At 64.3% G+C, this 64,099-nt stretch overlaps 1 long non-coding RNA gene across 1 annotated transcript; it reads right to left on the bottom strand.

Moving 5' to 3' along the window:
• Positions 1 to 27,527: 27,527 nt before the first annotated feature.
• On the bottom strand, positions 27,528 to 35,343 carry LOC146026629 (uncharacterized). The gene is made up of 2 exons (XR_014454505.1): positions 34,941 to 35,343; positions 27,528 to 30,234 (listed from the first exon to the last, which is right to left on the bottom strand). It is a non-coding gene; the product is annotated as an uncharacterized LOC146026629 (long non-coding RNA).
• Between the last annotated feature and the right edge of the window lie 28,756 nt (positions 35,344 to 64,099).

Below are 64,099 nucleotides of genomic sequence, written 5' to 3'. Positions count from 1 at the left end.
TATGCCCAGGGTTGTCCTGGCAACTGTTGATGGCCCCAAAAGCGGAAGTGGGCGGGTCCAGGCCCCTTAAGCCCCCTGCCATGCCCAGGGTTGCCCTGGCAACTGTTGCTGGCCCCCAAAGCGGAAGTGGGCGGGTCCAGGTGCCCTTAAGCCCTTTGCCATGCCCAGAATTGTCCTGGCAACTGTTGCTGGCCCCCAAAGCGGAAGTGGGCGGGTCCAGGCCCCCTTAAGCCCCCTGCCATGCCCAGGGTTGTCCTGGCAACTGTTGCTGGCCCCCAAAGCGGAAGTGGGCGGGTCCAGGCGCCCTTAAGCCCCCTGCCATGCCCAGGGTTGCCCTGGCAACTGTTGCTGGCCCCCAAAGCGGAAGTGGGCGGGTCCAGGCGCCCTTAAGCCCCCTGCCATGCCCAGGGTTGTCCTGGCAACTGTTGCTGGCCCCAAAAGCGGAAGTGGGCGGGTCCAGGCCCCCTTAAGCCCCCTGCCATGCCCAGGGTTGCCCTGGCAACTGTTGCTGGCCCCCAAAGCGGAAGTGGGCGGGTCCAGGTGCCCTTAAGCCCTTTGCCATGCCCAGAATTGTCCTGGCAACTGTTGCTGGCCCCCAAAGCGGAAGTGGGCGGGTCCAGGCCCCCTTAAGCCCCCTGCCATGCCCAGGGTTGCCCTGGCAACTGTTGCTGGCCCCCAAAGCGGAAGTGGGCGGGTCCAGGCGCCCTTAAGCCCCCTGCCATGCCCAGGGTTGTCCTGGCAACTGTTGCTGGCCCCAAAAGCGGAAGTGGGCGGGTCCAGGCCCCCTTAAGCCCCCTGCCATGCCCAGGGTTGCCCTGGCAACTGTTGCTGGCCCCCAAAGCGGAAGTGGGCGGGTCCAGGCCCCCTTAAACCCCTGCCTTGCCCAGGGTTGCCCTGGCAACTGTTGCTGGCCCCCAAAGCGGAAGTGGGCGGGTCCAGGCCCCCTTAAGCCCCCTGCCATGCCCAGGGTTGCCCTGGCAACTGTTGCTGGCCCCCAAAGCGGAAGTGGGCGGGTCCAGGTGCCCTTAAGCCCTTTGCCATGCCCAGAATTGTCCTGGCAACTGTTGCTGGCCCCCAAAGCGGAAGTGGGCGGGTCCAGGCCCCCTTAAGCCCCCTGCCATGCCCAGGGTTGCCCTGGCAACTGTTGCTGGCCCCCAAAGCGGAAGTGGGCGGGTCCAGGCGCCCTTAAGCCCCCTGCCATGCCCAGGGTTGTCCTGGCAACTGTTGCTGGCCCCAAAAGCGGAAGTGGGCGGGTCCAGGCCCCCTTAAGCCCCCTGCCATGCCCAGGGTTGCCCTGGCAACTGTTGCTGGCCCCCAAAGCGGAAGTGGGCGGGTCCAGGTGCCCTTAAGCCCTTTGCCATGCCCAGAATTGTCCTGGCAACTGTTGCTGGCCCCCAAAGCGGAAGTGGGCGGGTCCAGGCCCCCTTAAGCCCCCTGCCATGCCCCAGGGTTGCCCTGGCAACTGTTGCTGGCCTTCAAAGCGGAAGTGGGCGGGTCCAGGCGCCCTTAAGCCCCCTGCCATGCCCAGGGTTGTCCTGGCAACTGTTGCTGGCCCCCAAAGCGGAAGTGGGCGGGTCCAGGCGCCCTTAAGCCCCCTGCCATGCCCAGGGTTGTCCTGGCAACTGTTGCTGGCCCCCCAAAACGGAAGTGGGCGGGTCCAGGCGCCCTTAAGCCCCTGCCATGCCCTGGGTTGTCCTGGCAACTGTTGCTGGCCCCCAAAGCGGAAGTGGGCGGGTCCAGGCCCCCTTAAGCCCCCTGCCATGCCCAGGGTTGCCCTGGCAACTGTTGCTGGCCCCCAAAGCGGAAGTGGGCGGGTCCAGGTGCCCTTAAGCCCTTTGCCATGCCCAGAATTGTCCTGGCAACTGTTGCTGGCCCCCAAAGCGGAAGTGGGCGGGTCCAGGCCCCCTTAAGCCCCCTGCCATGCCCAGGGTTGCCCTGACAACTGTTGCTGGCCTTCAAAGCGGAAGTGGGCGGGTCCAGGCGCCCTTAAGCCCCCTGCCATGCCCAGGGTTGTCCTGGCAACTGTTGCTGGCCCCCAAAGCGGAAGTGGGCGGGTCCAGGCGCCCTTAAGCCCCCTGCCATGCCCAGGGTTGTCCTGGCAACTGTTGCTGGCCCCCAAAGCGGAAGTGGGCGGGTCCAGGCGCCCTTAAGCCCCCTGCCATGCCCTGGGTTGTCCTGGCAACTGTTGCTGGCCCCCAAAGCGGAAGTGGGCGGGTCCAGGCGCCCTTAAGCCCCCTGCCATGCCCGGGGTTGTCCTGGCAACTGTTGCTGGCCCCCAAAGCGGAAGTGGGCGGGTCCAGGCGCCCTTAAGCCCCCTGCCATGCCCAGGGTTGTCCTGGCAACTGTTGCTGGCCCCCAAAGCGGAAGTGGGCGGGTCCAGGCGCCCTTAAGCCCCCTGCCATGCCCAGGGTTGTCCTGGCAACTGTTGCTGGCCCCCAAAGCGGAAGTGGGCGGGTCCAGACGCCCTTAAGCCCCCTGCCATGCCCTGGGTTGTCCTGGCAACTGTTTCTGGCCCCCAAAGCGGAAGTGAGCGTGTCCAGGCGCCCTTAAGCCCCCTGCCATGCCCAGGGTTGTCCTGGCAACTGTTGCTGGCCCCCAAAGCGGAAGTGGGCGGGTCCAGGCGCCCTTAAGCCCCCTGCCATGCCCTGGGTTGTCCTGGCAACTGTTGCTGGCCCCCAAAGCGGAAGTGGGCGGGTCCAGGCGCCCTTAAGCCCCCTGCCATGCCCGGGGTTGTCCTGGCAACTGTTGCTGGCCCCCAAAGCGGAAGTGGGCGGGTCCAGGCGCCCTTAAGCCCCCTGCCATGCCCAGGGTTGTCCTGGCAACTGTTGCTGGCCCCCAAAGCGGAAGTTGGCGGGTCCAGGCGCCCTTAAGCCCCCTGCCATGCCCAGGGTTGTCCTGGCAACTGTTGCTGGCCCCCAAAGCGGAAGTGGGCGGGTCCAGGCGCCCTTAAGCCCCCTGCCATGCCCTGGGTTGTCCTGGCAACTGTTGCTGGCCCCCAAAGCGGAAGTGGGCGTGTCCAGGCGCCCTTAAGCCCCCTGCCATGCCCAGGGTTGTCCTGGCAACTGTTGCTGGCCCCCAAAGCGGAAGTGGGCGGGTCCTGGCCCCCTTAAGCCCCCTGCCATGCCCAGGGTTGCCCTGGCAACTGTTGCTGGCCCCCAAAGCGGAAGTGGGCGGGGTCCTGGCCCCCTTAAGCCCCCTGCCATGCCCAGGGTTGCCCTGGACACTGTTGCTGGCCCCCAAAGCGGAAGTGGGCGGGTCCAGGCCCCCTTAAGCCCCCTGCCATGCCCAGGGTTGCCCTGGCAACTGTTGCTGGCCCCCAAAGCGGAAGTGGGCGGGTCCAGGCCCCCTTAAACCCCTGCCTTGCCCAGGGTTGCCCTGGCAACTGTTGCTGGCCCCCAAAGCGGAATTTGGCGGGTCCAGGCCCCCTTAAGCCCCCTGCCATGCACAGGGTTGCCCTGGCAACTGTTACTAGCCCACAAAGCGGAAGTGGGCGGGTCCTGGCCCCCTTAAGCCCCCTGCCATGCCCAGGGCTGCCCTGGCAACTGTTGCTGGCCCCCAAAGCGGAAGTGGGCGGGTCCAGGCCCCTTAAGCCCCCTGCCATGCCCAGGGTTGCCCTGGCAACTGTTGCTGGCCCCCAAAGCGGAAGTGGGAGGGGTCCAGGCCCCCTTAAGCCCCCTGCCATGCCCAGGGTTGCCATGGCAACTGTTGCTGGCCCCCAAAGCGGAAATGGGCGGGTTCTGGCCCCCTTAAGCCCCCTGCCATGCCCAGGGTTGCCCTGGAAACTGTTGCTGGCCCCCAAAGCGGAAGTGGGCGGGTCCTGGCCCCCTTAAGCCCCCTGCCTTGCCCAGCTTTGCCCTGGCAACTGTTGCTGGCCCCCAAAGCGGAAGTGGGCGGGTCCTGGCGCCCTTAAGCCCCCTGCCTTGCCCAGGGTTGCCCTGGCAACTGTTGCTCACCCCCAAAGCGGAAGTGGGCGGGTTTTGGCCCCCTTAAGCCCCCTGCCTTGCCCAGGGTTGACCTGGCAACTGTTGCTGGCCCCCAAAGCGGAAGTGGGCGGGTCCAGGCCCCCTTAAGCCCCCTGCCATGCCCAGGGTTGCCCTGGCAACTGTTGCTGGCCCCCAAAGCGGAAGTGGGCGGGTCCAGGCGCCCTTAAGCCCCCTGCCATGCCCGGGGTTGTCCTGGCAACTGTTGCTGGCCCCCAAAGCGGAAGTGGGCGGGTCCTGGCCCCCTGCCTTGCCCGGGGTTGCCGGCCCCCAAAGCGGAAGTGGGCGGGTCCAGGCGCCCTTAAGCCCCCTGCCATGCCCAGGGTTGCCCTGGCAACTGTTGCTGGCCCCCAAAGCGGAAGTGGGTAGGTCCAGGCCCCCTTAAGCCCCCTGCCATGCCCAGGGTTGCCCTGGCAACTGTTGCTGGCCCCCAAAGCGGAAGTGGGCGGGTCCAGGCCCCCTTAAGCCCCCTGCCATGCCCAGGGTTGCCCTGGCAACTGTTGCTGGCCTTCAAAGCGGAAGTGGGCGGGTCCAGGCGCCCTTAAGCCCCCTGCCATGCCCAGGGTTGTCCTGGCAACTGTTGCTGGCCCCCAAAGCGGAAGTGGGCGGGTCCAGGCGCCCTTAAGCCCCCTGCCATGCCAGGGTTGTCCTGGCAACTGTTGCTGGCCCCCAAAACGGAAGTGGGCGGGTCCAGGCGCCCTTAAGCCCCCTGCCATGCCCTGGGTTGTCCTGGCAACTGTTGCTGGCCCCCAAAGCGGAAGTGGGCGGGTCCAGGCCCCCTTAAGCCCCCTGCCATGCCCAGGGTTGCCCTGGCAACTGTTGCTGGCCCCCAAAGCGGAAGTGGGCGGGTCCAGGTGCCCTTAAGCCCTTTGCCATGCCCAGAATTGTCCTGGCAACTGTTGCTGGCCCCCAAAGCGGAAGTGGGCGGGTCCAGGCCCCCTTAAGCCCCCTGCCATGCCCAGGGTTGCCCTGACAACTGTTGCTGGCCTTCAAAGCGGAAGTGGGCGGGTCCAGGCGCCCTTAAGCCCCCTGCCATGCCCAGGGTTGTCCTGGCAACTGTTGCTGGCCCCCAAAGCGGAAGTGGGCGGGTCCAGGCGCCCTTAAGCCCCCTGCCATGCCCAGGGTTGTCCTGGCAACTGTTGCTGGCCCCCAAAGCGGAAGTGGGCGGGTCCAGGCGCCCTTAAGCCCCCTGCCATGCCCTGGGTTGTCCTGGCAACTGTTGCTGGCCCCCAAAGCGGAAGTGGGCGGGTCCAGGCGCCCTTAAGCCCCCTGCCATGCCCGGGGTTGTCCTGGCAACTGTTGCTGGCCCCCAAAGCGGAAGTGGGCGGGTCCAGGCGCCCTTAAGCCCCCTGCCATGCCCAGGGTTGTCCTGGCAACTGTTGCTGGCCCCCAAAGCGGAAGTGGGCGGGTCCAGGCGCCCTTAAGCCCCCTGCCATGCCCAGGGTTGTCCTGGCAACTGTTGCTGGCCCCCAAAGCGGAAGTGGGCGGGTCCAGACGCCCTTAAGCCCCCTGCCATGCCCTGGGTTGTCCTGGCAACTGTTTCTGGCCCCCAAAGCGGAAGTGAGCGTGTCCAGGCGCCCTTAAGCCCCCTGCCATGCCCAGGGTTGTCCTGGCAACTGTTGCTGGCCCCCAAAGCGGAAGTGGGCGGGTCCAGGCGCCCTTAAGCCCCCTGCCATGCCCTGGGTTGTCCTGGCAACTGTTGCTGGCCCCCAAAGCGGAAGTGGGCGGGTCCAGGCGCCCTTAAGCCCCCTGCCATGCCCGGGGTTGTCCTGGCAACTGTTGCTGGCCCCCAAAGCGGAAGTGGGCGGGTCCAGGCGCCCTTAAGCCCCCTGCCATGCCCAGGGTTGTCCTGGCAACTGTTGCTGGCCCCCAAAGCGGAAGTTGGCGGGTCCAGGCGCCCTTAAGCCCCCTGCCATGCCCAGGGTTGTCCTGGCAACTGTTGCTGGCCCCCAAAGCGGAAGTGGGCGGGTCCAGGCGCCCTTAAGCCCCCTGCCATGCCCTGGGTTGTCCTGGCAACTGTTGCTGGCCCCCAAAGCGGAAGTGGGCGTGTCCAGGCGCCCTTAAGCCCCCTGCCATGCCCAGGGTTGTCCTGGCAACTGTTGCTGGCCCCCAAAGCGGAAGTGGGCGGGTCCTGGCCCCCTTAAGCCCCCTGCCATGCCCAGGGTTGCCCTGGCAACTGTTGCTGGCCCCCAAAGCGGAAGTGGGCGGGTCCTGGCCCCCTTAAGCCCCCCTGCCATGCCCAGGGTTGCCCTGGACACTGTTGCTGGCCCCCAAAGCGGAAGTGGGCGGGTCCAGGCCCCCTTAAGCCCCCTGCCATGCCCAGGGTTGCCCTGGCAACTGTTGCTGGCCCCCAAAGCGGAAGTGGGCGGGTCCAGGCCCCCTTAAACCCCTGCCTTGCCCAGGGTTGCCCTGGCAACTGTTGCTGGCCCCCAAAGCGGGAATTTGGCGGGTCCAGGCCCCCTTAAGCCCCCTGCCATGCACAGGGTTGCCCTGGCAACTGTTACTAGCCCACAAAGCGGAAGTGGGCGGGTCCTGGCCCCCTTAAGCCCCCTGCCATGCCCAGGGCTGCCCTGGCAACTGTTGCTGGCCCCCAAAGCGGAAGTGGGCGGGTCCAGGCCCCCTTAAGCCCCCTGCCATGCCCAGGGTTGCCCTGGCAACTGTTGCTGGCCCCCAAAGCGGAAGTGGGAGGGTCCAGGCCCCCTTAAGCCCCCTGCCATGCCCAGGGTTGCCATGGCAACTGTTGCTGGCCCCCAAAGCGGAAATGGGCGGGTTCTGGCCCCCTTAAGCCCCCTGCCATGCCCAGGGTTGCCCTGGAAACTGTTGCTGGCCCCCAAAGCGGAAGTGGGCGGGTCCTGGCCCCTTAAGCCCCCTGCCTTGCCCAGCTTTGCCCTGGCAACTGTTGCTGGCCCCCAAAGCGGAAGTGGGCGGGTCCTGGCGCCCTTAAGCCCCCTGCCTTGCCCAGGGTTGCCCTGGCAACTGTTGCTCACCCCCAAAGCGGAAGTGGGCGGGTTTTGGCCCCCTTAAGCCCCCTGCCTTGCCCAGGGTTGACCTGGCAACTGTTGCTGGCCCCCAAAGCGGAAGTGGGCGGGTCCAGGCCCCCTTAAGCCCCCTGCCATGCCCAGGGTTGCCCTGGCAACTGTTGCTGGCCCCCAAAGCGGAAGTGGGCGGGTCCAGGCGCCCTTAAGCCCCCTGCCATGCCCGGGGTTGTCCTGGCAACTGTTGCTGGCCCCCAAAGCGGAAGTGGGCGGGTCCTGGCCCCCTGCCTTGCCCGGGGTTGCCGGCCCCCAAAGCGGAAGTGGGCGGGTCCAGGCGCCCTTAAGCCCCCTGCCATGCCCAGGGTTGCCCTGGCAACTGTTGCTGGCCCCCAAAGCGGAAGTGGGTAGGTCCAGGCCCCCTTAAGCCCCCTGCCATGCCCAGGGTTGCCCTGGCAACTGTTGCTGGCCCCCAAAGCGGAAGTGGGCGGGTCCAGGCGCCCTTAAGCCCCCTGCCATGCCCAGGGTTGTCCTGGCAACTGTTCCTGGACCCCAAAGCGGAAGTGGGCGGGTCCAGGCGCCCTTAAGCCCCCTGCCATGCCCAGGGTTGTCCTGGCAACTGTTGCTGGCCCCCAAAGCGGAAGTGGGCGGGTCCAGGCGCCCTTAAGCCCCCTGCCATGCCCAGGGTTGTCCTGGCAACTGTTGCTGGCCCCCAAAGCGGAAGTGGGCGGGTCCAGGCGCCCTTAAGCCCCCTGCCATGCCCTGGGTTGTCCTGGCAACTGTTGCTGGCCCCCAAAGCGGAAGTGGGCGTGTCCAGGCGCCCTTAAGCCCCCTGCCATGCCCAGGGTTGTCCTGGCAACTGTTGCTGGCCCCCAAAGCGGAAGTGGGCGGGTCCTGGCGCCCTTAAGCCCCCTGCCATACCCAATGTTGCCCTGGCATCTGTTGCTGGCCCCCAAAGCGGAAGTGGGCGGGTCCTGGCCCCCTTAAGCCCCCTGCCATGCCAGGGTTGCCCTGGCAACTGTTGCTGGCCCCCAAAGCGGGAAGTGGGCGGGTCCTGGCGCCCTTAAGCCCCCTGCCATGCCCAGGGTTGTCCTGGCAACTGTTGCTGGCCCCCAAAGCGGAAGTGGGCGGGTCCAGGCGCCCTTAAGCCCCCTGCCATGCCCTGGGTTGTCCTGGCAACTGTTGCTGGCCCCCAAAGCGGAAGTGGGCGGGTCCAGGCGCCCTTAAGCCCCCTGCCATGCCCGGGGTTGTCCTGGCAACTGTTGCTGGCCCCCAAAGCGGAAGTGGGCGGGTCCAGGCGCCCTTAAGCCCCCTGCCATGCCCAGGGTTGTCCTGGCAACTGTTGCTGGCCCCCAAAGCGGAAGTTGGCGGGTCCAGGCGCCCTTAAGCCCCCTGCCATGCCCAGGGTTGTCCTGGCAACTGTTGCTGGCCCCCAAAGCGGAAGTGGGCGGGTCCAGGCGCCCTTAAGCCCCCTGCCATGCCCTGGGTTGTCCTGGCAACTGTTGCTGGCCCCCAAAGCGGAAGTGGGCATGTCCAGGCGCCCTTAAGCCCCCTGCCATGCCCAGGGTTGTCCTGGCAACTGTTGCTGGCCCCCAAAGCGGAAGTGGGCGGGTCCTGGCGCCCTTAAGCCCCCTGCCATACCCAATGTTGCCCTGGCATCTGTTGCTGGCCCCCAAAGCGGAAGTGGGCGGGTCCTGGCCCCCTTAAGCCCCTGCCATGCCCAGGGTTGCCCTGGCAACTGTTGCTGGCCCCCAAAGCGGAAGTGGGCGGGTCCAGGCGCCCTTAAGCCCCCTGCCATGCCCAGGGCTGCCCTGGCAACTGTTGCTGGCCCCCAAAGCGGAAGTGGGCGGGTCCAGGCCCCCTTAAGCCCCCTGCCATGCCCAGGGTTGCCCTGGCAACTGTTGCTGGCCCCCCAAAGCGGAAGTGGGAGGGTCCAGGCCCCCTTAAGCCCCCTGCCATTCCCAGGGTTGCCCTGGCAACTGTTGCTGGCCCCCAAAGCGGAAATGGGCGGGTTCTGGCCCCTTAAGCCCCCTGCCATGCCCAGGGTTGCCCTGGAAACTGTTGCTGGCCCCCAAAGCGGAAGTGGGCGGGTCCTGGCCCCCTTAAGCCCCCTGCCTTGCCCAGCTTTGCCCTGGCAACTGTTGCTGGCCCCCAAAGCGGAAGTGGGCGGGTCCTGGCGCCCTTAAGCCCCCTGCCTTGCCCAGGGTTGCCCTGGCAACTGTTGCTCACCCCCAAAGCGGAAGTGGGCGGGTTTTGGCCCCCTTAAGCCCCCTGCCTTGCCCAGGGTTGACCTGGCAACTGTTGCTGGCCCCCAAAGCGGAAGTGGGCGGGTCCAGGCCCCCTTAAGCCCCCTGCCATGCCCAGGGTTGCCCTGGCAACTGTTGCTGGCCCCCAAAGCGGAAGTGGGCGGGTCCAGGCGCCCTTAAGCCCCCTGCCATGCCCGGGGTTGTCCTGGCAACTGTTGCTGGCCCCCAAAGCGGAAGTGGGCGGGTCCTGGCCCCCTGCCTTGCCCGGGGTTGCCGGCCCCCAAAGCGGAAGTGGGCGGGTCCAGGCGCCCTTAAGCCCCCTGCCATGCCCAGGGTTGCCCTGGCAACTGTTGCTGGCCCCCAAAGCGGAAGTGGGTAGGTCCAGGCCCCCTTAAGCCCCCTGCCATGCCCAGGGTTGCCCTGGCAACTGTTGCTGGCCCCCAAAGCGGAAGTGGGCGGGTCCAGGCGCCCTTAAGCCCCCTGCCATGCCCAGGGTTGTCCTGGCAACTGTTGCTGGCCCCCAAAGCGGAAGTGGGCGGGTCCAGGCGCCCTTAAGCCCCCTGCCATGCCCAGGGTTGTCCTGGCAACTGTTGCTGGCCCCCAAAGCGGAAGTGGGCGGGTCCAGGCGCCCTTAAGCCCCCTGCCATGCCAAGGGTTGTCCTGGCAACTGTTGCTGGCCCCCAAAGCGGAAGTGGGCGGGTCCAGGCGCCCTTAAGCCCCCTGCCATGCCCTGGGTTGTCCTGGCAACTGTTGCTGGCCCCCAAAGCGGAAGTGGGCGTGTCCAGGCGCCCTTAAGCCCCCTGCCATGCCCAGGGTTGTCCTGGCAACTGTTGCTGGCCCCCAAAGCGGAAGTGGGCGGGTCCTGGCGCCCTTAAGCCCCCTGCCATACCCAATGTTGCCCTGGCATCTGTTGCTGGCCCCCAAAGCGGAAGTGGGCGGGTCCTGGCCCCCTTAAGCCCCCTGCCATGCCCAGGGTTGCCCTGGCAACTGTTGCTGGCCCCCAAAGCGGAAGTGGGCGGGTCCTGGCCCCCTTAAGCCCCCTGCCATGCCCAGGGTTGCCCTGGACACTGTTGCTGGCCCCCAAAGCGGAAGTGGGCGGGTCCAGGCCCCCTTAAGCCCCCTGCCATGCCCAGGGTTGCCCTGGCAACTGTTGCTGGCCCCCAAAGCGGAAGTGGGCGGGTCCAGGCCCCCTTAAACCCCTGCCTTGCCCAGGGTTGCCCTGGCAACTGTTGCTGGCCCCCAAAGCGGAATTTGGCGGGTCCAGGCCCCCTTAAGCCCCCTGCCATGCACAGGGTTGCCCTGGCAACTGTTACTGGCCCACAAAGCGGAAGTGGGCGGGTCCTGGCCCCCTTAAGCCCCCTGCCATGCCCAGGGCTGCCCTGGCAACTGTTGCTGGCCCCCAAAGCGGAAGTGGGCGGGTCCAGGCCCCCTTAAGCCCCCTGCCATGCCCAGGGTTGCCCTGGCAACTGTTGCTGGCACCCAAAGCGGAAGTGGGAGGGTCCAGGCCCCCTTAAGCCCCCTGCCATGCCCAGGGTTGCCCTGGAAACTGTTGCTGGCCCCCAAAGCGGAAGTGGGCGGGTACAGGCCCCCTTAAGCCCCCTGCCATGCCCAAGGTTGCCCTGGCAACTGTTGCTGGCCCCCAAAGCGGAAGTGGGCGGGTCCTGGCTCCCTTAAGCCCCCTGCCTTGCCCAGGGTTGCCCTGGCATCTGTTGCTGGCCTCCAAAGCGGAAGTGGGCGGGTCCTGGCGCCCTTAAGCCCCCTGCCATGCCCAGGGTTGCCCTGGCAACTGTTGCTGGCCCCCAAAGTGGAAGTGGGCGGGTCCTGGCCCCCTTAAGCCCCCTGCCATGCCCAGGGTTGCCCTGGCAACTGTTGCTGCCCCCCAAAGCGGAAGTGGGCGGGTCCTGGCCCCCTTAAGCCCCCTGCCTTGCCCAGGGTTGCCCTGGCAACTGTTGCTGGCCCCCAAAGCGGAAGTGGGCGGGTCCTGGCGCCCTTAAGCCCCCTGCCTTGCCCAGGGTTGCCCTGGCAACTGTTGCTGGCCCCCAAAGTGGAAGTGGGCGGGTCCTGGCCCCCTTAAGCCCCCTGCCTTGCCCAGGGTTGCCCTGGCAACTGTTGCTGGCCCCAAAGCGGAAGTGGGCGTGTCCAGGCGCCCTTAAGCCCCCTGCCATGCCCAGGGTTGCCCTGGCAACTGTTGCTGGCCCCCAAAGCGGAAGTGGGCGGGTCCAGGCGCCCTTAAGCCCCCTGCCATGCCCAGGGTTGCCCTGGCAACTGTTGCTGGCCCCCAAAGCGAAAGTGGGTGGGTCCAGGCCGCCTTAAGCCCCCTGCCATGCCCAGGGTTGCCCTGGCAACTGTTGCTGGCCCCCAAAGCGGAAGTGGGCGGGTCCAGGCCCCCTTAAGCCCCCTGCCATGCCCAGGGTTGCCCTGGCAACTGTTGCTGGCCCCCAAAGCGGAAGTGGGCGGGTCCAGGCCCCCTTAAGCCCCCTGCCATGCCCAGGGTTGCCCTGGCAACTGTTGCTGGCCCCCAAAGCGGAAGTGGGCGGGTCCTGGCGCCCTTAAGGGCGGGTCCAGGCGCCCTTAAGCCCCTGCCATGCCCAGGGTTGTCCTGGCAACTGTTGCTGGCCCCCAAAGCGGAAGTGGGCGGGTCCTGGCCCCCTTAAGCCCCCTGCCATGCACAGGGTTGCCCTTGCAACTGTTGCTGGCCTACAAAGCGGAAGTGGGCGGGTCCTGGCGCCCTTAAGGGCGGGTCCAGGCGCCCTTAAGCCCCCTGCCATACCCAATGTTGCCCTGGCATCTGTTGCTGGCCCCCAAAGCGGAAGTGGGCGGGTCCAGGCCCCCTTAAGCCCCCTGCCATGCACAGGGTTGCCCTTGCAACTGTTGCTGGCCTACAAAGCGGAAGTGGGCGGGTCCTGGCCCCCTTAAGCCCCTGCCTTGCCCAGGGTTGCCCTGGCAACTGTTGCTGGCCCCCAAAGCGGAAGTGGGCGGGTCCTGGCCCCATTAAGCCCCCTGCCTTGCCCAGGGTTGCCCTGGCAACTGTTGCTGGCCCCCAAAGCGGAAGTGGGCGGGTCCTGGCGCCCTTAAGCCCCCTGCCTTGCCCAGGGTTGCCCTGGCAACTGTTGCTGGCCCCCAAAGCGGAAGTGGGCGGGTCCTGGCCCCCTTAAGCCCCCTGCCATGCCCAGGGTTGCCCTGGCAACTGTTGCTTGCCCCCATAGCGGAAGTGGGCGGGTCCAGGCCCCCTTCAGCCCCCTGCCATGCCCAGGGTAGACCTGGCAACTGTTGCTGGCCCCCAAAGCGGAAGTGGGCGGGTCCAGGCCCCCTGCCATGCCCAGGGTTGCCCTGGCAACTGTTGCTGGCCCCCAAAGCGGAAGTGGGCGGGTCCAGGCCCCCTTAAACCCCCTGCCATGCCCAGGGTTGCCCTGGCAACTGTTGCTGGCCCCCAAAGCGGAAGTGGGCGGGTCCAGGCCCCCTTAAGCCCCCTGCCATGCCCAGGGTTGCCCTGGCAACTGTTGCGGGCCCCCAAAGCGGAAGTGGGCGGGTCCAGGCCCCCTTAAGCCCCCTGCCATGCCCAGGGTTGCCCTGGCAACTGTTGCTGGCCCCCAAAGCGAAAGTGGGCGGGTCCTGGCGCCCTTAAGCCCCCTGCCTTGCCCAGGGTTGCCCTGGCAACTGTTGCTCACCCCCAAAGCGGAAGTGGGCGGGTTTTGGCCCCCTTAAGCCCCCTGCCTTGCCCAGGGTTGACCTGGCAACTGTTGCTGGCCCCCAAAGCGGAAGTGGGCGGGTCCAGGCCCCCTTAAGCCCCCTGCCATGCCGAGGGTTGCCCTGGCAACTGTTGCTGGCCCCCAAAGCGGAAGTGGGCGGGTCCTGGCGCCCTTAAGGGCGGGTCCAGGCGCCCTTAAGCCCCCTGCCATGCCCAGGGTTGTCCTGGCAACTGTTGCTGGCCCCCAAAGCGGAAGTGGGCGGGTCCAGGCCCCCTTAAGCCCCCTGCCATGCACAGGGTTGCCCTTGCAACTGTTGCTGGCCTACAAAGCGGAAGTGGGCGGGTCCTGGCGCCCTTAAGGGCGGGTCCAGGCGCCCTTAAGCCCCCTGCCATACCCAATGTTGCCCTGGCATCTGTTGCTGGCCCCCAAAGCGGAAGTGGGCGGGTCCAGGCCCCCTTAAGCCCCCTGCCATGCACAGGGTTGCCCTTGCAACTGTTGCTGGCCTACAAAGCGGAAGTGGGCGGGTCCTGGCCCCCTTAAGCCCCTGCCTTGCCCAGGGTTGCCCTGGCAACTGTTGCTGGCCCCCAAAGCGGAAGTGGGCGGGTCCTGGCCCCATTAAGCCCCCTGCCTTGCCCAGGGTTGCCCTGGCAACTGTTGCTGGCCCCCAAAGCGGAAGTGGGCGGGTCCTGGCGCCCTTAAGCCCCCTGCCTTGCCCAGGGTTGCCCTGGCAACTGTTGCTGGCCCCCAAAGCGGAAGTGGGCGGGTCCTGGCCCCCTTAAGCCCCCTGCCATGCCCAGGGTTGCCCTGGCAACTGTTGCTTGCCCCCATAGCGGAAGTGGGCGGGTCCAGGCCCCCTTCAGCCCCCTGCCATGCCCAGGGTAGACCTGGCAACTGTTGCTGGCCCCCAAAGCGGAAGTGGGCGGGTCCAGGCCCCCTTAAGCCCCCTGCCATGCCCAGGGTTGCCCTGGCAACTGTTGCTGGCCCCCAAAGCGGAAGTGGGCGGGTCCAGGCCCCCTTAAGCCCCCTGCCATGCCCAGGGTTGCCCTGGCAACTGTTGCTGGCCCCCAAAGCGGAAGTGGGCGGGTCCAGGCCCCCTTAAGCCCCCTGCCATGCCCAGGGTTGCCCTGGCAACTGTTGCGGGCCCCCAAAGCGGAAGTGGGCGGGTCCAGGCCCCCTTAAGCCCCCTGCCATGCCCAGGGTTGCCCTGGCAACTGTTGCTGGCCCCCAAAGCGGAAGTGGGCGGGTCCAGGCCCCCTTAAGCCCCCTGCCATGCCCAGGGTTGCCCTGGCAACTGTTGTTGGCCCCCAAAGCGGAAGTTGGCGGGTCCAGGCGCCCTTAAGCCCCCTGCCATGCCCAGGGTTGCCCTGGCAACTGTTTCTGGCCCCCAAAGCGGAAGTGGGCGGGTCCATGCCCCCTTAAGCCCCCTGCCATGCCCAGGGTTGCCCTGGCAACTGTTGCTGGCCCCCAAAGCGGAAATGGGCGGGTTCTGGCCCCCTTAAGCCCCCTGCCATGCCCAGGGTTGCCCTGGAAACTGTTGCTGGCCCCCAAAGCGGAAGTGGGCGGGTCCTGGCCCCCTTAAGCCCCCTGCCTTGCCCAGCTTTGCCCTGGCAACTGTTGCTGGCCCCCAAAGCGAAAGTGGGCGGGTCCTGGCGCCCTTAAGCCCCCTGCCTTGCCCAGGGTTGCCCTGGCAACTGTTGCTCACCCCCAAAGCGGAAGTGGGCTGGTTTTGGCCCCCTTAAGCCCCCTGCCTTGCCCAGGGTTGACCTGGCAACTGTTGCTGGCCCCCAAAGCGGAAGTGGGCGGGTCCAGGCCCCCTTAAGCCCCCTGCCATGCCGAGGGTTGCCCTGGCAACTGTTGCTGGCCCCCAAAGCGGAAGTGGGCGGGTCCAGGCGCCCTTAAGCCCCCTGCCATGCCCGGGGTTGTCCTGGCAACTGTTGCTGGCCCCCAAAGCGGAAGTGGGCGGGTCCTGGCCCCCTGCCTTGCCCGGGGTTGCCGGCCCCCAAAGCGGAAGTGGGCGGGTCCAGGCGCCCTTAAGCCCCCTGCCATGCCCAGGGTTGCCCTGGCAACTGTTGCTGGCCCCCAAAGCGGAAGTGGGCGGGTCCAGGCCATCTTAAGCCCCCTGCCATGCCCAGGGTTGCCCTGGCAACTGTTGCTGGCCCCCAAAGCGGAAGTGGGCGGGTCCAGGCGCCCTTAAGCCCCCTGCCATGCCCGGGGTTGTCCTGGCAACTGTTGCTGGCCCCCAAAGCGGAAGTGGGCGGGTCCTGGCCCCCTGCCTTGCCCGGGGTTGCCCTGGCAACTGTTGCTGGCCCCCAAAGCGGAAGTGGGCGGGTCCAGGCGCCCTTAAGCCCCCTGCCATGCCCAGGGTTGCCCTGGCAACTGTTGCTGGCCCCCAAAGCGGAAGTGGGCGGGTCCAGACCCCCTTAAGCCCCCTGCCATGCCCAGGGTTACCCTGGCAACTGTTGCTGGCCCCCAAAGCGGCAGTGGGCGGGTCCAGGCCATCTTAAGCCCCCTGCCATGCCCAGGGTTGCCCTGGCAACTGTTGCTGGCCCCCAAAGCGGAAGTGGGCGGGTCAAGGCGCCCTTAAGCCCCCTGCCATGCCCGGGGTTGTCCTGGCAACTGTTGCTGGCCCCCAACGCGGAAGTAGGCGGGTCCTGGCCCCCTGCCTTGCCCGGGGTTGCCCTGGCAACTGTTGCTGGCCCCCAAAGCGGAAGTGGGCGGGTCCAGGCGCCCTTAAGCCCCCTGCCATGCCCAGGGTTGCCCTGGCAACTGTTGCTGGCCCCCAAAGCGGAAGTGGGTAGGTCCAGGCCCCCTTAAGCCCCCTGCCATGCCCAGGGTTGCCCTGGCAACTGTTGCTGGCCCCCAAAGCGGAAGTGGGCGGGTCCAGGCCCCCTTAAGCCCCCTGCCATGCCCAGGGTTGCCCTGGCAACTGTTGCTGGCCCCCAAAGCGGAAGTGGGCGGGTCCAGGCCCCCTTAAGCCCCCTGCCATGCCCAGGGCTGCCCTGGCAACTGTTGCTGGCCCCCAAAGCGGAAGTGGGCGGGTCCAGGCCCCCTTAAGCCCCCTGCCATGCCCAGGGTTGCCCTGGCAACTGTTGCTGGCCCCCAAAGCGGAAGTGGGCGGGTCCAGGCGCCCTTAAGCCCCCTGCCATGCCCAGGGTTGTCCTGGCAACTGTTGCTGGCCCCCAAAGCGGAAGTGGGCGGGTCCAGGCGCCCTTAAGCCCCCTGCCATGCCCAGGGTTGTCCTGGCAACTGTTGCTGGCCCCCAAAGCGGAAGTGGGCGGGTCCAGGCGCCCTTAAGCCCCCTGCCATGCCCAGGGTTGTCCTGGCAACTGTTGCTGGCCCCCAAAGCGGAAGTGGGCGGGTCCAGGCGCCCTTAAGCCCCCTGCCATGCCCTGGGTTGTCCTGGCAACTGTTGCTGGCCCCCAAAGCGGAAGTGGGCGTGTCCAGGCGCCCTTAAGCCCCCTGCCATGCCCAGGGTTGTCCTGGCAACTGTTGCTGGCCCCCAAAGCGGAAGTGGGCGGGTCCAGGCGCCCTTAAGCCCCCTGCCATGCCCTGGGTTGTCCTGGCAACTGTTGCTGGCCCCCAAAGCGGAAGTGGGCGTGTCCAGGCGCCCTTAAGCCCCCTGCCATGCCCAGGGTTGTCCTGGCAACTGTTGCTGGCCCCCAAAGCGGAAGTGGGCGGGTCCTGGCGCCCTTAAGCCCCCTGCCATACCCAATGTTGCCCTGGCATCTGTTGCTGGCCCCCAAAGCGGAAGTGGGCGGGTCCTGGCCCCCTTAAGCCCCCTGCCATGCCCAGGGTTGCCCTGGCAACTGTTGCTGGCCCCCAAAGCGGAAGTGGGCGGGTCCAGGCGCCCTTAAGCCCCCTGCCATGCCCTGGGTTGTCCTGGCAACTGTTGCTGGCCCCCAAAGCGGAAGTGGGCGGGTCCAGGCGCCCTTAAGCCCCCTGCCATGCCCAGGGTTGCCCTGGCAACTGTTGCTGGCCCCCAAAGCGGCAGTGGGCGGGTCCAGGCCATCTTAAGCCCCCTGCCATGCCCAGGGTTGCCCTGGCAACTGTTGCTGGCCCCCAAAGCGGAAGTGGGCGGGTCAAGGCGCCCTTAAGCCCCCTGCCATGCCCGGGGTTGTCCTGGCAACTGTTGCTGGCCCCCAACGCGGAAGTAGGCGGGTCCTGGCCCCCTGCCTTGCCCGGGGTTGCCCTGGCAACTGTTGCTGGCCCCCAAAGCGGAAGTGGGCGGGTCCAGGCGCCCTTAAGCCCCCTGCCATGCCCAGGGTTGCCCTGGCAACTGTTGCTGGCCCCCAAAGCGGAAGTGGGTAGGTCCAGGCCCCCTTAAGCCCCCTGCCATGCCCAGGGTTGCCCTGGCAACTGTTGCTGGCCCCCAAAGCGGAAGTGGGCGGGTCCAGGCCCCCTTAAGCCCCCTGCCATGCCCAGGGTTGCCCTGGCAACTGTTGCTGGCCCCCAAAGCGGAAGTGGGCGGGTCCAGGCCCCCTTAAGCCCCCTGCCATGCCCAGGGCTGCCCTGGCAACTGTTGCTGGCCCCCAAAGCGGAAGTGGGCGGGTCCAGGCCCCCTTAAGCCCCCTGCCATGCCCAGGGTTGCCCTGGCAACTGTTGCTGGCCCCCAAAGCGGAAGTGGGCGGGTCCAGGCGCCCTTAAGCCCCCTGCCATGCCCAGGGTTGTCCTGGCAACTGTTGCTGGCCCCCAAAGCGGAAGTGGGCGGGTCCAGGCGCCCTTAAGCCCCCTGCCATGCCCAGGGTTGTCCTGGCAACTGTTGCTGGCCCCCAAAGCGGAAGTGGGCGGGTCCAGGCGCCCTTAAGCCCCCTGCCATGCCCAGGGTTGTCCTGGCAACTGTTGCTGGCCCCCAAAGCGGAAGTGGGCGGGTCCAGGCGCCCTTAAGCCCCCTGCCATGCCCTGGGTTGTCCTGGCAACTGTTGCTGGCCCCCAAAGCGGAAGTGGGCGTGTCCAGGCGCCCTTAAGCCCCCTGCCATGCCCAGGGTTGTCCTGGCAACTGTTGCTGGCCCCCAAAGCGGAAGTGGGCGGGTCCAGGCGCCCTTAAGCCCCCTGCCATGCCCTGGGTTGTCCTGGCAACTGTTGCTGGCCCCCAAAGCGGAAGTGGGCGTGTCCAGGCGCCCTTAAGCCCCCTGCCATGCCCAGGGTTGTCCTGGCAACTGTTGCTGGCCCCCAAAGCGGAAGTGGGCGGGTCCTGGCGCCCTTAAGCCCCCTGCCATACCCAATGTTGCCCTGGCATCTGTTGCTGGCCCCCAAAGCGGAAGTGGGCGGGTCCTGGCCCCCTTAAGCCCCCTGCCATGCCCAGGGTTGCCCTGGCAACTGTTGCTGGCCCCCAAAGCGGAAGTGGGCGGGTCCAGGCGCCCTTAAGCCCCCTGCCATGCCCTGGGTTGTCCTGGCAACTGTTGCTGGCCCCCAAAGCGGAAGTGGGCGGGTCCAGGCGCCCTTAAGCCCCCTGCCATGCCCGGGGTTGTCCTGGCAACTGTTGCTGGCCCCCAAAGCGGAAGTGGGCGGGTCCAGGCGCCCTTAAGCCCCCTGCCATGCCCAGGGTTGTCCTGGCAACTGTTGCTGGCCCCCAAAGCGGAAGTTGGCGTGTCCAGGCGCCCTTAAGCCCCCTGCCATGCCCAGGGTTGTCCTGGCAACTGTTGCTGGCCCCCAAAGCGGAAGTGGGCGGGTCCAGGCGCCCTTAAGCCCCCTGCCATGCCCTGGGTTGTCCTGGCAACTGTTGCTGGCCCCCAAAGCGGAAGTGGGCGTGTCCAGGCGCCCTTAAGCCCCCTGCCATGCCCAGGGTTGTCCTGGCAACTGTTGCTGGCCCCCAAAGCGGAAGTGGGCGGGTCCTGGCGCCCTTAAGCCCCCTGCCATACCCAATGTTGCCCTGGCATCTGTTGCTGGCCCCCAAAGCGGAAGTGGGCGGGTCCTGGCCCCCTTAAGCCCCCTGCCATGCCCAGGGTTGCCCTGGCAACTGTTGCTGGCCCCCAAAGCGGAAGTGGGCGGGTCCAGGCGCCCTTAAGCCCCCTGCCATGCCCAGGGTTGCCCTGGACACTGTTGCTGGCCCCCAAAGCGGAAGTGGGCGGGTCCAGGCCCCCTTAAGCCCCCTGCCATGCCCAGGGTTGCCCTGGCAACTGTTGCTGGCCCCCAAAGCGGAAGTGGGCGGGTCCAGGCCCCCTTAAACCCCTGCCTTGCCCAGGGTTGCCCTGGCAACTGTTGCTGGCCCCCAAAGCGGAATTTGGCGGGTCCAGGCCCCCTTAAGCCCCCTGCCATGCACAGGGTTGCCCTGGCAACTGTTACTGGCCCACAAAGCGGAAGTGGGCGGGTCCTGGCCCCCTTAAGCCCCCTGCCATGCCCAGGGCTGCCCTGGCAACTGTTGCTGGCCCCCAAAGCGGAAGTGGGCGGGTCCAGGCCCCCTTAAGCCCCCTGCCATGCCCAGGGTTGCCCTGGCAACTGTTGCTGGCCCCCAAAGCGGAAGTGGGAGGGTCCAGGCCCCCTTAAGCCCCCTGCCATTCCCAGGGTTGCCCTGGCAACTGTTGCTGGCCCCCAAAGCGGAAATGGGCGGGTTCTGGCCCCCTTAAGCCCCCTGCCATGCCCAGGGTTGCCCTGGAAACTGTTGCTGGCCCCCAAAGCGGAAGTGGGCGGGTCCTGGCCCCCTTAAGCCCCCTGCCTTGCCCAGCTTTGCCCTGGCAACTGTTGCTGGCCCCCAAAGCGGAAGTGGGCGGGTCCTGGCGCCCTTAAGCCCCCTGCCTTGCCCAGGGTTGCCCTGGCAACTGTTGCTCACCCCCAAAGCGGAAGTGGGCGGGTTTTGGCCCCCTTAAGCCCCCTGCCTTGCCCAGGGTTGACCTGGCAACTGTTGCTGGCCCCCAAAGCGGAAGTGGGCGGGTCCAGGCCCCCTTAAGCCCCCTGCCATGCCCAGGGTTGCCCTGGCAACTGTTGCTGGCCCCCAAAGCGGAAGTGGGCGGGTCCAGGCGCCCTTAAGCCCCCTGCCATGCCCGGGGTTGTCCTGGCAACTGTTGCTGGCCCCCAAAGCGGAAGTGGGCGGGTCCAGGCGCCCTTAAACCCCCTGCCATGCCCAGGGTTGCCCTGGCAACTGTTGCTGGCCCCCAAAGCGGAAGTGGGCGGGTCCAGGCCCCCTTAAGCCCCCTGCCATGCCCAGGGTTGCCCTGGCAACTGTTGCGGGCCCCCAAAGCGGAAGTGGGCGGGTCCAGGCCCCCTTAAGCCCCCTGCCATGCCCAGGGTTGCCCTGGCAACTGTTGCTGGCCCCCAAAGCGAAAGTGGGCGGGTCCTGGCGCCCTTAAGCCCCCTGCCTTGCCCAGGGTTGCCCTGGCAACTGTTGCTCACCCCCAAAGCGGAAGTGGGCGGGTTTTGGCCCCCTTAAGCCCCCTGCCTTGCCCAGGGTTGACCTGGCAACTGTTGCTGGCCCCCAAAGCGGAAGTGGGCGGGTCCAGGCCCCCTTAAGCCCCCTGCCATGCCGAGGGTTGCCCTGGCAACTGTTGCTGGCCCCCAAAGCGGAAGTGGGCGGGTCCTGGCGCCCTTAAGGGCGGGTCCAGGCGCCCTTAAGCCCCCTGCCATGCCCAGGGTTGTCCTGGCAACTGTTGCTGGCCCCCAAAGCGGAAGTGGGCGGGTCCAGGCCCCCTTAAGCCCCCTGCCATGCACAGGGTTGCCCTTGCAACTGTTGCTGGCCTACAAAGCGGAAGTGGGCGGGTCCTGGCGCCCTTAAGGGCGGGTCCAGGCGCCCTTAAGCCCCCTGCCATACCCAATGTTGCCCTGGCATCTGTTGCTGGCCCCCAAAGCGGAAGTGGGCGGGTCCAGGCCCCCTTAAGCCCCCTGCCATGCACAGGGTTGCCCTTGCAACTGTTGCTGGCCTACAAAGCGGAAGTGGGCGGGTCCTGGCCCCCTTAAGCCCCTGCCTTGCCCAGGGTTGCCCTGGCAACTGTTGCTGGCCCCCAAAGCGGAAGTGGGCGGGTCCTGGCCCCATTAAGCCCCCTGCCTTGCCCAGGGTTGCCCTGGCAACTGTTGCTGGCCCCCAAAGCGGAAGTGGGCGGGTCCTGGCGCCCTTAAGCCCCCTGCCTTGCCCAGGGTTGCCCTGGCAACTGTTGCTGGCCCCCAAAGCGGAAGTGGGCGGGTCCTGGCCCCCTTAAGCCCCCTGCCATGCCCAGGGTTGCCCTGGCAACTGTTGCTTGCCCCCATAGCGGAAGTGGGCGGGTCCAGGCCCCCTTCAGCCCCCTGCCATGCCCAGGGTAGACCTGGCAACTGTTGCTGGCCCCCAAAGCGGAAGTGGGCGGGTCCAGGCCCCCTTAAGCCCCCTGCCATGCCCAGGGTTGCCCTGGCAACTGTTGCTGGCCCCCAAAGCGGAAGTGGGCGGGTCCAGGCCCCCTTAAGCCCCCTGCCATGCCCAGGGTTGCCCTGGCAACTGTTGCTGGCCCCCAAAGCGGAAGTGGGCGGGTCCAGGCCCCCTTAAGCCCCCTGCCATGCCCAGGGTTGCCCTGGCAACTGTTGCGGGCCCCCAAAGCGGAAGTGGGCGGGTCCAGGCCCCCTTAAGCCCCCTGCCATGCCCAGGGTTGCCCTGGCAACTGTTGCTGGCCCCCAAAGCGGAAGTGGGCGGGTCCAGGCCCCCTTAAGCCCCCTGCCATGCCCAGGGTTGCCCTGGCAACTGTTGTTGGCCCCCAAAGCGGAAGTTGGCGGGTCCAGGCGCCCTTAAGCCCCCTGCCATGCCCAGGGTTGCCCTGGCAACTGTTTCTGGCCCCCAAAGCGGAAGTGGGCGGGTCCAGGCCCCCTTAAGCCCCCTGCCATGCCCAGGGTTGCCCTGGCAACTGTTGCTGGCCCCCAAAGCGGAAATGGGCGGGTTCTGGCCCCCTTAAGCCCCCTGCCATGCCCAGGGTTGCCCTGGAAACTGTTGCTGGCCCCCAAAGCGGAAGTGGGCGGGTCCTGGCCCCCTTAAGCCCCCTGCCTTGCCCAGCTTTGCCCTGGCAACTGTTGCTGGCCCCCAAAGCGAAAGTGGGCGGGTCCTGGCGCCCTTAAGCCCCCTGCCTTGCCCAGGGTTGCCCTGGCAACTGTTGCTCACCCCCAAAGCGGAAGTGGGCTGGTTTTGGCCCCCTTAAGCCCCCTGCCTTGCCCAGGGTTGACCTGGCAACTGTTGCTGGCCCCCAAAGCGGAAGTGGGCGGGTCCAGGCCCCCTTAAGCCCCCTGCCATGCCGAGGGTTGCCCTGGCAACTGTTGCTGGCCCCCAAAGCGGAAGTGGGCGGGTCCAGGCGCCCTTAAGCCCCCTGCCATGCCCGGGGTTGTCCTGGCAACTGTTGCTGGCCCCCAAAGCGGAAGTGGGCGGGTCCTGGCCCCCTGCCTTGCCCGGGGTTGCCGGCCCCCAAAGCGGAAGTGGGCGGGTCCAGGCGCCCTTAAGCCCCCTGCCATGCCCAGGGTTGCCCTGGCAACTGTTGCTGGCCCCCAAAGCGGAAGTGGGCGGGTCCAGGCCATCTTAAGCCCCCTGCCATGCCCAGGGTTGCCCTGGCAACTGTTGCTGGCCCCCAAAGCGGAAGTGGGCGGGTCCAGGCGCCCTTAAGCCCCCTGCCATGCCCGGGGTTGTCCTGGCAACTGTTGCTGGCCCCCAAAGCGGAAGTGGGCGGGTCCTGGCCCCCTGCCTTGCCCGGGGTTGCCCTGGCAACTGTTGCTGGCCCCCAAAGCGGAAGTGGGCGGGTCCAGGCGCCCTTAAGCCCCCTGCCATGCCCAGGGTTGCCCTGGCAACTGTTGCTGGCCCCCAAAGCGGAAGTGGGCGGGTCCAGACCCCCTTAAGCCCCCTGCCATGCCCAGGGTTACCCTGGCAACTGTTGCTGGCCCCCAAAGCGGCAGTGGGCGGGTCCAGGCCATCTTAAGCCCCCTGCCATGCCCAGGGTTGCCCTGGCAACTGTTGCTGGCCCCCAAAGCGGAAGTGGGCGGGTCAAGGCGCCCTTAAGCCCCCTGCCATGCCCGGGGTTGTCCTGGCAACTGTTGCTGGCCCCCAACGTGGAAGTAGGCGGGTCCTGGCCCCCTGCCTTGCCCGGGGTTGCCCTGGCAACTGTTGCTGGCCCCCAAAGCGGAAGTGGGCGGGTCCAGGCGCCCTTAAGCCCCCTGCCATGCCCAGGGTTGCCCTGGCAACTGTTGCTGGCCCCCAAAGCGGAAGTGGGTAGGTCCAGGCCCCCTTAAGCCCCCTGCCATGCCCAGGGTTGCCCTGGCAACTGTTGCTGGCCCCCAAAGCGGAAGTGGGCGGGTCCAGGCCCCCTTAAGCCCCCTGCCATGCCCAGGGTTGCCCTGGCAACTGTTGCTGGCCCCCAAAGCGGAAGTGGGCGGGTCCAGGCCCCCTTAAGCCCCCTGCCATGCCCAGGGCTGCCCTGGCAACTGTTGCTGGCCCCCAAAGCGGAAGTGGGCGGGTCCAGGCCCCCTTAAGCCCCCTGCCATGCCCAGGGTTGCCCTGGCAACTGTTGCTGGCCCCCAAAGCGGAAGTGGGCGGGTCCAGGCGCCCTTAAGCCCCCTGCCATGCCCAGGGTTGTCCTGGCAACTGTTGCTGGCCCCCAAAGCGGAAGTGGGCGGGTCCAGGCGCCCTTAAGCCCCCTGCCATGCCCAGGGTTGTCCTGGCAACTGTTGCTGGCCCCCAAAGCGGAAGTGGGCGGGTCCAGGCGCCCTTAAGCCCCCTGCCATGCCCAGGGTTGTCCTGGCAACTGTTGCTGGCCCCCAAAGCGGAAGTGGGCGGGTCCAGGCGCCCTTAAGCCCCCTGCCATGCCCTGGGTTGTCCTGGCAACTGTTGCTGGCCCCCAAAGCGGAAGTGGGCGTGTCCAGGCGCCCTTAAGCCCCCTGCCATGCCCAGGGTTGTCCTGGCAACTGTTGCTGGCCCCCAAAGCGGAAGTGGGCGGGTCCTGGCGCCCTTAAGCCCCCTGCCATACCCAATGTTGCCCTGGCATCTGTTGCTGGCCCCCAAAGCGGAAGTGGGCGGGTCCTGGCCCCCTTAAGCCCCCTGCCATGCCCAGGGTTGCCCTGGCAACTGTTGCTGGCCCCCAAAGCGGAAGTGGGCGGGTCCTGGCGCCCTTAAGCCCCCTGCCATGCCCAGGGTTGTCCTGGCAACTGTTGCTGGCCCCCAAAGCGGAAGTGGGCGGGTCCAGGCGCCCTTAAGCCCCCTGCCATGCCCTGGGTTGTCCTGGCAACTGTTGCTGGCCCCCAAAGCGGAAGTGGGCGGGTCCAGGCGCCCTTAAGCCCCCTGCCATGCCCGGGGTTGTCCTGGCAACTGTTGCTGGCCCCCAAAGCGGAAGTGGGCGGGTCCAGGCGCCCTTAAGCCCCCTGCCATGCCCAGGGTTGTCCTGGCAACTGTTGCTGGCCCCCAAAGCGGAAGTTGGCGTGTCCAGGCGCCCTTAAGCCCCCTGCCATGCCCAGGGTTGTCCTGGCAACTGTTGCTGGCCCCCAAAGCGGAAGTGGGCGGGTCCAGGCGCCCTTAAGCCCCCTGCCATGCCCTGGGTTGTCCTGGCAACTGTTGCTGGCCCCCAAAGCGGAAGTGGGCGTGTCCAGGCGCCCTTAAGCCCCCTGCCATGCCCAGGGTTGTCCTGGCAACTGTTGCTGGCCCCCAAAGCGGAAGTGGGCGGGTCCTGGCGCCCTTAAGCCCCCTGCCATACCCAATGTTGCCCTGGCATCTGTTGCTGGCCCCCAAAGCGGAAGTGGGCGGGTCCTGGCCCCCTTAAGCCCCCTGCCATGCCCAGGGTTGCCCTGGCAACTGTTGCTGGCCCCCAAAGCGGAAGTGGGCGGGTCCAGGCGCCCTTAAGCCCCCTGCCATGCCCAGGGTTGCCCTGGACACTGTTGCTGGCCCCCAAAGCGGAAGTGGGCGGGTCCAGGCCCCCTTAAGCCCCCTGCCATGCCCAGGGTTGCCCTGGCAACTGTTGCTGGCCCCCAAAGCGGAAGTGGGCGGGTCCAGGCCCCCTTAAACCCCTGCCTTGCCCAGGGTTGCCCTGGCAACTGTTGCTGGCCCCCAAAGCGGAATTTGGCGGGTCCAGGCCCCCTTAAGCCCCCTGCCATGCACAGGGTTGCCCTGGCAACTGTTACTGGCCCACAAAGCGGAAGTGGGCGGGTCCTGGCCCCCTTAAGCCCCCTGCCATGCCCAGGGCTGCCCTGGCAACTGTTGCTGGCCCCCAAAGCGGAAGTGGGCGGGTCCAGGCCCCCTTAAGCCCCCTGCCATGCCCAGGGTTGCCCTGGCAACTGTTGCTGGCCCCCAAAGCGGAAGTGGGAGGGTCCAGGCCCCCTTAAGCCCCCTGCCATTCCCAGGGTTGCCCTGGCAACTGTTGCTGGCCCCCAAAGCGGAAATGGGCGGGTTCTGGCCCCCTTAAGCCCCCTGCCATGCCCAGGGTTGCCCTGGAAACTGTTGCTGGCCCCCAAAGCGGAAGTGGGCGGGTCCTGGCCCCCTTAAGCCCCCTGCCTTGCCCAGCTTTGCCCTGGCAACTGTTGCTGGCCCCCAAAGCGGAAGTGGGCGGGTCCTGGCGCCCTTAAGCCCCCTGCCTTGCCCAGGGTTGCCCTGGCAACTGTTGCTCACCCCCAAAGCGGAAGTGGGCGGGTTTTGGCCCCCTTAAGCCCCCTGCCTTGCCCAGGGTTGACCTGGCAACTGTTGCTGGCCCCCAAAGCGGAAGTGGGCGGGTCCAGGCCCCCTTAAGCCCCCTGCCATGCCCAGGGTTGCCCTGGCAACTGTTGCTGGCCCCCAAAGCGGAAGTGGGCGGGTCCAGGCGCCCTTAAGCCCCCTGCCATGCCCGGGGTTGTCCTGGCAACTGTTGCTGGCCCCCAAAGCGGAAGTGGGCGGGTCCTGGCCCCCTGCCTTGCCCGGGGTTGCCGGCCCCCAAAGCGGAAGTGGGCGGGTCCAGGCGCCCTTAAGCCCCCTGCCATGCCCAGGGTTGCCCTGGCAACTGTTGCTGGCCCCCAAAGCGGAAGTGGGTAGGTCCAGGCCCCCTTAAGCCCCCTGCCATGCCCAGGGTTGCCCTGGCAACTGTTGCTGGCCCCCAAAGCGGAAGTGGGCGGGTCCAGGCGCCCTTAAGCCCCCTGCCATGCCCAGGGTTGTCCTGGCAACTGTTGCTGGCCCCCAAAGCGGAAGTGGGCGGGTCCAGGCGCCCTTAAGCCCCCTGCCATGCCCAGGGTTGTCCTGGCAACTGTTGCTGGCCCCCAAAGCGGAAGTGGGCGGGTCCAGGCGACCTTAAGCCCCCTGCCATGCCAAGGGTTGTCCTGGCAACTGTTGCTGGCCCCCAAAGCGGAAGTGGGCGGGTCCAGGCGCCCTTAAGCCCCCTGCCATGCCCTGGGTTGTCCTGGCAACTGTTGCTGGCCCCCAAAGCGGAAGTGGGCGTGTCCAGGCGCCCTTAAGCCCCCTGCCATGCCCAGGGTTGTCCTGGCAACTGTTGCTGGCCCCCAAAGCGGAAGTGGGCGGGTCCTGGCGCCCTTAAGCCCCCTGCCATACCCAATGTTGCCCTGGCATCTGTTGCTGGCCCCCAAAGCGGAAGTGGGCGGGTCCTGGCCCCCTTAAGCCCCCTGCCATGCCCAGGGTTGCCCTGGCAACTGTTGCTGGCCCCCAAAGCGGAAGTGGGCAGGTCCTGGCCCCCTTAAGCCCCCTGCCATGCCCAGGGTTGCCCTGGACACTGTTGCTGGCCCCCAAAGCGGAAGTGGGCGGGTCCAGGCCCCCTTAAGCCCCCTGCCATGCCCATGGTTGCCCTGGCAACTGTTGCTGGCCCCCAAAGCGGAAGTGGGCGGGTCCAGGCCCTCTTAAACCCCTGCCTTGCCCAGGGTTGCCCTGGCAACTGTTGCTGGCCCCCAAAGCGGAATTTGGCGGGTCCAGGCCCCCTTAAGCCCCCTGCCATGCACAGGGTTGCCCTGGCAACTGTTACTGGCCCACAAAGCGGAAGTGGGCGGGTCCTGGCCCCCTTAAGCCCCCTGCCATGCCCAGGGCTGCCCTGGCAACTGTTTCTGGCCCCCAAAGCGGAAGTGGGCGGGTCCAGGCCCCCTTAAGCCCCCTGCCATGCCCAGGGTTGCCCTGGCAACTGTTGCTGGCCCCCAAAGCGGAAGTGGGAGGGTCCAGGCCCCCTTAAGCCCCCTGCCATGCCCAGGGTTGCCCTGGCAACTGTTGCTGGCCCCCAAAGCGGAAGTGGGCGGGTACAGGCCCCCTTAAGCCCCCTGCCATGCCCAAGGTTGCCCTGGCAACTGTTGCTGGCCCCCAAAGCGGAAGTGGGCGGGTCCTGGCCCCCTTAAGCCCCCTGCCTTGCCCAGGGTTGCCCTGGCATCTGTTGCTGGCCTCCAAAGCGGAAGTGGGCGGGTCCTGGCGCCCTTAAGCCCCCTGCCATGCCCAGGATTGCCCTGGCAACTGTTGCTGGCCCCCAAAGTGGAAGTGGGCGGGTCCTGGCCCCCTTAAGCCCCCTGCCATGCCCAGGGTTGCCCTGGCAACTGTTGCTGCCCCCCAAAGCGGAAGTGGGCGGGTCCTGGACCCACTCAGGCCCCCTGCCTTGCCCAGGGTTGCCCTGGCAACTGCTGCTGGCCCCTGTTGGGAAATCGATCATGCGCCGATGTATCGATTTCCTCATATATTAATTACCTTATTTGACCTCAGTGTGAAGACCCCTTAGAGCTCCGTGAGAGTGTAACCTCATATGATATGACCAGTAACGATGACCACAGATACAAGGTTGAACTCTGATTTAATGATGACGAAAACAACATATTTATACACAACAAACGACGTTGGTTCAATTACATGATTGGTTAATATTTGGTGCAGAGGTAGGGAAATAGCAGTGTCTTTGTGGGGTGGCTTATACATCGCCTTTGTGTAGTATTCATTAGTTATGAGAAAGCACAGAATGTACAGTGTCTAAGGAAAGTAACAAAGTTTATGATAGCAGCGAGTACTGGAAAAGAGCCAGGATATAACCACCTTGAAATCAGCAGGGATAGACACAGAGAAACAAGATGGCTGATTAACCCCTCAATAGAAACAAGATGGCTGATTAACCCTTCAATCCCCTCTTAGAATCAATGTCCTTTTTAGACAATTTGATTCTTGTAGATGGCATCTTGTTTGGTACGATGGATTTTAACATATTCACTATAATCTTCTGGTGAGGGAAGGCTTTTGCCGAGATCAGTGTACATAGCAGGTGTTACATTATCCAGGTACTTGGAACCAATCTTCTTACATATGGGAAAGACACAATATCCTACTATCATAAGTACAATAATTATAATGAGAATAAACATGCCTATTTGTGTTAGTGCGTGTTTCCAATCATTTAACCATCCAAACCAGCTACTCCAGGGGTCCGTGACACCTGAGTTCTTCTTGAGTTCGATGGATAAATCTTCTAGATGTTTAATAGCTAGGGTAGTTTTCCCATTAGGACCTGTGTTGTCTGGGATATAAGTACAGCATCCATCAACCTTACCTATGTACACGCAGGTTCCTCCTTTCTCGGCAAGCATCATATCTAAAGCCATACGATTCTGAAATGTCATTTGTGATGTAGCTTCCAACTGTTCAGCAATACCTTTCAAAGCGTCCCTAGTATCATTAACGAAACGCTGTTGATTATAATATATGTAATTTATCCAGTTCACATTTTTATTGATGGTTACCTGGGGAAGCAGGGACTCGAAGCCGGCAGCGACCTCATCACGAGCCTTAAATTCTTTAGGAACTCCCCGGGGAACACCAATAGTGTCTATGTATATGTGTGGATCGAAGCTTTCCTTTGGAGCTTCTCTTTTGTTTCTGGAGTTTGTGGTAGGTTTATTTGTGGGAGGAGGCTCAGACAAATCGGCTGGGAGAATGTGTATGGGCATAATGATCTTTGCCAGGGCACACTCTCCTTTCCAAGGATTGTCCAGCTTTGTCCTGAGTCTCATGTCTCCACAAATAAAATAAATGTCTCCTAATGATTTTTTCATGGTGGGTACACTGATATGTCTTCGTTCAGCACAATACCCATCAGGAAACAATTTCAGATCTACAGTGTTTTGTGCAGTGCTGTTTGAGTAATAACATGTATAATTACCAGGATAAATGGTTATGGTACTACCAGGATTGGTATTCTTTACCATTATGGGATATTCTTTCTTCCATTGTTCACATTTAGTTTCTTCTACAATAGTATCAGTATACAGGCTAAAGAAACATTTATCTTGGTCTGAAGGTATGTGTATGGGCACCGTACCCAAGTGGGGTCTGGATTTTCCACACACATAACAATCAGTTTGATTAACTTTACGTGCATTATATTTCATCCATTCTAGCCAATAATTTACGTCAGATAATCCAGTTTCTATGGATATAGTGTCTTCGTAAGTGGGGTTGTTAATGGCTAACATTTCATTAAAAGTAGTGACATGTGGTTTAAAGAATGATGATGGTGTTTTAGGTTTTACAGTGGTTTTGAGGGCGGTGTATTCTGGGTTATCATACATGTCTTTTAAATGGAATCTTCCCCTTGGGCCCCCGCTTTCTCCTGATTGATATTTACCCATGACATATAGTCCGGCATCGCCGGGGGCTGGGTTTTCTAGGTTAATGATAAATTGGCTATTGCAAGTACCCTTTTTTCGTAGGGACATACGGGTTAGTAAGGATCGACCATTGGACCATTTATGGATGCCAACATCGGGGCAATATCCCCAGTCTTGGCTGCTCTCAAAGACAGTAGTATCTGCTCTAGTGTTCCACCCAACAGCCCCCCATGAGTTGCAAGAATCTCCCCAGTAAGTACTAGTGATACAGATATATACGTGACTTACAGCGTGTGGTGTGTGGTGGATGTTACACAGCCATGGTAGCGGTGGTTCTCCTCGATTCCTGCCTTGATTGTTTGAACAAGATACAATATCACAATAAGAAAATATAAAAGTAGCGACAGTCGTGCTAGAAGAATTATACCAGAAGGTAAAGCGTCCATCATTTTGAGTAATATCAACTTCAGCAAAACAGTTATAAAGAACAAGCCCGAATAAAATCACTAGGGCTAAGGTGGGGGGAGTCATATCCTGTAGCGTCGTCCTTGGCTTCAGAATGTTGTACCCCTGATTCCTCGTCACCTCCAGCCGGCAGGTCTTCTCCAGGTTGGAGGTCAGAGCCACTGGCCCCCGTTATTACCTCTCTCGTCCCGTCTGTGTCAGTCTCGGGATCGGTGTCGACCTCTGTGTTGACGTGTGGTGGAGGTGGAATTTTCTTCACTCTGGATGCATGGATCCACGTTGGTCCTTCGTCGGTGAGGACAGCCGTCCTGGTGACTGCGACCACTTCTGTCTCTGGTCCGTAGGTGAAGTCTCCGGGGTGCTTGTTTCTCGGCAACACTTTCACTACGACCTTGTCTCCAACCCTGAATGGGTGAGTGGGTATCTGTGGATGAGAAGGATTCTTAAAGATAACATTTTGTTCAACTTCATTAAGTTTCTGTATTAGGGATCTGACATACTCTTCTCTTATTATTTCTAAGTCTCCTTCTGTGGTAACTAAAGGGTTCTTTGCCCAGGGAGTGGGGAAAGGTCTGCCCATCAGTACTTCAAAGGGGGAGTAACCTAGAGTCTTTTGTGGAGTCATTCTCTGTGGGTGATATGGAATGTGAAACTTCCATTCTATTTGCAGTGCTTTGACTAGTTCTGCTGTGACTTTGGCTGTGAAGGCTGAACCTTTATCGCTATTGATTCGGAGCGGGCATCCTCAGCGCGGAATGATCTCTCGCGTGAGTATGCGGGCTACTGTTTTTGCATCTTCTGATTTAGTGGGATAAGCTTCCTGCATTATTGATATGTGTAAAATCTATTTGAAGATGTGTGAATGGTGTGGTTGGGTATTCTAGATGTTGGTGTCTTGCTTTATTTGGGTTGTTTGGGTTGTCTACTGATGTACTGTTTTACAAGTTCTTTGGCATTAGTAATGTAGAAATCATTGGAGAGGAGTAAAGTAGTTGTTACTATACTATGGTGTCCTACTCCGTGGTAATGTACTATGAACAATGATGCACTGGTTTGGGGTATACATGGTTTCCCCTCTTTGCAGATTAATCCAGTCCGTGGATTCTTCTGCAATATTGGATATGTTCAATCTGATAGATCTGAATTAGAGGCAGCAGCCTGTAATTCTGTCAGTAGGTATGTATCATCTAGCGAAGGAGGCGAGATGACAGCAAGAGTGAGGTTATATGTTGCTGTAGTGGCAGCACGTTTAGCAGCGGTATCAGCGAGAGCGTTGCCTTTGCTGATGTCATCCTTTCCTCCAGTGTGTGCTTTACAATGAAGGATGGCAATTTGAGATGGTAATGTAATTGCGTGTAAGAGATCTGTGATGAGTTGCGCATGTGATATGCCTTTCCCATCAGCGCCAGTGAAGCCTCGGCGTTGCCAGATCATACCATGATCATGAACAACTCCGTAAGCGTATTTGGAGTCTGTGTAAATTGTGACAGGTTTGTCTTTGTAAATGTGACAAGCTCGAGTGAGTGCAATGAGTTCTGCAGCTTGTGCTGACTGTAAGGGGACTGTCTTTGCTTCAAGGGTGGTGTTTGGAAGTTTAACCACTGCATATCCTGCCTGGTACGTGTTGTCATTGGGACGGCTACAGGAGCCGTCAACAAATATTATGTCGGCATCGGGGATAGGCACAGTCGACATGTCATGTCTGGGTGAAGTTTCTGAGTCAATAGTTAATGCACAATCGTGTTGAGGAGGTGTCTCGTCGTCAGGGCCTCTTAATCCTAAAAGGGCATTGAGTACGGGGACCGGACCTTCAGAGTTTGTTGCATACTTAATGGTGAGAGAAGGGTTACTAAGTAGGAGTACTTCATAACCACTAAGTCTTTGGGCAGACATGTGTTGTGTGTGTAGACCTTTGAGGATGGAGAGGACATTATGTGTGGTATGTAACACAGTAGGGTGTCCTAGTGTCAGTGTGGTAGACATCTCAACAACCATTGCACAGGCAGCCAGGGCTCGAAGACAAGCCGGCATTCCTTGCACAGTGACAGGCATTACTTTTGAAAAGAATGCGACAGGGCGCATTTTGCCTCCATGAAGTTGGGTGAGCACGCCTGCCATGGTTGTACAGGTGTCCCTTGCAAACAAATGGAATGTTAACAGATAATCCGGGAGGCCAAGCGCGGGACTCTTTACTAACATTTCTCTCAACTTTGCAAATGCAGAAAACATTACATTAGACCATTCTATAACCTTGGGTTTGTCTTTGAGTGTGCATTGTCTCAAGATATTATCATAATAGGAACAATCAGAAATCCACTGTCTGCAGTAATTTACCATACCCAAGAAAGACAGCATATCCTTCTGGGTAGTTGGGGTGACCAGGCCCAATACAGACTGTATGCGTTGTGGACTGATTTTCCTTTCTCCCTCAGAGAGTACAAAACCCAGGTAATTGACATTTGTTTTACACCATTGCAGTTTAGCTTTTGACACCTTGTGTCCACATTCTGATAACATCTAACCGGCTGGCCTCCTCGGTGGTACTACAGAGAAGCAGATCATCTGCATACTGTAGCAGGACAGAACCATGGGGGGGGTGCCAGGGAGCCAATGTGGCTTGGAGGACTATGCTATAGACCACTGGAGAGTCAATATAGCCTTGGGGTAAACGACACCAGGTTAATTGTTTACCTTCAAATGAAAAAGCAAAGAGTAATTGGGTCTCTGTGTCTATAGGAATGCTAAAAAAATGCATTTTTCAAGTCTATGACACTAAAGTGGGTTGCGTTTGCAGGGATTGCTGAGATGAGTGAGTTTACATCTGGTACTATCTACAGAACAATTAATTAGTTTATTATCTGAGGTCCTGTTGACCATATCTGAGGATTTACAGTGTCTAATTCTGTGTTTGGGTCAGAACTGTCAGTCATGAGCAAGTGTGGTGATGAAACATCAATTCCCTTTCCTGCTTCTGATGGACTAATTATGATTTCTAGCACAGAGAGAAGATCTCTGCCTAACAAATTGATTGGGCAGTCAGGTATTACAGTAAATTCATGTTTTCCTATGTCATGGCCCTTTAAGGTCAGTCCCTGCCAGTCAGTCTGAAATCTGGGGTTGTCTCTTGGTCTGGGTTGACTGGGCTGTATGGGGTTACTGACCTGTCGGGGTTTGTTTGAAGGGAACGGACAGTCTCTAGCCCAATGGCTATCCCTTTTATAATTATAGCAGCTTGTCTGCCTGTTGGGTGGGGGTCCCGCAGGAGCCCTCTGAGGTAGTCTGTCTCTAGGAGGACGGAATGGTTTATTCTGTCTCCTAGGATTGTTTTGATTTTGGAAGCGTGTGAACGGGGTATGTGATGGTGTGACAGTGTTTCTTTTAACTTCAAAACAACCTGCTGCTTCCCCTCCACACAAATGTTTTTCAAAATCCTTTACTGTATCAGAGGTCCGGCAGCAGATTATTAATGAAAGTAGAAACAAGTAAATTATCATTATGCAGAAGCGGCAGACCTGCTTCCTTGGTTCAACACTTCTTGAATCTTTTCCAGAAATTTGTCACTGTTTCTGTTTACATGAAACTGCAATAGGCAGCGATGTTCAGTGTTAGGGAGAGAGAGACCAATACTGCAGCTTCCCCCTCAAACCCCCCTCTTCCAGCAAAGACACAGAAGCCTAGCAGGAATCCGCCGTACACCCTGGGAGCTCAACAGAAAATAGATCTTTCAAAGCTGAACTGGTGTACGGTGATTTCATTCCACATGTCAGTTATCTCCTGTGCTTTGTTAAGGGGATAGTCTGCAGCTGTTTACTATATTGCAGGGATCGGGGTATTAATACTGGGGACTTGATTCCAGTCCCATCTATTATATTGTCCACCTCATGGATTAACAAGGTAATAATTTGTGGGCAACATATTCCTTACATATTTCACTAGGTAATGGGGGTGGATAGACTGTTTTATTCTTACTATTATTTCCACCCATGTCGGGGTATGATTGTGTATCAATGTATTTTTTAATAACGTCTGTGCGCAGATGGCAGCCTAATACAAGGACTGCCTCTACAACAGTACCGTTAGACAGGGACGTGAGTGTAGATTTGAACCTTATAAGTTCACTATTGGCAGATACTATCGTCTCTTTCAGGGTTATGGTACCAGAGTACTATACTACACTGGCAATCTAAACAAGTTCCTATTTGTGGTGTTCTAGGATGTGACATATATGACTATAATATGAGAGCGTGAAAAATTCAAAGTTTACAGACTAGGGGCGTTGTCACAGAAAGGCAGGTACACCTATAGCGGCAATCTGCGAGAGTTAGTCTTTGTCTGTTCACTTTTAGAATTATGTATTCACTTTAGACATCTCATAAAATTTTTTAAATGTATAATGATTTTGTTAGTGGAAACCACAGACTGTCTACGTGACAGTGGATAGAGTCCAGTGGTTTTGTTGCTGAGAACTGTATGTGAAGCCTCACATTGCGTTACTCCGAGAAGGAGAGCATAAAGTCCGCAAGTCTATTGGCATACAGTAGTCAGATTAGACAAATGGTGAAGTTATTGTGCGTGAACTTACCAGCCGCACGGTTTACAAGGAAATACAGATATCACGAGTGTGTATACTCACCAATCACACAGGGATATTGAATGAAAGAAAAACTTATACTTTAAGACAATACAATAAAGACAATTGGCCAATAAAGAATGGGCGTTCAAAGTGAGGTACTATTTAGACTAAAGACCCCAGGTCTCCTTCGTACTCCAAGTACGGCATCTGATCCCAGATCAGGTTATGTGCACAAAAATAGACTAAAGACCCCAGGTCTCCTTCGTACTCCAAGTACGGCATCTGATCCCAGATCAGGTTATGTGCACAAAAATAGAAGACTTTAACTTCTATGATAGAAGACTCTAACTTCTATATAAGACATTCAACATACCCCAGGCATGGTGTCACAGGTTCAGGATCGAGTATGTCCGTAACCTCACAACAGATTCAGGCAGACTGTAAAATCTTTATGACATCTGTGTAGGAATGAACCTCGCATCCCGGTGGCCGAGCCCCCAGCTCTGTTGGGAAATCGATCATGCGCCGATGTATCGATTTCCTCATATATTAATTACCTTATTTGACCTCAGTGTGAAGACCCCTTAGAGCTCCGTGAGAGTGTAACCTCATATGATATGACCAGTAACGATGACCACAGATACAAGGTTGAACTCTGATTTAATGATGACGAAAACAACATATTTATACACAACAAACGACGTTGGTTCAATTACATGATTGGTTAATATTTGGTGCAGAGGTAGGGAAATAGCAGTGTCTTTGTGGGGTGGCTTATACATCGCCTTTGTGTAGTATTCATTAGTTATGAGAAAGCACAGAATGTACAGTGTCTAAGGAAAGTAACAAAGTTTATGATAGCAGCGAGTACTGGAAAAGAGCCAGGATATAACCACCTTGAAATCAGCAGGGATAGACACAGAGAAACAAGATGGCTGATTAACCCCTCAATAGAAACAAGATGGCTGATTAACCCTTCAGCCCCCAAAGCGGAAGTGGGCGGGTCCTGGCGCCCTTAAGCCCCCTGCCTTGCCCAGGGTTGCCCTGGCAACTGTTGCTGGCCCCCAAAGTGGAAGTGGGCGGGTCCTGGCCCCCTTAAGCCCCCTGCCTTGCCCAGGGTTGCCCTGGCAACTGTTGCTGGCCCCAAAGCGGAAGTGGGCGTGTCCAGGCGCCCTTAAGCCCCCTGCCATGCCCAGGGTTGCCCTGGCAACTGTTGCTGGCCCCCAAAGCGGAAGTGGGCGGGTCCAGGCGCCCTTAAGCCCCCTGCCATGCCCAGGGTTGCTCTGGCAACTGTTGCTGGCCCCCAAAGCGGAAGTGGGTGGGTCCAGGCCGCCTTAAGCCCCCTGCCATGCCCAGGGTTGCCCTGGCAACTGTTGCTGTCCCCCATAGCGGAAGTGGGCGGTTCCAGGCCCCCTTAAGCCCCCTGCCATGCCCAGGGTTGCCCTGGCAACTGTTGCTGGCCCCCAAAGCGGAAGTGGGCGGGTCCAGGCCCCCTTAAGCCCCCTGCCATGCCCAGGGTTGCCCTGGCAACTGTTGCTGGCCCCCAAAGCGGAAGTGGGCGGGTCCTGGCCCCCTTAAGCCCCCTGCCATGCCCAGGGTTGCCCTGGCAACTGTTGCTGGCCCCCAAAGCGGAAGTGGGCGGGTCCTGGCGCCCTTAAGGGCGGGTCCAGGCGCCCTTAAGCCCCCTGCCATGCCCAGGGTTGTCCTGGCAACTGTTGCTGGCCCCCAAAGCGGAAGTGGGCGGGTCCAGGCCCCCTTAAGCCCCCTGCCATGCACAGGGTTGCCCTTGCAACTGTTGCTGGCCTACAAAGCGGAAGTGGGCGGGTCCTGGCGCCCTTAAGGGCGGGTCCAGGCGCCCTTAAGCCCCCTGCCATACCCAATGTTGCCCTGGCATCTGTTGCTGGCCCCCAAAGCGGAAGTGGGCGGGTCCAGGCCCCCTTAAGCCCCCTGCCATGCACAGGGTTGCCCTTGCAACTGTTGCTGGCCTACAAAGCGGAAGTGGGCGGGTCCTGGCCCCCTTAAGCCCCTGCCTTGCCCAGGGTTGCCCTGGCAACTGTTGCTGGCCCCCAAAGCGAAAGTGGGCGGGTCCTGGCCCCATTAAGCCCCCTGCCTTGCCCAGGGTTGCCCTGGCAACTGTTGCTGGCCCCCAAAGCGGAAGTGGGCGGGTCCTGGCGCCCTTAAGCCCCCTGCCTTGCCCAGGGTTGCCCTGGCAACTGTTGCTGGCCCCCAAAGCGGAAGTGGGCGGGTCCTGGCCCCCTTAAGCCCCTGCCATGCCCAGGGTTGCCCTGGCAACTGTTGCTTGCCCCCATAGCGGAAGTGGGCGGGTCCAGGCCCCCTTCAGCCCCCTGCCATGCCCAGGGTAGACCTGGCAACTGTTGCTGGCCCCAAAGCGGAAGTGGGCGGGTCCAGGCCCCCTTAAGCCCCCTGCCATGCCCAGGGTTGCCCTGGCAACTGTTGCTGGCCCCCAAAGCGGAAGTGGGCGGGTCCAGGCCCCCTTAAGCCCCCTGCCATGCCCAGGGTTGCCCTGGCAACTGTTGCTGGCCCCCAAAGCGGAAGTGGGCGGGTCCAGGCCCCCTTAAGCCCCCTGCCATGCCCAGGGTTGCCCTGGCAACTGTTGCGGGCCCCCAAAGCGGAAGTGGGCGGGTCCAGGCCCCCTTAAGCCCCTGCCATGCCCAGGGTTGCCCTGGCAACTGTTGCTGGCCCCCAAAGCGAAAGTGGGCGGGTCCTGGCGCCCTTAAGCCCCCTGCCTTGCCCAGGGTTGCCCTGGCAACTGTTGCTGGCCCCCAAAGCGGAAGTGGGTGGGTCCTGGCCCCCTTAAGCCCCCTGCCATGCCCAGGGTTGCCCTGGCAACTGTTGCTGGCCCCCAAAGCGGAAGTGGGCGGGTCCAGGCCCCCTTAAGCCCCCTGCCATGCCCAGGGTTGCCCTGGCAACTGTTGCGGGCCCCCAAAGCGGAAGTGGGCGGGTCCAGGCCCCCTTAAGCCCCCTGCCATGCCCAGGGTTGCCCTGGCAACTGTTGCTGGCCCCCAAAGCGAAAGTGGGCGGGTCCTGGCGCCCTTAAGCCCCCTGCCTTGCCCAGGGTTGCCCTGGCAACTGTTGCTCACCCCCAAAGCGGAAGTGGGCGGGTTTTGGCCCCTTAAGCCCCCTGCCTTGCCCAGGGTTGACCTGGCAACTGTTGCTGGCCCCCAAAGCGGAAGTGGGCGGGTCCAGGCCCCCTTAAGCCCCCTGCCATGCCGAGGGATGCCCTGGCAACTGTTGCTGGCCCCCAAAGCGGAAGTGGGCGGGTCCTGGCGCCCTTAAGGGCGGGTCCAGGCGCCCTTAAGCCCCCTGCCATGCCCAGGGTTGCCCTGGCAACTGTTGCTGGCCCCCAAAGCGGAAGTGGGCGGGTCCAGGCCCCCTTAAGCCCCCTGCCATGCCCAGGGTTGCCCTGGCAACTGTTGCGGGCCCCCAAAGCGGAAGTGGGCGGGTCCAGGCCCCCTTAAGCCCCCTGCCATGCCCCAGGGTTGCCCTGGCAACTGTTGCTGGCCCCCAAAGCGAAAGTGGGCGGGTCCTGGCGCCCTTAAGCCCCCTGCCTTGCCCAGAGTTGCCCTGGCAACTGTTGCTCACCCCCAAAGCGGAAGTGGGCGGGTTTTGGCCCCCTTAAGCCCCCTGCCTTGCCCAGGGTTGACCTGGCAACTGTTGCTGGCCCCCAAAGCGGAAGTGGGCGGGTCCAGGCCCCCTTAAGCCCCCTGCCATGCCGAGGGTTGCCCTGGCAACTGTTGCTGGCCCCCAAAGCGGAAGTGGGCGGGTCCTGGCGCCCTTAAGGCGGGTCCAGGCGCCCTTAAGCCCCCTGCCATGCCCAGGGTTGTCCTGGCAACTGTTGCTGGCCCCCAAAGCGGAAGTGGGCGGGTCCAGGCCCCCTTAAGCCCCCTGCCATGCACAGGGTTGCCCTTGCAACTGTTGCTGGCCTACAAAGCGGAAGTGGGCGGGTCCTGGCGCCCTTAAAGGGCGGGTCCAGGCGCCCTTAAGCCCCCTGCCATACCCAATGTTGCCCTGGCATCTGTTGCTGGCCCCCAAAGCGGAAGTGGGCGGGTCCAGGCCCCCTTAAGCCCCCTGCCATGCACAGGGTTTCCCTTGCAACTGTTGCTGGCCTACAAAGCCGGAAGTGGGCGGGTCCTGGCCCCCTTAAGCCCCTGCCTTGCCCAGGGTTGCCCTGGCAACTGTTGCTGGCCCCCAAAGCGGAAGTGGGCGGGTCCTGGCCCCATTAAGGCCCCCTGCCTTGCCCAGGGTTGCCCTGGCAACTGTTGCTGGCCCCCAAAGCGGAAGTGGGCGGGTCCTGGCGCCCTTAAGCCCCCTGCCTTGCCCAGGGTTGCCCTGGCAACTGTTGCTGGCCACCAAAGCGGAAGTGGGCGGGTCCTGGCCCCCTTAAGCCCCCTGCCATGCCCAGGGTTGCCCTGGCAACTGTTGCTTGCCCCCATAGCGGAAGTGGGCGGGTCCAGGCCCCCTTCAGCCCCCTGCCATGCCCAGGGTAGACCTGGCAACTGTTGCTGGCCCCAAAGCGGAAGTGGGCGGGTCCAGGCCCCCTTAAGCCCCTGCCATGCCCAGGGTTGCCCTGGCAACTGTTGCTGGCCCCCAAAGCGGAAGTGGGCGGGTCCAGGCCCCCTTAAGCCCCCTGCCATGCCCAGGGTTGCCCTGGCAACTGTTGCTGGCCCCCAAAGCGGAAGTGGGGCGGGTCCAGGCCCCCTTAAGCCCACTGAAATGCCCAGGGTTGCCCTGGCAACTGTTGCGGGCCCCCAAAGCGGAAGTGGGCGGGTCCAGGCCCCCTTAAGCCCCCTGCCATGCCCAGGGTTGCCCTGGCAACTGTTGCTGGCCCCCAAAGCGGAAGTGGGCGGGTCCAGGCCCCCTTAAGCCCCCTGCCATGCCCAGGGTTGCCCTGGCAACTGTTGTTGGCCCCCAAAGCGGAAGTTGGCGGGTCCAGGCACCCTTAAAGCCCCCTGCCATGCCCAGGGTTGCCCTGGCAACTGTTTCTGGCCCCCAAAGCGGAAGTGGGCGGGTCCAGGCCCCCTTAAGCCCCCTGCCATGCCCAGGGTTGCCCTGGCAACTGTTGCTGGCCCCCAAAGCGGAAATGGGCGGGTTCTGGCCCCCTTAAGCCCCCTGCCATGCCCAGGGTTGCCCTGGAAACTGTTGCTGGCCCCCAAAGCGGAAGTGGGCGGGTCCTGGCCCCCTTAAGCCCCCCTGCCTTGCCCAGCTTTGCCCTGGCAACTGTTGCTGGCCCCCAAAGCGAAAGTGGGCGGGTCCTGGCGCCCTTAAGCCCCCTGCCTTGCCCAGGGTTGCCCTGGCAACTGTTGCTCACCCCCAAAGCGGAAGTGGGCTGGTTTTGGCCCCCTTAAGCCCCCTGCCTTGCCCAGGGTTGACCTGGCAACTGTTGCTGGCCCCCAAAGCGGAAGTGGGCGGGTCCAGGCCCCCTTAAGCCCCCTGCCATGCCGAGGGTTGCCCTGGCAACTGTTGCTGGCCCCCAAAGCGGAAGTGGGCGGGTCCAGGCGCCCTTAAGGCCCCCCTGCCATGCCCGGGGTTGTCCTGGCAACTGTTGCTGGCCCCCAAAGCGGAAGTGGGCGGGTCCTGGCCCCCTGCCTTGCCCGGGGTTGCCAGCCCCCAAAGCGGAAGTGGGCGGGTCCAGGCGCCCTTAAGCCCCCTGCCATGCCCAGGGTTGCCCTGGCAACTGTTGCTGGCCCCCAAAGCGGAAGTGGGTAGGTCCAGGCCCCCTTAAGCCCCCTGCCATGCGCAGGGTTGCCCTGGCAACTGTTGCTGGCCCCCAAAGCGGAAGTGGGCGGGTCCAGGCCCCCTTAAGCCCCCTGCCATGCCCAGGGTTGCCCTGGCAACTGTTGCTGGCCCCAAAGCGGAAGTGGGCGGTCCTGGCGCCCTTAAGCCCCTGCCATGCCCAGGGTTACCCTGGCAACTGTTGCTGGCCCCCAAAGCGGAAGTGGGCGGGTCCAGGCCATCTTAAGCCCCCTGCCATGCCCAGGGTTGCCCTGGCAACTGTTGCTGGCCCCCAAAGCGGAAGTGGGCGGGTCCAGGCGCCCTTAAGCCCCCTGCCATGCCCGGGGTTGTCCTGGCAACTGTTGCTGGCCCCCAAAGCGGAAGTGGGCGGGTCCTGGCCCCCTGCCTTGCCCGGGGTTGCCCTGGCAACTGTTGCTGGCCCCCAAAGCGGAAGTGGGCGGGTCCAGGCGCCCTTAAGCCCCCTGCCATGCCCAGGGTTGCCCTGGCAACTGTTGCTGGCCCCCAAAGCGGAAGTGGGCGGGTCCAGACCCCCTTAAGCCCCCTGCCATGCCCAGGGTTACCCTGGCAACTGTTGCTGGCCCCCAAAGCGGCAGTGGGCGGGTCCAGGCCATCTTAAGCCCCCTGCCATGCCCAGGGTTGCCCTGGCAACTGTTGCTGGCCCCCAAAGCGGAAGTGGGCGGGTCAAGGCGCCCTTAAGCCCCCTGCCATGCCCGGGGTTGTCCTGGCAACTGTTGCTGGCCCCCAACGCGGAAGTGGGCGGGTCCTGGCCCCCTGCCTTGCCTGGGGTTGCCCTGGCAACTGTTGCTGGCCCCCAAAGCGGAAGTGGGCGGGTCCAGGCGCCCTTAAGCCCCCTGCCATGCCCAGGGTTGCCCTGGCAACTGTTGCTGGCCCCCAAAGCGGAAGTGGGTAGGTCCAGGCCCCCTTAAGCCCCCTGCCATGCCCAGGGTTGCCCTGGCAACTGTTGCTGGCCCCCAAAGCGGAAGTGGGCGGGTCCAGGCCCCCTTAAGCCCCCTGCCATGCCCAGGGTTGCCCTGGCAACTGTTGCTGGCCCCCAAAGCGGAAGTGGGCGGGTCCAGGCCCCCTTAAGCCCCCTGCCATGCCCAGGGCTGCCCTGGCAACTGTTGCTGGCCCCCAAAAGCGGAAGTGGGCGGGTCCAGGCCCCCTTAAGCCCCCTGCCATGCCCAGGGTTGCCCTGGCAACTGTTGCTGGCCCCCAAAGCGGAAGTGGGAGGGTCCAGGCCCCCTTAAGCCCCCTGCCATGCCCAGGGTTGCCCTGGCAACTGTTGCTGGCCCCCAAAGCGGAAATGGGCGGGTTCTGGCCCCCTTAAGCCCCCTGCCATGCCCAGGGTTGCCCTGGAAACTGTTGCTGGCCCCCAAAGCGGAAGTGGGCGGGTCCTGGCCCCCTTAAGCCCCCTGCCTTGCCCAGCTTTGCCCTGGCAACTGTTGCTGGCCCCCAAAGCGGAAGTGGGCGGGGTCCTGGCGCCCTTAAGCCCCCTGCCTTGCCCAGGGTTGCCCTGGCAACTGTTGCTCACCCCCAAAGCGGAAGTGGGCGGGTTTTGGCCCCCTTAAGCCCCCTGCCTTGCCCAGGGTTGACCTGGCAACTGTTGCTGGCCCCCAAAGCGGAAGTGGGCGGGTCCAGGCCCCCTTAAGCCCCCTGCCATGCCCAGGGTTGCCCTGGCAACTGTTGCTGGCCCCCAAAGCGGAAGTGGGCGGGTCCAGGCGCCCTTAAGCCCCCTGCCATGCCCGGGGTTGTCCTGGCAACTGTTGCTGGCCCCCAAAGCGGAAGTGGGCGGGTCCTGGCCCCCTGCCTTGCCCGGGGTTGCCGGCCCCCAAAGCGGAAGTGGGCGGGTCCAGGCGCCCTTAAGCCCCCTGCCATGCCCAGGGTTGCCCTGGCAACTGTTGCTGGCCCCCAAAGCGGAAGTGGGTAGGTCCAGGCCCCCTTAAGCCCCCTGCCATGCCCAGGGTTGCCCTGGCAACTGTTGCTGGCCCCCAAAGCGGAAGTGGGCGGGTCCAGGCGCCCTTAAGCCCCCTGCCATGCCCAGGGTTGTCCTGGCAACTGTTGCTGGCCCCCAAAGCGGAAGTGGGCGGGTCCAGGCGCCCTTAAGCCCCCTGCCATGCCCAGGGTTGTCCTGGCAACTGTTGCTGGCCCCCAAAGCGGAAGTGGGCGGGTCCAGGCGCCCTTAAGCCCCCTGCCATGCCAAGGGTTGTCCTGGCAACTGTTGCTGGCCCCCAAAGCGGAAGTGGGCGGGTCCAGGCGCCCTTAAGCCCCCTGCCATGCCCTGGGTTGTCCTGGCAACTGTTGCTGGCCCCCAAAGCGGAAGTGGGCGTGTCCAGGCGCCCTTAAGCCCCCTGCCATGCCCAGGGTTGTCCTGGCAACTGTTGCTGGCCCCCAAAGCGGAAGTGGGCGGGTCCTGGCGCCCTTAAGCCCCCTGCCATACCCAATGTTGCCCTGGCATCTGTTGCTGGCCCCCAAAGCGGAAGTGGGCGGGTCCTGGCCCCCTTAAGCCCCCTGCCATGCCCACGGTTGCCCTGGCAACTGTTGCTGGCCCCCAAAGCGGAAGTGGGCGGGTCCTGGCCCCCTTAAGCCCCCTGCCATGCCCAGGGTTGCCCTGGACACTGTTGCTGGCCCCCAAAGCGGAAGTGGGCGGGTCCAGGCCCCCTTAAGCCCCCTGCCATGCCCAGGGTTGCCCTGGCAACTGTTGCTGGCCCCCAAAGCGGAAGTGGGCGGGTCCAGGCCCCCTTAAACCCCTGCCTTGCCCAGGGTTGCCCTGGCAACTGTTGCTGGCCCCCAAAGCGGAATTTGGCGGGTCCAGGCCCCCTTAAGCCCCCTGCCATGCACAGGGTTGCCCTGGCAACTGTTACTGGCCCACAAAGCGGAAGTGGGCGGGTCCTGGCCCCCTTAAGCCCCCTGCCATGCCCAGGGCTGCCCTGGCAACTGTTTCTGGCCCCCAAAGCGGAAGTGGGCGGGTCCAGGCCCCCTTAAGCCCCCTGCCATGCCCAGGGTTGCCCTGGCAACTGTTGCTGGCCCCCAAAGCGGAAGTGGGAGGGGTCCAGGCCCCCTTAAGCCCCCTGCCATGCCCAGGGTTGCCCTGGCAACTGTTGCTGGCCCCCAAAGCGGAAGTGGGCGGGTACAGGCCCCCTTAAGCCCCCTGCCATGCCCAAGGTTGCCCTGGCAACTGTTGCTGGCCCCCAAAGCGGAAGTGGGCGGGTCCTGGCCCCCTTAAGCCCCCTGCCTTGCCCAGGGTTGCCCTGGCATCTGTTGCTGGCCTCCAAAGCGGAAGTGGGCGGGTCCTGGCGCCCTTAAGCCCCCTGCCATGCCCAGGGTTGCCCTGGCAACTGTTGCTGGCCCCCAAAGTGGAAGTGGGCGGGTCCTGGCCCCCTTAAGCCCCCTGCCATGCCCAGGGTTGCCCTGGCAACTGTTGCTGCCCCCCAAAGCGGAAGTGGGCGGGTCCTGGCCCCCTTAAGCCCCCTGCCTTGCCCAGGGTTGCCCTGGCAACTGTTGCTGGCCCCCAAAGCGGAAGTGGGCGGGTCCTGGCGCCCTTAAGCCCCCTGCCTTGCCCAGGGTTGCCCTGGCAACTGTTGCTGGCCCCCAAAGTGGAAGTGGGCGGGTCCTGGCCCCTTAAGCCCCCTGCCTTGCCCAGGGTTGCCCTGGCAACTGTTGCTGGCCCCAAAGCGGAAGTGGGCGTGTCCAGGCGCCCTTAAGCCCCCTGCCATGCCCAGGGTTGCCCTGGCAACTGTTGCTGGCCCCCAAAGCGGAAGTGGGCGGGTCCAGGCGCCCTTAAGCCCCCTGCCATGCCCAGGGTTGCCCTGGCAACTGTTGCTGGCCCCCAAAGCGGAAGTGGGCGGGTCCAGGCCCCCTTAAGCCCCCTGCCATGCCCAGGGTTGCCCTGGCAACTGTTGCTGGCCCCCAAAGCGGAAGTGGGCGGGTCCAGGCCCCCTTAAGCCCCCTGCCATGCCCAGGGTTGCCCTGGCAACTGTTGCTGGCCCCCAAAGCGGAAGTGGGCGGGTCCTGGCCCCCTTAAGCCCCCTGCCATGCCCAGGGTTGCCCTGGCAACTGTTGCTGGGCCCCCAAAGCGGAAGTGGGCGGGTCCTGGCGCCCTTAAGCCCCCTGCCAGGCCCAGGGTTACCCTGGCAACTGTTGCTGGCCCCCAAAGCGGAAGTGGGCGGTCCTGGCGCCCTTAAGCCCCCTGCCATGCCCAGGGTTACCCTGGCAACTGTTGCTGGCCCCCAAAGTGGAAGTGGGTAGGTCCAGGCCCCCTTAAGCCCCCTGCCATGCCCAGGTTTGTCCTGGCAACTGTTGCTGGCCCCCAAAGCGGAAGTGGGCGGGTCCAGGCCCCCTTAAGCCCCCTGCCATGCACAGGGTTGCCCTTGCAACTGTTGCTGGCCTACAAAGCGGAAGTGGGCGGGTCCTGGCGCCCTTAAGGGCGGGTCCAGGCGCCCTTAAGCCCACTGCCATACCCAATGTTGCCCTGGCATCTGTTGCTGGCCCCCCAAAGCGGAAGTGGGCGGGTCCAGGCCCCCTTAAGCCCCCTGCCATGCACAGGGTTGCCCTTGCAACTGTTGCTGGCCTACAAAGCGGAAGTGGGCGGGTCCTGGCCCCCTTAAGCCCCTGCCTTGCCCAGGGTTGCCCTGGCAACTGTTGCTGGCCCCCAAAGCGGAAGTGGGCGGGTCCTGGCCCCATTAAGCCCCCTGCCTTGCCCAGGGTTGCCCTGGCAACTGTTGCTGGCCCCCAAAGCGGAAGTGGGCGGGTCCTGGCGCCCTTAAGCCCCCTGCCTTGCCCAGGGTTGCCCTGGCAACTGTTGCTGGCCCCCAAAGCGGAAGTGGGCGGGTCCCTGGCCCCCTTAAGCCCCCTGCCATGCCCAGGGTTGCCCTGGCAACTGTTGCTTGCCCCCATAGCGGAAGTGGGCGGGTCCAGGCCCCCTTCAGCCCCCTGCCATGCCCAGGGTAGACCTGGCAACTGTTGCTGGCCCCCAAAGCGGAAGTGGGCGGGTCCAGGCCCCCTTAAGCCCCCTGCCATGCCCAGGGTTGCCCTGGCAACTGTTGCTGGCCCCCAAAGCGGAAGTGGGCGGGTCCAGGCCCCCTTAAGCCCCCTGCCATGCCCAGGGTTGCCCTGGCAACTGTTGCTGGCCCCCAAAGCGGAAGTGGGCGGGTCCAGGCCCCCTTAAGCCCCCTGCCATGCCCAGGGTTGCCCTGGCAACTGTTGCGGGCCCCCAAAGCGGAAGTGGGCGGGTCCAGGCCCCCTTAAGCCCCCTGCCATGCCCAGGGTTGCCCTGGCAACTGTTGCTGGCCCCCAAAGCGGAAGTGGGCGGGTCCAGGCCCCCATAAGCCCCCTGCCATGCCCAGGGTTGCCCTGGCAACTGTTGTTGGCCCCCAAAGCGGAAGTTGGCGGGTCCAGGCGCCCTTAAGCCCCCTGCCATGCCCAGGGTTGCCCTGGCAACTGTTGCTGGCCCCCAAAGCGGAAGTGGGCGGGTCCAGGCCCCCTTAAGCCCCCTGCCATGCCCAGGGTTGCCCTGGCAACTGTTGCGGGCCCCCAAAGCGGAAGTGGGCGGGTCCAGGCCCCCTTAAGCCCCCTGCCATGCCCAGGGTTGCCCTGGCAACTGTTGCTGGCCCCCAAAGCGGAAGTGGGCGGGTCCAGGCCCCCATAAGCCCCCTGCCATGCCCAGGGTTGCCCTGGCAACTGTTGTTGGCCCCCAAAGCGGAAGTTGGCGGGTCCAGGCGCCCTTAAGCCCCCTGCCATGCCCAGGGTTGCCCTGGCAACTGTTTCTGGCCCCCAAAGCGGAAGTGGGCGGGTCCAGGCCCCCTTAAGCCCCTGCCATGCCCAGGGTTGCCCTGGCAACTGTTGCTGGCCCCCAAAGCGGAAATGGGCGGGTTCTGGCCCCTTAAGCCCCCTGCCATGCCCAGGGTTGCCCTGGAAACTGTTGCTGGCCCCCAAAGCGGAAGGGGGCGGGTCCTGGCCCCCTTAAGCCCCCTGCCTTGCCCAGCTTTGCCCTGGCAACTGTTGCTGGCCCCCAAAGCGGAAGTGGGCGGGTCCTGGCGCCCTTAAGCCCCCTGCCTTGCCCAGGGTTGCCCTGGCAACTGTTGCTGGCCCCCAAAGCGGAAGTGGGCGGGTCCTGGCGCCCTTAAGCCCCCTGCCTTGCCCAGGGTTGCCCTGGCAACTGTTGCTCACCCCAAAGCGGAAGTGGGCGGGTTTTGGCCCCTTAAGCCCCCTGCCTTGCCCAGGGTTGACCTGGCAACTGTTGCTGGCCCCCAAAGCGGAAGTGGGCGGGTCCAGGCCCCCTTAAGCCCCCTGCCATGCCGAGGGTTGCCCTGGCAACTGTTGCTGGCCCCCAAAGCGGAAGTGGGCGGGTCCAGGCGCCCTTAAGCCCCCTGCCATGCCCGGGTTGTCCTGGCAACTGTTGCTGGCCCCCCAAAGCGGAAGTGGGCGGGTCCTGGCCCCCTGCCTTGCTCGGGGTTGCCGGCCCCCAAAGCGGAAGTGGGCGGGTCCAGGCGCCCTTAAGCCCCCTGCCATGCCCAGGGTTGCCCTGGCAACTGTTGCTGGCCCCCAAAGCGGAAGTGGGTAGGTCCAGGCCCCCTTAAGCCCCCTGCCATGCGCAGGGTTGCCCTGGCAACTGTTGCTGGCCCCCAAAGCGGAAGTGGGCGGGTCCAGGCCCCCTTAAGCCCCCTGCCATGCCCAGGGTTGCCCTGGCAACTGTTGCTGGCCCCCAAAGCGGAAGTGGGCGGGTCCAGGCCCCCTTAAGCCCCCTGCCATGCCCAGGGTTGCCCTGGCAACTGTTGCTGGCCCCCAAAGCGGAAGTGGGCGGTCCTGGCGCCCTTAAGCCCCCTGCCATGCCCAGGGTTACCCTGGCAACTGTTGCTGGCCCCCAAAGCGGAAGTGGGCGGGTCCAGGCCATCTTAAGCCCCCTGCCATGCCCAGGGTTGCCCTGGCAACTGTTGCTGGCCCCCAAAGCGGAAGTGGGCGGGTCCAGGCGCCCTTAAGCCCCCTGCCATGCCCGGGGTTGTCCTGGCAACTGTTGCTGGCCCCCAAAGCGGAAGTGGGCGGGTCCTGGCCCCCTGCCTTGCCCGGGGTTGCCCTGGCAACTGTTGCTAGCCCCCAAAGCGGAAGTGGGCGGGTCCAGGCGCCCTTAAGCCCCCTGCCATGCCCAGGGTTGCCCTGGCAACTGTTGCTGGCCCCCAAAGCGGAAGTGGGCGGGTCCAGACCCCCTTAAGCCCCCTGCCATGCCCAGGGTTACCCTGGCAACTGTTGCTGGCCCCCCAAAGCGGAAGTGGGCGGGTCCAGGCCATCTTAAGCCCCCTGCCATGCCCAGGGTTGCCCTGGCAACTGTTGCTGGCCCCCAAAGCGGAAGTGGGCTGGTCAAGGCGCCCTTAAGCCCCCTGCCATGCCCGGGGTTGTCCTGGCAACTGTTGCTGGCCCCCAACGCGGAAGTGGGCGGGTCCTGGCCCCCTGCCTTGCCCGGGGTTGCCCTGGCAACTGTTGCTGGCCCCCAAAGCGGAAGTGGGCGGGTCCAGGCGCCCTTAAGCCCCCTGCCATGCCCAGGGTTGCCCTGGCAACTGTTGCTGGCCCCCAAAGCGGAAGTGGGTAGGTCCAGGCCCCCTTAAGCCCCCTGCCATGCCCAGGGTTGCCCTGGCAACTGTTGCTGGCCCCCAAAGCGGAAGTGGGCGGGTCCAGGCCCCCTTAAGCCCCCTGCCATGCCCAGGGTTGCCCTGGCAACTGTTGCTGGCCCCCAAAGCGGAAGTGGGCGGGTCCAGGCCCCCTTAAGCCCCCTGCCATGCCCAGGGTTGCCCTGGCAACTGTTGCTGGCCCCCAAAGCGGAAGTGGGCGGGTCCTGGCCCCCTTAAGCCCCCTGCCATGCCCAGGGTTGCCCTGGCAACTGTTGCTGGCCCCCAAAGCGGAAGTGGGCGGGTCCTGGCGCCCTTAAGCCCCCTGCCAGGCCCAGTTACCCTGGCAACTGTTGCTGGCCCCCAAAGCGGAAGTGGGCGGGTCCAGGCCATCTTAAGCCCCCTGCCATGCCCAGGGTTGCCCTGGCAACTGTTGCTGGCCCCCAAAGCGGAAGTGGGCGGGTCCAGGCGCCCTTAAGCCCCCTGCCATGCCCGGGGTTGTCCTGGCAACTGTTGCTGGCCCCCAAAGCGGAAGTGGGCGGGTCCTGGCCCCCTGCCTTGCCCGGGGTTGCCTTGGGCAACTGTTGCTGGCCCCCAAAGCGGAAGTGGGCGGGTCCAGGCGCCCTTAAGCCCCCTGCCATGCCCAGGGTTGCCCTGGCAACTGTTGCTGGCCCCCAAAGCGGAAGTGGGCGGGTCCAGGCCCCCTTAAGCCCCCTGCCATGCCCAGGGTTACCCTGGCAACTGTTGCTGGCCCCCAAAGCGGAAGTGGGCGGGTCCAGGCCATCTTAAGCCCCCTGCCATGCCCAGGGTTGCCCTGGCAACTGTTGCTGGCCCCCAAAGCGGAAGTGGGCGGGTCCAGGCGCCCTTAAGCCCCCTGCCATGCCCGGGGTTGTCCTGGCAACTGTTGCTGGCCCCCAAAGCGGAAGTGGGCGGGTCCTGGCCCCCTGCCTTGCCCGGGGTTGCCCTGGCAACTGTTGCTGGCCCCCAAAGCGGAAGTGGGCGGGTCCAGGCGCCCTTAAGCCCCCTGCCATGCCCAGGGTTGCCCTGGCAACTGTTGCTGGCCCCCAAAGCGGAAGTGGGCGGGTCCAGGCCCCCTTAAGCCCCCTGCCATGCCCAGGGTTGCCCTGGCAACTGTTGCTGGCCCCTAAAGCGGAAGTGGGCGGGTCCAGGCCCCCTTAAGCCCCCTGCCATGCCCACGGTTGCCCTGGCAACTGTTGCTGGCCCCCAAAGCGGAAGTGGGCGGGTCCTGGCCCCCTTAAGCCCCCTGCCATGCCCAGGGTTGCCCTGGCAACTGTTGCTGGCCCCCAAAGCGGAAGTGGGCGGGTCCTGGCGCCCTTAAGGGCGGGTCCAGGCGCCCTTAAGCCCCCTGCCATGCCCAGGGTTGTCCTGGCAACTGTTGCTGGCCCCCAAAGCGGAAGTGGGCGGGTCCAGGCGCCCTTAAGCCCCCTGCCATGCCCAGGGTTGTCCTGGCAACTGTTGCTGGCCCCCAAAGCGGAAGTGGGCGGGTCCAGGCGCCCTTAAGCCCCTGCCATGCCCAGGGTTGTCCTGGCAACTGTTGCTGGCCCCCAAAGCGGAAGTGGGCGGGTCCTGGCGCCCTTAAGCCCCCTGCCATACCCAATGTTGCCCTGGCATCTGTTGCTGGCCCCCAAAGTGGAAGTGGGCGGGTCCAGGCCCCCTTAAGCCCCCTGCCATGCCCAGGGTTGCCCTGGCAACTGTTGCTGGCCCCCAAAGCGGAAGTGGGCGGGTCCAGGCCCCCTTAAGCCCCCTGCCTTGCCCAGGGTTGCCCTGGCAACTGTTGCTCACCCCCAAAGCGGTAGTGGGCGGGTCCTGGCCCCCTTAAGCCCCCTGCCTTGCCCAGGGTTGTCCTGGCAACTGTTGCTGGCCCCCAAAGCGGAAGTGGGCGGGTCCAGGCGCCCTTAAGCCCCCTGCCATGCCCAGGGTTGTCCTGGCAACTGTTGCTGGCCCCCAAAGCGGAAGTGGGCGGGTCCAGGCGCCCTTAAGCCCCCTGCCATGCCCAGGGTTGTCCTGGCAACTGTTGCTGGCCCCCAAAGCGGAAGTCGGCGGGTCCTGGCGCCCTTAAGCCCCCTGCCATGCCCAGGGTTGCCCTGGCAACTGTTGCTGGCCCCCAAAGCGGAAGTGGGCGGGTCCAGGCCCCCTTAAGCCCCCTGCCATGCCCAGGGTTGCCCTGGCAACTGTTGCTGGCCCCCAAAGCGGAAGTGGGCGGGTCCAGGCCCCCTTCAGCCCCCTGCCATGCCCATGGTTGCCCTGGCAACTGTTGCTGGCCCCCAAAGCGGAAGTGGGTGGGTCCAGGCCCCCTTAAGCACCCTGCCATGCTCAGGGTTGCCCTGGCAACTGTTGCTGGCCCCCAAAGTGGAAGTGGGCGGGTCCAGGCCCCCTGCCATGCCCAGGGTTGCCCTGGCAACTGTTGCTGGCCCCCAAAGCGGAAGTGGGCGGGTCCAGGCGCCCTTAAGCCCCCGGCCATGCCCAGGGTTGCCCTGGCAACTGTTGCTGGCCCCCAAAGCGGAAGTGGGCGGGTCCTGGCCCCCTTAAGCCCCCTGCCTTGCCCAGGGTTGCCCTGGCAACTGTTGCTGGCCCCCAAAGCGGAAGTGGGCGGGTCCTGGCCCAATAAGCCCCCTGCCTTGCCCAGGGTTGCCCTGGCAACTGTTGCTGGCCCCCAAAGCGGAAGTGGGCGGGTCCTGGCGCCCTAAGCCCCCTGCCTTGCCCAGGGTTGCCCTGGCAACTGTTGCTGGCCCCCAAAGCGGAAGTGGGCGGGTCCTGGCCCCCTTATGCCCCCTGCCTTGCCCAGGGTTGCCCTGGCAACTGTTGCTGGCCCCCAAAGCGGAAGTGGGCGGGTCCAGGCGCCCTTAAGCCCCCTGCCATGCCCAGGGTTGCCCTGGCAACTGTTGCTGGCCCCCAAAGCTTAAGTGGGCGGGTCCAGGCCCCCTTAAGCCCCCTGCCATGCCCAGGGTTGCCCTGGCAACTGTTGCTGGCCCCCAAAGCGGAAGTGGGCGGGTCCAGGCCCCCTTAAGCCCCCTGCCATGCCCAGGGTTGCCCTGGCAACTGTTGCTGGCCCCCAAAGCGGAAGTGGGCGGGTCCTGGCCCCCTTAAGCCCCCTGCCATGCCCAGGGTTGCCCTGGCAACTGTTGCTGGCCCCCAAAGCGGAAGTGGGCGGGTCCTGGCGCGCTTAAGCCCCCTGCCATGCCCAGGGTTGCCCTGGCAACTGTTGCTGGCCCCCAAAGCGGAAGTGGGCGGGTCCAGGCCCCCTTAAGCCCCCTGCCATGCCCAGGGTTGCCCTGGCAACTGTTGCTGGCCCCCAAAGCGGAAGTGGGCGGGTCCAGGCCCCCTTAAGCCCCCTGCCATGCCCAGGGTTGCCCTGGCAACTGTTGCTGGCCCCCAAAGCGGAAGTGGGCGGGTCCTGGCGCGCTTAAGCCCCCTGCCATGCCCAGGGTTGCCCTGGCAACTGTTGCTGGCCCCCAAAGCGGAAGTGGGCGGGTCCAGGCCCCCTTAAGCCCCCTGCCATGCCCAGGGTTACCCTGACAACTGTTGCTGGCCCCCAAAGCGGAAGTGGGCGGGTCCAGGCCCCCTTCAGCCCCCTGCCATGCCCATGGTTGCCCTGGCAACTGTTGCTGGCCCCCAAAGCGGAAGTGGGTGGGTCCAGGCCCCCTTAAGCACCCTGCCATGCCCAGGGTTGCCCTGGCAACTGTTGCTGGCCCCCAAAGTGGAAGTGGGCGGGTCCAGGCCCCCTGCCATGCCCAGGGTTGCCCTGGCAACTGTTGCTGGCCCCCAAAGCGGAAGTGGGCGGGTCCAGGCGCCCTTAAGCCCCCGGCCATGCCCAGGGTTGCCCTGGCAACTGTTGCTGGCCCCCAAAGCGGAAGTGGGCGGGTCCTGGCCCCCTTAAGCCCCCTGCCTTGCCCAGGGTTGCCCTGGCAACTGTTGCTGGCCCCCAAAGCGGAAGTGGGCGGGTCCTGGCCCAATAAGCCCCCTGCCTTGCCCAGGGTTGCCCTGGCAACTGTTGCTGGCCCCCAAAGCGGAAGTGGGCGGGTCCTGGCGCCCTAAGCCCCCTGCCTTGCCCAGGGTTGCCCTGGCAACTGTTGCTGGCCCCCAAAGCGGAAGTGGGCGGGTCCTGGCCCCCTTATGCCCCCTGCCTTGCCCAGGGTTGCCCTGGCAACTGTTGCTGGCCCCCAAAGCGGAAGTGGGCGGGTCCAGGCGCCCTTAAGCCCCCTGCCATGCCCAGGGTTGCCCTGGCAACTGTTGCTGGCCCCCAAAGCTTAAGTGGGCGGGTCCAGGCCCCCTTAAGCCCCCTGCCATGCCCAGGGTTGCCCTGGCAACTGTTGCTGGCCCCCAAAGCGGAAGTGGGCGGGTCCAGGCCCCCTTAAGCCCCCTGCCATGCCCAGGGTTGCCCTGGCAACTGTTGCTGGCCCCCAAAGCGGAAGTGGGCGGGTCCTGGCCCCCTTAAGCCCCCTGCCATGCCCAGGGTTGCCCTGGCAACTGTTGCTGGCCCCCAAAGCGGAAGTGGGCGGGTCCTGGCGCGCTTAAGCCCCCTGCCATGCCCAGGGTTGCCCTGGCAACTGTTGCTGGCCCCCAAAGCGGAAGTGGGCGGGTCCAGGCCCCCTTAAGCCCCCTGCCATGCCCAGGGTTGCCCTGGCAACTGTTGCTGGCCCCCAAAGCGGAAGTGGGCGGGTCCAGGCCCCCTTAAGCCCCCTGCCATGCCCAGGGTTGCCCTGGCAACTGTTGCTGGCCCCCAAAGCGGAAGTGGGCGGGTCCTGGCGCGCTTAAGCCCCCTGCCATGCCCAGGGTTGCCCTGGCAACTGTTGCTGGCCCCCAAAGCGGAAGTGGGCGGGTCCAGGCCCCCTTAAGCCCCCTGCCATGCCCAGGGTTACCCTGACAACTGTTGCTGGCCCCCAAAGCGGAAGTGGGTGGGTCCAGGCCATCTTAATCCCCCTGCCATGCCCAGGGTTGCCCTGGCAACTGTTGCTGGCCCCCAAAGCGGAAGTGGGCGGGTCCAGGCCCCCTTAAGCCCCCTGCCATGCCCAGGGTTGTCCTGGCAACTGTTGCTGGCCCCCAAAGCGGAAGTGGGCGGGTCCAGGCCATCTTAAGCCCCCTGCCATGCCCAGGGTTTCCCTGGCAACTGTTTCTGGCCCCCAAAGCGGAAGTGGGCGGGTCCAGGCCCCCTTAAGCCCCTGCCATGCCCAGGTTTGTCCTGGCAACTGTTGCTGGCCCCCAAAGCGGAAGTGGGCGGGCCTAAGTGCCCTTAAGCCCCCTGCCATGCCCAGGGTTGTCCTGGCAACTGTTGCTGGCCCCCAAAGCGGAAGTGGGGGGGTCCTGGCGCCCTTAAGCCCCCTGCCATACCCTATGTTGCCCTGGCATCTGTTGCTGGCCCCCAAAGCGGAAGTGGGCGGGTCCAGGCCATCTTAAGCCCCCTGCCATGCCCAGGGTTGCCCTGGCAACTGTTTCTGGCCCCCAAAGCGGAAGTGGGCGGGTCCAGGCCCCCTTAAGCCCCCTGCCATGCACAGGGTTGCCCTGGCAACTGTTGCTGGCCTACAAAGCGGAAGTGGGCGGGTCCTGGCCCCCTTAAGCCCCCTGCCATGCCCAGGTTTGTCCTGGCAACTGTTGCTGGCCCCCAAAGCGGAAGTGGGCGGGTCCAGGCGCCCTTAAGCCCCCTGCCATGCCCAGGGTTGTCCTGGCAACTGTTGCTGGCCCCCAAAGCGGAAGTGGGCGGGTCCTGGCGCCCTTAAGCCCCCTGCCATACCCAATGTTGCCCTGGCATCTGTTGCTGGCCCCCAAAGCGGAAGTGGGCGGGTCCAGGCCCCCTTAAGCCCCCTGCCATGCCCAGGGTTACCCTGGCAACTGTTGCTGGCCCCCAAAGCGGAAGTGGGCAGGTCCAGGCCATCCTAAGCCCCCTGCCATGCCCAGGGTTGCCCTGGCAACTGTTGCTGGCCCCCAAAGCGGAAGTGGGTTGGTCCAGGCGCCCTTAAGCCCCGTGCCATGCCCAGGGTTGTCCTGGCAACTGTTGCTGGCCCCCAAAGCGGAAGTGGGCGGGTCCAGGCCCCCTAAGCCCCCTGCCATGCCCAGGGTTGCCCTGGCAACTGTTGCTGGCCCCCAAAGCGGAAGTGGGCTGGTCCAGGCGCCCTTAAGCCCCCTGCCATGCCCAGGGTTGTCCTGGCAACTGTTGCTGGCCCCCAAAGCGGAAGTGGGCGGGTCCAGGCGCCCTTAAGCCCCATGCCATGCCCAGGGTTGTCCTGGCAACTGTTGCTGGCCCCCAAAGCGGAAGTGGGCGGGTCCTGGCGCCCTTAAGCCCCCTGCCATACCCAATGTTGCCCTGGCATCTGTTGCTGGCCCCCAAAGCAGAAGTGGGCGGGTCCAGGCCCCCTTAAGCCCCCTGCCATGCCCAGGTTTGTCCTGGCAACTGTTGCTGGCCCCCAAAGCGGAAGTGGGCGGGTCCAGGCCCCCTGCCATGCCCAGGGTTGTCCTGGCAACTGTTGCTGGCCCCCAAAGCGGAAGTGGGGGGGTCCTGGCGCCCTTAAGCCCCCTGCCATACCCAATGTTGCCCTGGCATCTGTTGCTGGCCCCCAAAGCGGAAGTGGGCGGGTCCAGGCGCCCTTAAGCCCCCTGCCATGCCCAGGGTTGTCCTGGCAACTGTTGCTGGCCCCCAAAGCGGAAGTGAGCGGGTCCTGGCGCCCTTAAGCCCCCTGCCATACCCAATGTTACCCTGGCATCTGTTGCTGGCCCCCAAAGCGGAAGTGGGCGGGTCCAGGCCATCTTAAGCCCCCTGCCATGCCCAGGGTTGCCCTGGCAACTGTTGCTGGCCCCCAAAGCGGAAGTGGGCGGGTCCTGGCCCCCTTAAGCCCCCTGCCTTGCCCATGGTTGCCCTGGCAACTGTTACTGGCCCCCAAAGCGGAAGTGGGCGGGTCCAGGCCCCCTTAAGCCCCCTGCCATGCACAGGGTTGCCTTGGCAACTGTTTCTGGCCTACAAAGCGGAAGTGGGCGGGTCCTGGCCCCCTTAAGCCCCCTGCCATGCCCAGGTTTGTCCTGGCAACTGTTGCTGGCCCCCAAAGCGGAAGTGGGCGGGTCCAGGCGCCCTTAAGCCCCCTGCCATGCCCAGGGTTGTCCTGGCAACTGTTGCTGGCCCCCAAAGCGGAAGTGGGCGGGTCCTGGCGCCCTTAAGCCCCCTGCCATACCCAATGTTGCCCTGGCATCTGTTGCTGGCCCCCAAAGCGGAAGTGGGCAGGTCCAGGCCCCCTTAAACCCCCTGCCATGCACAGGGTTGCCTTGGCAACTGTTGCTGGCCTACAAAGCGGAAGTGGGCGGGTCCTGGCCCACTTAAGCCCCCTGCCATGCCCAGGGTTGCCCTGGCAACTGTTGCTGGCCCCCAAAGCGGAAGTGGGCGGGTCCAGGCCCCCTTCAGCCCCCTGCCATGCCCATGGTTGCCCTGGCAACTGTTGCTGGCCCCCAAAGCGGAAGTGGGCGGGTCCAGGCCCCCTTAAGCCCCCTGCCATGCCCAGGGTAGACCTGGCAACTGTTGCTGGACCCCAAAGCGGAAGTGGGCGGGTCCAGGCCCCCTTAAGCCCCCTGCCATGCCCAGGATTGCCCTGGACACTGTTGCTGGCCCCCAAAGCGGAAGTGGGCGGGTCCAGGCCCCCATTAAGCCCTCTGCCATGCCCAGGGTTGCCCTGGCAACTGTTGCTGGCCCCCAAAGCGGAAGTGGGCGGGTCCAGGCCCCCATAAGCCCCCTGCCTTGCCCAGGGTTGCCCTGGCAACTGTTGCTGGCCCCCAAAGCGGAAGTGGGCGGGTCCAGGCCCCCTTAAGCCCCCTGCCATGCCCAGGGTTGCCCTGGCAACTGTTGCTGGCCCCCAAAGCGGAAGTGGGCGGGTCCTGGCCCCCTTAAGCCCCCTGCCATGCCCAGGGTTGCCCTGGCAACTGTTGCTGGCCCCCAAAGCGGAAGTGGGCGGGTCCTGGCGCCCTTAAGCCCCCTGCCAGGCCCAGGGTTACCCTGGCAACTGTTGCTGGCCCCCAAAGCGGAAGTGGGCGGGTCCAGGCCATCTTAAGCCCCCTGCCATGCCCAGGGTTGCCCTGGCAACTGTTGCTGGCCCCCAAAGCGGAAGTGGGCGGGTCCAGGCGCCCTTAAGCCCCCTGCCATGCCCGGGGTTGTCCTGGCAACTGTTGCTGGCCCCCAAAGCGGAAGTGGGCGGGTCCTGGCCCCCTGCCTTGCCCGGGGTTGCCTTGGGCAACTGTTGCTGGCCCCCAAAGCGGAAGTGGGCGGGTCCAGGCGCCCTTAAGCCCCCTGCCATGCCCAGGGTTGCCCTGGCAACTGTTGCTGGCCCCCAAAGCGGAAGTGGGCGGGTCCAGGCCCCCTTAAGCCCCCTGCCATGCCCAGGGTTACCCTGGCAACTGTTGCTGGCCCCCAAAGCGGAAGTGGGCGGGTCCAGGCCATCTTAAGCCCCCTGCCATGCCCAGGGTTGCCCTGGCAACTGTTGCTGGCCCCCAAAGCGGAAGTGGGCGGGTCCAGGCGCCCTTAAGCCCCCTGCCATGCCCGGGGTTGTCCTGGCAACTGTTGCTGGCCCCCAAAGCGGAAGTGGGCGGGTCCTGGCCCCCTGCCTTGCCCGGGGTTGCCCTGGCAACTGTTGCTGGCCCCCAAAGCGGAAGTGGGCGGGTCCAGGCGCCCTTAAGCCCCCTGCCATGCCCAGGGTTGCCCTGGCAACTGTTGCTGGCCCCCAAAGCGGAAGTGGGCGGGTCCAGGCCCCCTTAAGCCCCCTGCCATGCCCAGGGTTGCCCTGGCAACTGTTGCTGGCCCCTAAAGCGGAAGTGGGCGGGTCCAGGCCCCCTTAAGCCCCCTGCCATGCCCACGGTTGCCCTGGCAACTGTTGCTGGCCCCCAAAGCGGAAGTGGGCGGGTCCTGGCCCCCTTAAGCCCCCTGCCATGCCCAGGGTTGCCCTGGCAACTGTTGCTGGCCCCCAAAGCGGAAGTGGGCGGGTCCAGGCGCCCTTAAGCCCCCTGCCATGCCCAGGGTTGTCCTGGCAACTGTTGCTGGCCCCCAAAGCGGAAGTGGGCGGGTCCAGGCGCCCTTAAGCCCCCTGCCATGCCCAGGGTTGTCCTGGCAACTGTTGCTGGCCCCCAAAGCGGAAGTGGGCGGGTCCAGGCGCCCTTAAGCCCCTGCCATGCCCAGGGTTGTCCTGGCAACTGTTGCTGGCCCCCAAAGCGGAAGTGGGCGGGTCCTGGCGCCCTTAAGCCCCCTGCCATACCCAATGTTGCCCTGGCATCTGTTGCTGGCCCCCAAAGTGGAAGTGGGCGGGTCCAGGCCCCCTTAAGCCCCCTGCCATGCCCAGGGTTGCCCTGGCAACTGTTGCTGGCCCCCAAAGCGGAAGTGGGCGGGTCCAGGCCCCCTTAAGCCCCCTGCCTTGCCCAGGGTTGCCCTGGCAACTGTTGCTCACCCCCAAAGCGGTAGTGGGCGGGTCCTGGCCCCCTTAAGCCCCCTGCCTTGCCCAGGGTTGTCCTGGCAACTGTTGCTGGCCCCCAAAGCGGAAGTGGGCGGGTCCAGGCGCCCTTAAGCCCCCTGCCATGCCCAGGGTTGTCCTGGCAACTGTTGCTGGCCCCCAAAGCGGAAGTGGGCGGGTCCAGGCGCCCTTAAGCCCCCTGCCATGCCCAGGGTTGTCCTGGCAACTGTTGCTGGCCCCCAAAGCGGAAGTGGGCGGGTCCTGGCGCCCTTAAGCCCCCTGCCATGCCCAGGGTTGCCCTGGCAACTGTTGCTGGCCCCCAAAGCGGAAGTGGGCGGGTCCAGGCCCCCTTAAGCCCCCTGCCATGCCCAGGGTTGCCCTGGCAACTGTTGCTGGCCCCCAAAGCGGAAGTGGGCGGGTCCAGGCCCCCTTCAGCCCCCTGCCATGCCCATGGTTGCCCTGGCAACTGTTGCTGGCCCCCAAAGCGGAAGTGGGTGGGTCCAGGCCCCCTTAAGCACCCTGCCATGCCCAGGGTTGCCCTGGCAACTGTTGCTGGCCCCCAAAGCGGAAGTGGGCGGGTCCAGGCCCCCTGCCATGCCCAGGGTTGCCCTGGCAACTGTTGCTGGCCCCCAAAGCGGAAGTGGGCGGGTCCAGGCGCCCTTAAGCCCCCGGCCATGCCCAGGGTTGCCCTGGCAACTGTTGCTGGCCCCCAAAGCGGAAGTGGGCGGGTCCTGGCCCCCTTAAGCCCCCTGCCTTGCCCAGGGTTGCCCTGGCAACTGTTGCTGGCCCCCAAAGCGGAAGTGGGCGGGTCCTGGCCCAATAAGCCCCCTGCCTTGCCCAGGGTTGCCCTGGCAACTGTTGCTGGCCCCCAAAGCGGAAGTGGGCGGGTCCTGGCGCCCTAAGCCCCCTGCCTTGCCCAGGGTTGCCCTGGCAACTGTTGCTGGCCCCCAAAGCGGAAGTGGGCGGGTCCTGGCCCCCTTATGCCCCCTGCCTTGCCCAGGGTTGCCCTGGCAACTGTTGCTGGCCACCAAAGCGGAAGTGGGCGGGTCCAGGCGCCCTTAAGCCCCCTGCCATGCCCAGGGTTGCCCTGGCAACTGTTGCTGGCCCCCAAAGCTTAAGTGGGCGGGTCCAGGCCCCCTTAAGCCCCCTGCCATGCCCAGGGTTGCCCTGGCAACTGTTGCTGGCCCCCAAAGCGGAAGTGGGCGTGTCCAGGCCCCCTTAAGCCCCCTGCCATGCCCAGGGTTGCCCTGGCAACTGTTGCTGGCCCCCAAAGCGGAAGTGGGCGGGTCCTGGCCCCCTTAAGCCCCCTGCCATGCCCAGGGTTGCCCTGGCAACTGTTGCTGGCCCCCAAAGCGGAAGTGGGCGGGTCCTGGCGCGCTTAAGCCCCCTGCCATGCCCAGGGTTGCCCTGGCAACTGTTGCTGGCCCCCAAAGCGGAAGTGGGCGGGTCCAGGCCCCCTTAAGCCCCCTGCCATGCCCAGGGTTGCCCTGGCAACTGTTGCTGGCCCCCAAAGCGGAAGTGGGCGGGTCCAGGCCCCCTTAAGCCCCCTGCCATGCCCAGGGTTGCCCTGGCAACTGTTGCTGGCCCCCAAAGCGGAAGTGGGCGGGTCCTGGCGCGCTTAAGCCCCCTGCCATGCCCAGGGTTGCCCTGGCAACTGTTGCTGGCCCCCAAAGCGGAAGTGGGTGGGTCCAGGCCATCTTAAGCCCCCTGCCATGCCCAGGGTTGCCCTGGCAACTGTTGCTGGCCCCCAAAGCGGAAGTGGGCGGGTCCAGGCCCCCTTAAGCCCCCTGCCATGCCCAGGGTTGTCCTGGCAACTGTTGCTGGCCCCCAAAGCGGAAGTGGGCGGGTCCAGGCCATCTTAAGCCCCCTGCCATGCCCAGGGTTTCCCTGGCAACTGTTTCTGGCCCCCAAAGCGGAAGTGGGCGGGTCCAGGCCCCCTTAAGCCCCCTGCCATGCCCAGGTTTGTCCTGGCAACTGTTGCTGGCCCCCAAAGCGGAAGTGGGCGGGCCTAAGTGCCCTTAAGCCCCCTGCCATGCCCAGGGTTGTCCTGGCAACTGTTGCTGGCCCCCAAAGCGGAAGTGGGGGGGTCCTGGCGCCCTTAAGCCCCCTGCCATACCCTATGTTGCCCTGGCATCTGTTGCTGGCCCCCAAAGCGGAAGTGGGCGGGTCCAGGCCATCTTAAGCCCCCTGCCATGCCCAGGGTTGCCCTGGCAACTGTTTCTGGCCCCCAAAGCGGAAGTGGGCGGGTCCAGGCCCCCTTAAGCCCCCTGCCATGCACAGGGTTGCCCTGGCAACTGTTGCTGGCCTACAAAGCGGAAGTGGGCGGGTCCTGGCCCCCTTAAGCCCCCTGCCATGCCCAGGTTTGTCCTGGCAACTGTTGCTGGCCCCCAAAGCGGAAGTGGGCGGGTCCAGGCGCCCTTAAGCCCCCTGCCATGCCCAGGGTTGTCCTGGCAACTGTTGCTGGCCCCCAAAGCGGAAGTGGGCGGGTCCTGGCGCCCTTAAGCCCCCTGCCATACCCAATGTTGCCCTGGCATCTGTTGCTGGCCCCCAAAGCGGAAGTGGGCGGGTCCAGGCCCCCTTAAGCCCCCTGCCATGCCCAGGGTTACCCTGGCAACTGTTGCCGGCCCCCAAAGCGGAAGTGGGCAGGTCCAGGCCATCCTAAGCCCCCTGCCATGCCCAGGGTTGCCCTGGCAACTGTTGCTGGCCCCCAAAGCGGAAGTGGGTTGGTCCAGGCGCCCTTAAGCCCCGTGCCATGCCCAGGGTTGTCCTGGCAACTGTTGCTGGCCCCCAAAGCGGAAGTGGGCGGGTCCAGGCCCCCTAAGCCCCCTGCCATGCCCAGGGTTGCCCTGGCAACTGTTGCTGGCCCCCAAAGCGGAAGTGGGCTGGTCCAGGCGCCCTTAAGCCCCCTGCCATGCCCAGGGTTGTCCTGGCAACTGTTGCTGGCCCCCAAAGCGGAAGTGGGCGGGTCCAGGCGCCCTTAAGCCCCATGCCATGCCCAGGGTTGTCCTGGCAACTGTTGCTGGCCCCCAAAGCGGAAGTGGGCGGGTCCTGGCGCCCTTAAGCCCCCTGCCATACCCAATGTTGCCCTGGCATCTGTTGCTGGCCCCCAAAGCAGAAGTGGGCGGGTCCAGGCCCCCTTAAGCCCCCTGCCATGCCCAGGTTTGTCCTGGCAACTGTTGCTGGCCCCCAAAGCGGAAGTGGGCGGGTCCAGGCCCCCTGCCATGCCCAGGGTTGTCCTGGCAACTGTTGCTGGCCCCCAAAGCGGAAGTGGGGGGGTCCTGGCGCCCTTAAGCCCCCTGCCATACCCAATGTTGCCCTGGCATCTGTTGCTGGCCCCCAAAGCGGAAGTGGGCGGGTCCAGGCGCCCTTAAGCCCCCTGCCATGCCCAGGGTTGTCCTGGCAACTGTTGCTGGCCCCCAAAGCGGAAGTGAGCGGGTCCTGGCGCCCTTAAGCCCCCTGCCATACCCAATGTTACCCTGGCATCTGTTGCTGGCCCCCAAAGCGGAAGTGGGCGGGTCCAGGCCATCTTAAGCCCCCTGCCATGCCCAGGGTTGCCCTGGCAACTGTTGCTGGCCCCCAAAGCGGAAGTGGGCGGGTCCTGGCCCCCTTAAGCCCCCTGCCTTGCCCATGGTTGCCCTGGCAACTGTTACTGGCCCCCAAAGCGGAAGTGGGCGGGTCCAGGCCCCCTTAAGCCCCCTGCCATGCACAGGGTTGCCTTGGCAACTGTTTCTGGCCTACAAAGCGGAAGTGGGCGGGTCCTGGCCCCCTTAAGCCCCCTGCCATGCCCAGGTTTGTCCTGGCAACTGTTGCTGGCCCCCAAAGCGGAAGTGGGCGGGTCCAGGCGCCCTTAAGCCCCCTGCCATGCCCAGGGTTGTCCTGGCAACTGTTGCTGGCCCCCAAAGCGGAAGTGGGCGGGTCCTGGCGCCCTTAAGCCCCCTGCCATACCCAATGTTGCCCTGGCATCTGTTGCTGGCCCCAAAAGCGGAAGTGGGCGGGTCCAGGCCCCCTTAAACCCCCTGCCATGCACAGGGTTGCCTTGGCAACTGTTGCTGGCCTACAAAGCGGAAGTGGGCGGGTCCTGGCCCACTTAAGCCCCCTGCCATGCCCAGGGTTGCCCTGGCAACTGTTGCTGGCCCCCAAAGCGGAAGTGGGCGGGTCCAGGCCCCCTTCAGCCCCCTGCCATGCCCATGGTTGCCCTGGCAACTGTTGCTGGCCCCCAAAGCGGAAGTGGGCGGGTCCAGGCCCCCTTAAGCCCCCTGCCATGCCCAGGGTAGACCTGGCAACTGTTGCTGGACCCCAAAGCGGAAGTGGGCGGGTCCAGGCCCCCTTAAGCCCCCTGCCATGCCCAGGATTGCCCTGGACACTGTTGCTGGCCCCCAAAGCGGAAGTGGGCGGGTCCAGGCCCCCTTAAGCCCCCTGCCATGCCCAGGGTTGCCCTGGCAACTGTTGCTGGCCCCCAAAGCGGAAGTGGGCGGGTCCAGGCCCCCATAAGCCCCCTGCCTTGCCCAGGGTTGCCCTGGCAACTGTTGCTGGCCCCCAAAGCGGAAGTGGGCGGGTCCAGGCCCCCTTAAGCCCCCTGCCATGCACAGGGTTGCCCTGGCAACTGTTACTGGCCTACAAAGCGGAAGTGGGCGGGTCCTGGCCCCCTTAAGCCCCCTGCCATGCCCAGGGTAGACCTGGCAACTGTTGCTGGCCCCCAAAGCGGAAGTGGGCGGGTCCAGGCCCCCTTAAGCCCCCTGCCATGCCCAGGGTTGCCATGGCAACTGTTGTTGGCCCCCAAAGCGGAAGTGGGCGGGTCCAGGCCCCCTTAAGCCCCCTGCCATGCCCAGGGTTGCCCTGGCAACTGTTGCTGGCCCCCAAAGCGGAAGTGGGCGGGTCCTGGCCCACTTAAGCCCCCTGCCATGCCCAAGGTTGCCCTGGCAACTGTTACTGGCCCCCAAAGCGGAAGTGGGCGGGTCCAGGCCCCCTTAAGCCCCCTGCCTTGCCCAGGGTTGCCCTGGCATCTGTTGCGCCCTTAAGCCCCCTGCCATGCCCAGGGTTGTCCTGGCAACTGTTGCTGGCCCCCAAAGCGGAAGTGGGCGGGTCCAGGCCCCCTTAAGCCCCCTGCCATGCCCAGGGTTGCCCTGGCAACTGTTGCTGGCCCCTAAAGTGGAAGTGGGCGGGTCCAGGCCCCCTTAAGCCCCCTGCCATGCCCACGGTTGCCCTGGCAACTGTTGCTGGCCCCCAAAGCGGAAGTGGGCGGGTCCTGGCCCCCTTAAGCCCCCTGCCATGCCCAGGGTTGCCCTGGCAACTGTTGCTGGCCCCCAAAGCGGAAGTGGGCGGGTCCTGGCGCCCTTAAGGGCGGGTCCAGGCGCCCTTAAGCCCCCTGCCATGCCCAGGGTTGTCCTGGCAACTGTTGCTGGCCCCCAAAGCGGAAGTGGGCGGGTCCAGGCGCCCTTAAGCCCCCTGCCATGCCCAGGGTTGTCCTGGCAACTGTTGCTGGCCCCCAAAGCGGAAGTGGGCGGGTCCAGGCGCCCTTAAGCCCCTGCCATGCCCAGGGTTGTCCTGGCAACTGTTGCTGGCCCCCAAAGCGGAAGTGGGCGGGTCCTGGCGCCCTTAAGCCCCCTGCCATACCCAATGTTGCCCTGGCATCTGTTGCTGGCCCCCAAAGTGGAAGTGGGCGGGTCCAGGCCCCCTTAAGCCCCCTGCCATGCCCAGGGTTGCCCTGGCAACTGTTGCTGGCCCCCAAAGCGGAAGTGGGCGGGTCCAGGCCCCCTTAAGCCCCCTGCCTTGCCCAGGGTTGCCCTGGCAACTGTTGCTCACCCCCAAAGCGGTAGTGGGCGGGTCCTGGCCCCCTTAAGCCCCCTGCCTTGCCCAGGGTTGTCCTGGCAACTGTTGCTGGCCCCCAAAGCGGAAGTGGGCGGGTCCAGGCGCCCTTAAGCCCCCTGCCATGCCCAGGCTTGTCCTGGCAACTGTTGCTGGCCCCCAAAGCGGAAGTGGGCGGGTCCAGGCGCCCTTAAGCCCCCTGCCATGCCCAGGGTTGTCCTGGCAACTGTTGCTGGCCCCCAAAGCGGAAGTGGGCGGGTCCTGGCGCCCTTAAGCCCCCTGCCATGCCCAGGGTTGCCCTGGCAACTGTTGCTGGCCCCCAAAGCGGAAGTGGGCGGGTCCAGGCCCCCTTAAGCCCCCTGCCATGCCCAGGGTTGCCCTGGCAACTGTTGCTGGCCCCCAAAGCGGAAGTGGGCGGGTCCTGGCCCCCTTAAGCCCCCTGCCTTGCCCATGGTTGCCCTGGCAACTGTTACTGGCCCCAAAGCGGAAGTGGGCGGGTCCAGGCCCCCTTAAGCCCCCTGCCATGCACAGGGTTGCCTTGGCAACTGTTTCTGGCCTACAAAGCGGAAGTGGGCGGGTCCTGGCCCCCTTAAGCCCCCTGCCATGCCCAGGTTTGTCCTGGCAACTGTTGCTGGCCCCCAAAGCGGAAGTGGGCGGGTCCAGGCGCCCTTAAGCCCCCTGCCATGCCCAGGGTTGTCCTGGCAACTGTTGCTGGCCCCCAAAGCGGAAGTGGGCGGGTCCTGGCGCCCTTAAGCCCCTGCCATACCCAATGTTGCCCTGGCATCTGTTGCTGGCCCCCAAAGCGGAAGTGGGCGGGTCCAGGCCCCCTTAAACCCCCTGCCATGCACAGGGTTGCCTTGGCAACTGTTGCTGGCCTACAAAGCGGAAGTGGGCGGGTCCTGGCCCACTTAAGCCCCCTGCCATGCCCAGGGTTGCCCTGGCAACTGTTGCTGGCCCCCAAAGCGGAAGTGGGCGGGTCCAGGCCCCCTTCAGCCCCCTGCCATGCCCATGGTTGCCCTGGCAACTGTTGCTGGCCCCCAAAGCGGAAGTGGGCGGGTCCAGGCCCCCTTAAGCCCCCTGCCATGCCCAGGGTAGACCTGGCAACTGTTGCTGGACCCCAAAGCGGAAGTG

The sequence above is a fragment of the Crinia signifera genome, chromosome 8 (assembly GCF_055691185.1).
Source record: "Crinia signifera chromosome 8, ASM5569118v1, whole genome shotgun sequence".
Taxonomy (NCBI): Eukaryota; Metazoa; Chordata; class Amphibia; order Anura; family Myobatrachidae; genus Crinia; species Crinia signifera.
Note: the sequence above shows the minus strand (reverse complement) of the source record. Positions and strands in the feature narration are given on the sequence as shown.